The sequence below is a fragment of the Camelus bactrianus genome, chromosome 36 (genome assembly GCF_048773025.1).
Source record: "Camelus bactrianus isolate YW-2024 breed Bactrian camel chromosome 36, ASM4877302v1, whole genome shotgun sequence".
NCBI lineage: Eukaryota > Metazoa > Chordata > Mammalia > Artiodactyla > Camelidae > Camelus > Camelus bactrianus.
The window spans coordinates 142,969-214,274 of NC_133574.1; the positions used below are offsets into that span (position 1 = coordinate 142,969).

The 71,306-nt window shown below is 50.9% G+C and overlaps 1 long non-coding RNA gene across 2 annotated transcripts; it reads left to right on the forward strand.

Moving 5' to 3' along the window:
- Window positions 1–20,314: 20,314 nt before the first annotated feature.
- Window positions 20,315–43,518, forward strand: LOC123615407 (uncharacterized). 2 transcript variants are annotated; one of them, XR_006722972.2, is made up of 3 exons: window positions 20,315–20,611; window positions 37,638–38,380; window positions 38,671–43,518. It is a non-coding gene; the product is annotated as an uncharacterized LOC123615407 (long non-coding RNA). The 2 variants fall into 2 exon arrangements; XR_012504346.1 differs by having other exon boundaries at window positions 37,638–43,518.
- The last annotated feature ends 27,788 nt before the right edge of the window (window positions 43,519–71,306 follow it).

Below are 71,306 nucleotides of genomic sequence, written 5' to 3' on the forward strand. Positions count from 1 at the left end.
GAGGCCACCTCGTGGTCAGGGTATAGAAGACTCCAGCTTGCCCCCTGCAAACAGCACCTCTCCATCACATTCTCGATTTCTGGCTTTGATGAAGCAGCTGCGGTGTTGGTGGCACCCAGCTGGCAGAGGACTGAGGGCGGCACCTGCCAGGAGCCGGCACAGAAGCAAATCTTGACAACAACCATGTGAGCTCAGAGGTGGGTCCCTGCCCAGGGAGCCTTCAGATGACCGCAGCTCCGCCAGCTCCTCGGCCTGGGACCTGGCGTGACCAAGCATCTCAGGGGGCCGAGGGCCGAGGGGAGCGACTGCGATGCAGGCCTTGCATTTTCATACCTGGGCCCGTCCCAGGAAAACCATCCCAGAGTGCCTTGGGCTGAGCGCAAGGCGAGATTTTCAAGGCTGAAACAGGGGAAGTCACAGGCAAACTCATATAAGCTGTTTTCCCTGTGCAGGGGACCCAGGGGAGACGTGTCTGGATTCCTGATCCACAGGAGCTGTGAGAGAACGACGCGTGACAGCAAAATTTCTGTGAAAATGTGCCTCCATTAAGAAGTGGTAAAACTTCAGCTTGGGAGTTTGAGATTAGCAGACCCCAGCTGCTGCACACAAAATAGACAGACGGCAAGGTCCCGCTGCGCAGCACAGGGACCTGCATTCCATATCCTGTAGTGACTTACAATGAGTGAGTATGGAAAGGAACACGTGCATGTGTACGTACGACTGAAATATGATGCTGTGCACCAGAAATTGACACAGCGTTGTAAATAATTTAAAAAAAAATTTAAGAACAATAAACAACAATTTTAAAAGTGGCAAAATTCAAGCTGGTACCTTTTATGAAATTGGCTTCATGCTGAAGCATTATTTCATCTTTCTCAAGGTCCGTACGTTTTCCATCCCCGTTTCAGAAACGGGGAGGACAAAGCTCACAAACGTGGAGGGCTGTGTCTGTGGTCACCCAGGCAGGTCTGGGCCTCAGTCTGTGGACGCTGATGAGGCGGACAGACAGACAGCAGAGTCCGTTTAGGACCGATGCAGCTGTCAGGTGCTGACCACGAGTGCAAGCGTATGGAATTAAACGTGCACACCAAGCGTCATACAGTGTCGGATGTGCAACAGATTTCAACTTAAAAAATGGCAAGAAATGTAATAATACTGCTGTATCATCAACTCATTAGCAGCTGTTTGCTGGTACAAAGCAAACTTGGTAAGTCCGCGCACTTGTGCCCCGTGGAATCTGTAGGAAAAATTCAGTTGAGTGGCTGCGTCATACAGCTTTTAAATTTCGATAGAAAATAATTCTAAATATTACAAAACATCTTAAATTTTGCTAACATGAGAGCTAAGACATGCCATCACATCCTTGTTTGAGTCTGACTGCTTTTTTAATTGAGTTCTTTATTTCATTTCTAAATTTTTTTTAAGTTGAAGCGTAGACAGTTACAACGCGGCGTCCATTTCGGTGCACAGCACCACGTTTCAGTCACGCACGTACGTTCGCATCTTCCGTTTCACACTCCTGTGCTGTGCAAGGAGGGAGCGCCAGTCTGTCTGCACGGTCTCCCGCTGCCCGCATTCCGGGCACGTCCACGCGCTGCCGGGAGCGCGGCGTCGCGTGAGGGCTCAGAGCCCCTGCCCCCGCCTTTCTGGGTTTCGGAGGAGAGGCGCGTTTTCTAATTTCCTCCATTCTGTCACCCCTCTTTCCACGTTACAGAAGTACTGGCATTTAGTAAAGGTGTTCCCTTTGCTCCACATTTTTGTACCGACGTTTTCCTTTGTAGGAGGTTTAATTTTTCCCCCATATTCATGAGCAAGCACTGAACACCTCTGATTTGTAAAGTCAGGAGTATTTCAGCAGAAATCTGCCTGCTTTTTACCTCTAAGCCGACTAAACACTGCCTAGTAAGCACCTGCACTTCCTTTCAGTCACTCTTCTGTTCTTCCCATGGCTTGATGTGAGGGCGCAGAAGTGCACAGACAGAAGCCACGACGCTTCACTCACAGACCGCTTTCGCCCGTCTCCATTCTTTCAAAGGCACCTCCTTCAGGAACGCTCGGCACCTCCACGTGGGGCCACCTGGCCTCTTGGAGGGCGTTTGAGTGGGACAACACTGGCACCTAGTGGCACGTGTCATGGAAGGAAGAGCCTTCCAGAGAAAGTGCAAATCTCCTCTCGTCATCGGGGCTCGGGTCAATGACACACAATAGAGCGACACAAGTCACGGAATTCTGGGCCTCATACAACACTGGGAAGAGTGAAGACCACTGTGTTGGCTTTTCAGAACACCAGCGCTAGTTTACCAGTTTTACCGTCTGCAGGGCGGCGGGTGGGTGCCACGGGGAAAAAGCCGAGGGCTCTCTCTGTGGTCCGCACCACCTCTTCTGCAGTACTGGCGCGGACGCTGCGAGGAAAAGCGCCTCCCGAGACCCACAGCACTTCATGCCCGCGAAGAACTTAGGGCCTAGCCAGGATGGTAGTTGCCAGCTCCTGCCCTCAGAGCTGTGGCCCTCAGCCCGGCACCCAGCCCCCTCGCGTCTGCCACTTCGGGGCTTTCTGTGAGCGAGGGCAGCCGGGCTTCTCTCTCGGCCTCCCCAGGTGATAGAAACGCCAAGCACCTGTCCTGCCGTCAGGCCGCGTGAACGAGGTTCTGGCTGAGAGGGAGAAGCTATCATCACCAGAGGAGCCTGTGGCTTCCGTCAGCCCGACAGAAGCCCAGGAGGGAGAGCCAGCCCCCAGCCCGGCCAGAGGCCCGCCGGCCGGCGCGGCAGTGGGGTCCGCCCGGGCTGACGGTGCTGTGCGTGCTGGCAGCGCGCTCTGCAGCCCCCGGGTCAGCGTGCGCGGTGAGGCCAGGGTTCCAGGATCCAGGCCAAAGGAGTCCTCGGCCCCCTGAAGGGAGGCCCACAGATGTCCCCACCGTTAAGATGAGTCAAAGCTGGGTCCCCGCACCTCCTGAGGAAGGGAAGCGGCACCACACGTGGATGGTGTGAGGGGAACCAGACCCAGGAAAACGCCAAGGTGTCCCCAGGAAGCTCAGGGAGTGAGGGGGATTCAGCCTCGGGGGAGGGGGAGGGGGAGGGGAGGGTGGGAAGGTGGGGGGGTCCTTGAGAGAAACTCCTTTCCTCCTCCCTCGGAGGGGTTTCCAGCCACAGGTCTGAGGGCTCCAGGGTGTGGCTCTACCGCCCCCCGGTCCCCCCAGCCCAGGCCAGTCCAGTGGATGCCGGAGGAAGGTGGTGCCTGAAGACACAAGGCAGGGCCGGGCTGACTCGGTGCCCTCACTGAGCAACTAGTCGTCGGGGGAAGGACAGGCATCCGTGTGTGCCTGGCTGTCCCTCCCAGACAGTCCGTGGGGAGATGCAGACGCTGCGGTCACCAGCCCAGGCAGCGGTCAGCGGCCACACTCAGACACACACATACTCGGCAGGGCCTGATCTCTGACTTCCCTTCATCTTCAGATCCAGTCAGTCTGTCATCACCAGCCATCCAGTCTCCCTCCACCTGGCTTCTCAACTGCCCCCGGGTCTGCGGCCCCTCCGCGCGTCCCCAACCCTCCAGGGGGACTTGGAGGCCACCACGCCGGCCTCCCCAGCACCTCCTCCCCTGACTTGGGCCCCTTGGCACTCCTCTCCCCATAGAGTGCATGGTGTTTCCAAAACCTGACCGCAAACGCCTGCGCCTAGACCTCACGGACCGCCCCTTGGTGCGTTTAGAGTCAAACTGAAGGGCTCACGGTGCCTCCGGGTCCCGCCTGGACGCACCCACTCTGACCTTCCTCCGTGGGCTGGCACTTGCCCCGAGGATAGCCCGTCCTCCTCCCCGCAGAACTGTCCTTCCGCTTCCTGCTGACGCTCCTGTGTCCGCACGGGCCCCTGTTCCCACGCCCCTCCCACAAAGGCCCCTCGGCCGCTTCACGGAAAGCTGTCCTCCAGCCGCATCACCCTGCCGGTCCCGCCTCCCGCTCGCGCATCCTGTGGACCACGTCCTCTTCCTCACGCTTCCTGGGCACCTCCGCTATCGTGCCCCCAGTGTCGGGGGCCCAGGATAACCGTGTGCAGAGTAATGGAACACCCAGGCATCGCAGCTCAGCAAGGGTCAGCGCCCAGCGTGCGGGCAGGTGCCTCTGCGCGCAGGGTCTGCAGGGCTCTGCGGAGTCATCGGAAGCCAGGTGCTCCGGTGGCGAGGGACACACGCAGCCGGGGAAGAGGCAGAGGCCGATCAGTCCCCACGGAAAAGGACAAATCAATGGAAGACGGTTCTCAGGAGCAGTGACTCTGAGACGGCCACGTGGGTGGAGGGCACCCGAGGTGGGGGGGCATCTGCCCAGGTGGGGAGCTCCGCTAAGCTGGAGGTTGGGGAGGGGGCTTGAGCAGAGGTCCACTCGTCCCAGGGGAGGCTCTGGACAGCGTCGAAGGTCATCCTCAGACGCCGAGGAGAATGCCCGTCAGGACACGACCCTCAGTCACCCGGGCTTGGAGACCCATTACTGGCACCCGGGACGCTTTCAGATCAAAGCGGAGCAGGGGCGAGGATAGTACTTGCTGTGCAGACCCAGACACTGTGAGGGTGAAGGAGACGTTATCAGCGTCGCGCGGGGACCGCAGGCCAGCTCGGACCGGCAGGCGGGCTGGGAACTCAGACCCGGGGAAACACACAGCGGAGCGGCACCCAGGGCATCCGCTCGGAGCCTGGGCGGGAATCTGCTGTTTTGTCGTATCCGGAGGGAGCCCGTCTCAGCACTCCCTCGTTCCTTCCCGAAGGTCGCCATTCTCTTGACCTCTGAAGCCCCTGTTTTGTAACTCTCTGTAAAGAGGGCTCTCCTTTGTGCCTGGCTTCTCTGACCCCATCCTGTGGCCGTGAGGTCCCCGCGTTACAGCCGGCGGCAGCTTCTGCATCCCTGTTCCTGTCTGGTACTCCGACGTGCTCTGCGTATCTATCCAGTCTGCCTTAGGGGGACATTTGGGTTGCTTGGATTTGGTGGCCCTGCGAACGTCCCTGTAACGTGTTTTCGGTTCACAGTATTCATTTCTGTTGGGTGCACAGTTAGGGTGGGGACAGCAACCCGACACAACCCACCTCCAAGCTGCTGTGTGGGAGGACGCGCCCAGACGTCGGATTCAGGGCATCAGGCAATTAGCGCTTCAGTGCCCGGGCAGCGCAAGTGACCCCTCCCCTCCAGGTCGGGCCGACCCTTTGGCAGACTCTAAGCCCCGACCTGCGGACCTGTAGGAGTTCGGAGCTAGGCCTGCGGCCCCGTGACTCGAGGTGTGGGCCGCACACTCCTTTTTATTCACCTGCAAAATGTATTTATTCACAAACTTCGGTTTGCTCCTTTGTGAAACACACACGGTCGGCCGAGACAGCACCAATACCTACTTCAGCGTTTGGGACGAGGAGCTTTGGTTTGCAGGCCCCCGTTAGAGGGGGCTCACTACCGCACAGTGCAGACCACCCCACGCCCCAGAGCTGGCGTCATTCGCAGCCCTTTTGGGGGCCTGCAGTCTGTGTGTGTGTTGGAACTGCCCTCGAGCCCTGGCCTAACCTCTGGGCCCCACTGAGGAGTCTGGTTGGCATCGGGCTCCTCTAGGTCAGGAAAAATGCAAGAGCAGTGAGTAAACACGATAAAGCCGTTTTCCTTCCTAAAGTGTGCGCTCGATGCACTTTACTCTTCAAATGAAAGTATTCACTGCTTCTCCTAGGTGACTGCCCCGGAACCCGGAGTCCCTCAGTTCAGAGGAAAGCTTCCCAGTCCGACGCTCGACTATCAGCAGGCAAAGGTGGGACAGGCTGCAATTACAGGGCGAGCGTGTGACGGTCCCTCTTATCAGGGCCTGACTTCGCCGCAGCTGTGTGCCTGCAAGGTGTCTGGAGGAAAAGGGAACCGTTCAATCGGCTGTCTAGGGGAGGCAGGTGGGTTGTGTGGCTTGGAGAATGACTTTCTTTGTGAGGATGGGGCATGGTTCCTGGTGTCCCGTGATGTTTATCCGGAGCTCCCAGGGCTGGAGCCAGTAGACGTGTGAGACCACACTTTTTTTTTTTTAAGTTTTAATTTATTTACCTTTTTGGACACCTTAAGGGAGAAGTTCCCCTTTTCCAGGCCATGACACTAGACGGAGGGCTTAATGTTTCCACACGTTAGTTTTCTCACCTGTAATGTTTTTAATAATTAAAAATAATACAATAAAATTTAAAAATATTCAAAAGCAATGCTAACGAGGTATTTCTTCTCTCGTGTCCCCTAACCCCAAAGTTTTTTGCTTTTTTTGGTGGGAGGGGAGGTGATTAGGTTTACTTCTTTCTTTTGGTGAAGGCACCGGGGACTGAACCTGGGACCTCGTGCATGCTGAGCGCACGCCGTATGCGGAGCCGCACCACCCTGTCCCAGCCTTGCGCCAGTGGTGGAGGCGCGCCTCCTGCTGGGTAGATGAGAGATCTGATGCGAATGTGCTAATGCGGGCGCTGTCTATACTGGCTACAGAAAGCGTATTTTAATTTATTAAAAATCCATAAATTCATTAGACTGCATGGGCTACAGTGAGGAAAACTGAACTGCTGTTTCACTGAAAGGCATCCGGTTATCTTCTGAGTTAGCCGTGACACCATGACCCACTGTTTCGTGGTCCCGTGCGTGCGTGGCGGTCGGTCCCGTGCGCATCGTGCACTTGGAGAAGCCTGGGCTCATTTACCTCGCTCGCTGCTCTTCTAACCATCACTGAGCCGGCCTCCGCCCTCCGGGTCCTGCCTGGGACCAGGAAGGACGGCCTCTGTGACTTCTCTTGTCCCTGCCCCTCTGGCCTCTGATGTTTGGTCTGCTGGGGACCCTGGGACGGTACCAGAGATGCAGGAGAAGAGCCTGGTCCCTCCCTCCCTACCCCCGCCCCTCCTCCACACGGTGGCCGCAGGCCACCCCTCTGCCCTGGCGCCAGCCCTCCTGGGCTCCTTTACTGACCGGCCCTCTCAGACCTGGGTGATGACAGCTCTGCCGCTGATACTCCCAGGGGCTGCCGTCCTTTGTGTGGCTCTGCGGTCCCATCCCGATTCTCCTTTCAGTCTGCCCTGAAAACGCTGTCTCCTGCCGGGCCCTTGATGGAGGCCCACACACGGAGCACCGTCTGTTTACCAGATACTTTCTAAGTAGAAGGGACAGGGCGACACCTAAGCCCCGGCCCTGCTGTAGCTGGTATGTACATGAGGAGGGGAGACAGGCAGGGAAGGTGAACCCACAGGACGACGTGTCGTAGTGAGGTGTCTGTGAAGGAGCTGTGCTTACACGTGGACGGAGCGGGGGCTGGACTGGCAAGCACCATGCAAGCTCAGGGATGCTGGGGGATGTTCAGTGATGCTCCGTGATGCTGGAGGATGCTAGGGTGTGCTGGGGTGTGCTGGGCGATGCTGGGGTGTGTTGGGGTGTGCTGGGGGATGCTAGGGGATGCTGGGGTGTGCTGGGGTGTGCTGGGGGATGCTGGGGTGTGCTGGGGTGTGCTGGGGTGTGCTGGGCGATCCTGGGGTGTGCTGGGGGATGCTGGGGGGTGCTGGGGTGTGCTGGGGGATGCTAGGGGGTGCTGGGGGATGCTGGGCTGTGCTGGGGTATGTGGGGGGATGCTGAGGTGTGCTGGGGGATGCTGGGGTGTGCTGGGGGGTGCTGGGGTGTGCTGGGGTGTGCTGGGGGAAGCTGGGGTGTGCTGGGGTGTGCTGGGGGATGCTGGGGTGTGTTGGGGGATGCTGGTGCAGCAGCAGGAACAGAAATGGTAGAAACCCTTTGATCTGAGGAAGCAGCTCATTGTGTGCCAGAGAGATCAATGAGACTTAACGGTCTGAGATGACACAGATAACTTCGAGTTATCTCAGTTCCCGAAAGGTTTCTCTGATGGCTCTCCCAGGGGAGCAGCCATGAGCGGAGGGGGTCAGAATCGGGGAGGCGGGGTGCATCCTTCCCTGGTGTTCATATGGCCTTTGACTGTCACAATAATTTAAGCAGATGAAACAAAAAGAAATATTTCCTTACAACGTAAATAACTGACTTAAAGCTAAATAGACTCCTCTGAAATATTTGGAAAATACGAATATACATCATAAAATGGCCACACACTACGTGTTTGAGAAGCGTTTTCCCTGAACTTAAGAAGCTCATGCTGGAATCATATCAATATCAATATCAATAAACTGAAGCCATATAACCGTCATACAATTGTGGGAGTGGGGACACGTGCATCAAAACAATGGGAGGAAAGAAAGTGCTGGTGGAAAAAAAAGATGACGACACAGTCTTTATGAAGCGAGCTGCCTCTCACCTGGGTGTCTAGTTCCTTCATTTAATCATTTAGGGACGACAACACTAAGAGATGAAAGTTACAGAATAATCAGAATGTGTGACGTGATAGAGAACAGCAGATGATCAGACATTCTTGTTTACAGAACAAAATGAATGTGTTGGCCTCTCCCTTCACACAGAGGAACCCTGTGGATGTTGATGTTGGCGTAACGTAGCAAAACGGGAGACCATCTCAGGTCCTCTGGGGAAGGACGGCTTTGAGTCGGATTTGGAAGTTCCGGGTCATGGAACTCGGGAAGCAGCCAGTGTGCTTTGAACTGATGCTCCAGGTTTGACCTCGTGTGCTCATCACTAGCCAGGCCCGTGGAAAATGAGCATATGTGTCCTATTTTCTTTGTAATTGTGCCGGATGTTAGTACTGGGGCAATTGGAAGAAAGATATACAAGGTTTCTTTGTATTATTTCTGGTTTTTTTTTTTTTTTGATCGCAGTATAGTCAGTCACAATGTGTCAACTTCTGGTGCACAGCACAATGTCCCAGTCATGCATATACACACATATATTTGTTTTCATATTCTTTCTCACTAAATGTTATAACAAGACAAGGAATATAGTTCCCTGTGTCTACAGAAGACATTTGTTTTTCATCTATTTTTATATAAAGTGACTAACATTTGCAAATCTCGAACTCCCAGTGTATCCCTTCCCACCCCATTTCCCTGGAAACCATAAGATTGTTTACTGTGTCTGTGAGTCTGTTTCTGTTTTATGGATGAGTTCATTAGTGTCCTCGCTCTCTTTTTCAGATTCCACGTATGAGTGATATCACACGGTATTTAGAACTGTCTGACGCCGGGCAGACGGGCAAGGCATAGGTGGAGGAAAGCAAGAATTAACTCTTATCCTTGAAGATTCACCTCCAGAGTGTCATGACAGAATTCGCTCCCTCAAGGCCACCTTTATCTTACTTCCTAGGCTTATGATTTGCTGGAGAAAAACAGAAAAAAATCACTCAACTTTCAGGCGTAAGGACAAAGTTTTACCAAACACGAAGCGTCAGTTCCCCCAGCGGACACTGCAGACTTTCACACGGGAGCTGGGCAGCCCTCTCCATCTGCCATAGCTCGTTTGGGGGAGCGTGGGAGTTGGAAGAGAGGCTGGGGTGTGGGAGGCATTTGGGTCAATGTTGTATTAATTACGGGACTTCTGTCCACACACATCCTAAGTCCTGGGGGTGAACCACGACGGGGGTGCTTCTAAAGGATGAGAGGGAAGCTGACAGCAGAAAATCTTTGGCCCAGGTTCTTACAGGGGAGTCCGGGGGTGGGGGGGACGCCCCGGCAGGGTGCCCCCTGCAGACGAACGGAGGTGTGGCGCTCTCAGGCAGGCGGCAGGTTGGAGCCAGGGTTCTGAGAGGCATAGAAACATTCAGAACTGCCCGGGTCCCTGCAAAGGACCCAGAAACTCACTCCCAGCTTCCTGGGAGCTGCGTGCGGTTGGCCACTGCCACTCAGAGCGCTGTCACCACTTACCAGCCTCAGAGCCGCCTCCCAAGTGAGCAGAGCGAGCCTCCCCCGTCCCCTCCCCTCGGCCCCGGAGAGCCACCCGCACGCCTTTCTCCTGGCGCAGACCGAGGGGGACAGGCCTGGGGCTCCTAGGGCTGGGCTTCAAACTGATCCGATGTTGGCAAAAACGAGACTCCTCTCCCCCGGAAGAGACCGGCTGGCAGACCACTGACTGCCAACCCGGCCCTTCCGTCGCCGGGCCTCACAGCCCTCTTCCCTGACACGCAGTTTCCGAGGGCGGTTCGGCAGAAGGGGCAAGCGTGAAAGGGTGGGCTTGGTCGTCGTCTTGCTTTAAACGCAGGGTGCTGTCAATAAGTCAGTAGGCCTCTTGCAGGAGGACCCAGAGTACGGAAGCAAAATAAGAACCAGGGACAAAAACGCGCGCCTCGGCCCTTAATCACGTGCGCGGTGGGGCTTTGACTCGCAATCGCAAGTTTAGTGACGACACTCAAATACCGAACTCACTTCCCTGGCTTGACTGAATCAAAGCGTAGGTTTAGATGCTGCTCAAGACTTACGCGTGCAGTCTGGGTGGCAACAGTAAATAAGGCGGGGGGTTGAAAATAAAGTGCAAGGACTGATCAAAGGCGGTGAGAGCGATACGATGTCGGTAACTCTGGGGCTGAGGACGGGCGTGGGGGCTCACGTACTGTCGCTTTACTGCTGTGCACGTTCGGAAAGTCTTTATAGCAAAAGGTCAAAAAGTGACAAGTAAACATGCGGCTTTGGGGTCAATGCAAGAGGACAGCTTCTCTTCGTTTTAGGGAAGTTTATACAGAGAGGTTCAAGGGCGTCACGAAGCTACTTCTTGGAATTCAAGTTACTGTAAGACACCTGATTACTCCAAAATTAGAGAGAAACGCAAATCAACGAGACTAAAACAAAACTAAAAGTAGATAAAACAAAAAACCATCCAGTGAAGGTTCTTTCCAGGATGTGGTTCATTATTCCCAAATACAAACACTGGTTTTTCAAAAGACAGGCTTCTGAACGTTGTAACATGCTTTAGAAATGCCACATCTACAAACAAAAATAAGGGAAAAGTGGGGAACTTTCCAAGTGAGTCTGTCCACTTCTTGCTCAAAACGTTTTGACAATTTTCTGGTCCTCAGACCCCTTCGCCCCTAGACCACCAGGAACAGGAGCGGAGGGAGGACCGGAGGAGGCACGCGCGCCCACTGTGTTCACGCAGGGAGGACGTGGCATTTAAAGGAGCTTCCAGCTTCCCCCGGATCGAGCTCTGTGCCTTTGGACTCTGCTCTCGTTTATCCATGGAACATGACTTTTGATGTTTTACCAGAGCTTAACTGAGTTGTAGCAAACAAACAGTAAGCGAGCACAAGTTTGCCGTGTACAACTGGGTGAGACTGGACACCACCGCACAAGGAGCGTCCCCACCGCAGTCAGGACCGTGACGGCGTCCATCGCGGCACGACCTGCCTCCCTCCTGCCCCTCCGTGAGTCCCCCCTTCCGCCCAGAGCTTCCGCAGCCTGTCCCCAGACAACCCCCGCAGTCACTTCTGCCAGTGCACACGAGCTTCCGTCTTGTGGGATTTTTCATTAATGGAATTGTAGTGTGTGGCTCATTTCTGTCTGGCTTCTTTGACTCAACACAATCATCCTGAGACCCGTTCGTGATTCAGCCTGAGTCTGCGTCTGATGACACCGCAGCTGTCTACTCACTCACCTACTGACAGACATTTGAGTTGTCCCAGGTTACAAGCAGAGCTTCCCGCCTGCAAACGAGCAGCCGTGGCAATCCACGTGCGAATCTGTCATGAATACAGCCTTTCTGTTTTCTCAGGTAACCCCTAGCAGTGGAATAGCTAGATCATACAGCCGGTGTTTATCTTTTAAAGAAACTGCCAAACTGCTTTCCAAAGAGGCTGCACATTTTGCATTTCCATCACCAGCGTAAGAGAGTCGCAATTCGTCCACATCGTTAAAAATGTTGGCCACTTGGACAGATGTGTAGTGACATCTCACAGAGGTTTTAATTAGCATTTCCGTGATGGTTAATGGTATTAAGCATTTTTTATGCTTGTTTGCCATTCCTGTATCTTCTGCGGTGGAGTGTCTGTTCAAATCTTCCTTCAGTTTTAAAAACCTGTGCTGTTGGTTTGTTACTGAATTTCCAGAGCCCTTCGTGTATTCTGGATTCAAGTCTTTTTATCAGATACATACTTTGAAGATACTTTTTAACAGTATTTGGTGCAAAATAGGAATTTGTAATTATTTTTAATATGCATATACGATTATTTTAGCACCATTTGTGGGAAAGCCCACTCTCTTCCTTGGCACCTCTATCAAAACCAGCTGTGGGTGCACACGTGCGGCTGTTCTGGGATCTCTGTTCTCGTCCACTGACCCGGGTGTCTGTGTCTATGCCAACACTGCACCGCCTCGGTTGCTTCAGCTCTGTGTGCTTTGAAACCAAGCAGTGTTAGGCCCTCCAGTTTCGCCCTCTTTCAACGTGGATTTGGCTACTCGGGGTCTCTGGCGCCAACAAAGCGCCACTACGTGGTGAACCAAATCCGCCCACCTATTTCTTCCTCGTCAGTATTTTAACCTGCTTTTGGCTCATTTGAGTATCAGAAATATTACACATCAGCTTGTCAATTAGATAATGTTGAGATTTCAGTTGAGAATGTATGAATTCTATAGACCAGTTTTTGGAGAATGAATATCTTTAAAGAATCTCTTCTGCGTAAATACAGTGTACTGGCATTTATTTAAATCTTCTTTTATATCTCTCAGTGAAGTTTGACACTTTTCCACGTGGACGTAGGACAATTTTTTTTAATAGATTTGACTTTTTGTGCTACTATAAGCAATGTATTTTTTGGAAATTTTTATTTTTGAACTTTAATAGAAGATTATTGATTTTTTTGTGAAAATCACTATTCTGGATCATTGCTAAACTCTCTTATAAATTCAAATAATTTAACTGTTGAATTTTTAGAAATTTCTGCCTATGCTTGATCAAATATCAATAAATAAATACATAAATATATATATATATGTGTGTATATATAATTGTTACCCATTCTGGACAGCAAAGAATATGGAGAAACACTCAGGGACACACGAGACCTTTACAAAAGAATCGATATTCCTGTCATCAGTCCTGAAAGGACAGAGTAAATACAGTAGGGCTGAAAATGTACTCAAAAAAATAATGGCTGAAAACTTTGCAAATTTAGCAAAAGACATAAAATTATACATTTTAGAAAGATGCCAAACCCCAAACAGGATAAACCAAAAGAAATCCTCACCAGGACATCATACGGTCAAACTCCTGAAAACTAGAGGCTACGTATTTCAACATTTCAAGCACTGAAAAAAAAGAAGAAGAAGAAGAAGAATTCTGACCCAAGGTACTGTAGCTGGGAAAGAAGTAGCCCAGACTTCCCCAGATGATGAGAGGCTAAGAGAACGTGTCACCAGGAGATGTACCCTAACAGAAGAAAGAGGATCTCTAAACAGAAAAGAAATGAAAAAAGACGGTGTCTGGGAACACTAGGAAAGAAGAAAGAATTATAGAAAGAGTAAGAATAATCTTACATAAAATAAGTTTCTTAAACTGAAGTTTGAAGCAAAAGTTATAACACAGTCTGGCGCAGCAGTGAGAGTATTTAAGGTGCATGACAGACGGTGCAGGGCGTCCCATAGGAAGAGAGGTAAGGTTTCTGCACTTCAGCTGGTAAAATGACGCCACTGGTGGACTATGAAAAATTAGGGCTACAGAATGTGATGCCTAGAGTAACCATAAAAAGCTGTGCAAGGAGATACCTTCAAAATCAGTAGAGGTAAATTAAAAAAAAAAGCCAGACTTCATTTCTTCATGTTCAAAGCGTTTCATTTGTAGGTCTTGCTCTATACTTTTAAAAATTCTAAAATTAACCACATCTGTGACTCATTTGAAAATGTTTGTTATTACAGTCACTTAGGAAGTAGGGCAGCTTTGAGTTTTTGTTGCCAAAAAACCTTACAAGTCACTGTTTCAAAACGGGTACAGACGAGAATGCTCACATCTGATACTTTTACACTAGAAGACAGAGCGTGAGTCCAGCTGTGGCATCAGGGACCCGGTCAGTGCGGTGCATGTGGTTTGTGGGGCACAGGCCACTGTTTCCTCACACAGTGCTTTGCCACTGGAAACCACAGCTGTACACAGCACCATTCAGTTTTCCCTGTGGGTACCAGCTGGCTTATTTTGGTCTTAATCCACACATGAGGGAACAAAAGACCAGGAAAGAAGTGGGGAAAAAAAAAAAAAGCCAGCCTGAGTCCACGCAGGTAGTGCGCAACACGTCCAGGGCGCACGCGCGGGTCTCCTGGTTCTCAGTGCAGACCTTTCAACACCACCGCCTCACTCCACTGTTTGGTCGAAACGGTGCTTTACAAATCTCTCTGAGCGCTTGGACTAGAACTGAAAGCTTCTTCCTGATTAATAAAAGGCACCAAAAGAAAACCCCTCTCTCTCTGTTACGCCAAACCAAGTATTACATGTGCATTTTCAAGCAGCAGTAGAAACATTCTCATTAGTCAAAGGAAAGACAATGATGTGTGTGATTACTTTTTTTTTTTTTTTTACTGTTGCTCAGTTGTGCCCAGTGCAGGAGGAGAGGACGGCCCTGTGAGAGGCTTCCTAATCAGCACATGTAAGGATTGCACAAAACAGGAACATGTATGAAGACGAATCTTTCACATGAATGCTAAGCAGGTGTTAAAGGGAGGCGATGGAAGAGGCTGGAGAAAAGGGAAGCAGAGACGCGGAGGGTGAGTGATGCTGCCTCCCAGCTTGCAGTCTCTGATGAGTCCTGGGGACCTTCGCCTTCTGCCTTGAGGAGGTTTGAAGAAGAGAAGATAGTATTTGCAGCCCGCCCATGTTTGAAGGATTTCATGACAAGACTCATGCACAGGTGTGTACTCGTGGAGAACGGCACCTTCCTTCCACATGAAGATGAATAAGAAGTGAACCATCCTGAAGGCAGAGGCAGCGCAGATCCTTGTCTGTGTGAGCTTCCTGCCAGAGGTAAGACAAACGTGTGCTGAGAGCACACGTTCACAGTCCGGGCATCGTGGAGACACGCGTCTGGATGCACGCTGTGTGGGAAAGTTACCTGGATGCTTCCCTGGTGGCCAGCCCTGGAAAGTACAAGAGAGAAACCGTCTCTGGTAGAAGGAAGCTTCCACCCGCAATGCAGTGATGTCTCACGAACACAAAACCATGCCACCGAAGGCGAAGCCAGGAAAACCAAGACAGAATGAAATGCCCAAATCTCAAGATTCTGGAAGCACTCATGTAGGAGAAATGCGTTCAAAGAACTAAAAGAGAAATTTAAATAGATGAGCAAGGAGCCAAAAAACCATAAAGACCAAGAAGACAGGAAAACACAAAGGATGGATAAAATAACGTATTAGAAAGAGAAAAGGAGAGCGATTGTGGACTGGAAGAAAAAGGGAAGGAATCATATGAAATGCAGCCCCCAGAGAGCCCAAGAGAAGAAAAATAAGAAGAGAGACTCTGACAAGAAAGGACTGAGTGAGAAGGTAGAGCATAGGTTTAACTGGACAGAAGGAAAACGATAAAAGAAAAAGAAGAATCCAGGACTGACCCCTCTTCAGCTCCTGTAGCGAAGCCGCACCGCCCTAGTCACAGCCGCCGGTGAAAGGCTGCGGGAAGGGCAAGTCTTCTCACCCATCAAGTCCCGAAAACCTGCACTGGCCGCTGCTGGTACTTCATGGTTCTGTGTCTAAAACAAAATCTCACTGGGCTGTCGGCTCCGTATCTAACCTATAGATCCACGTAAGGGTGATTCACATCTTCATACACTGACTTTTCTGATCGTGTAGCATGAATACACATATGTACATAGATGTTATATGTGTGTTTATTCGTGTATGCAGTGAGTTTCATACACACAGACTGAATGGAGAGGAATTCTTAAGTCTCCCTGAAACTTCACAGGCTTACCATTCTCCTTTGGTGGTATTTATTCCAAGACATTTGGTACTTTTGATGCTGTAGGAAACAGTGTATTTCTACTCATTAACATTCAGGCGCATTTTGCTCTAAGAAAATTACAGTGTCAACAGACAGGCCACACTCTGTCTACGGAACGTGTAAGCTCTAAATAAACTTGTTTTCACTTTACAAAAAAACACAGTGTTAATATTAAAATCTCACCAGCAACACTTTACTGTACACCTGAAACTAACTTATTGCAAATCAACCATACTTCAATAAAAAGAAATCTCATTCAGCAAAATTACTTACTAATTCTAATAATTGAACCACAGGTTTTGGGGATTCTCCAGACATATATTTATAATGTATGAAAATATTGAATGTTTTATTTCATTACTGATAATTTGTGAATCTTTCATTACTTTTTCCTGTCTTATTGCACAGGAATGTTTTTCTAGGATAGAGTTGAATACATTGGTGTAGGCAAGTATCCTTGTCTTGTATCCCACAAAAAGGAAAATTTTATACATTTCGTATCACACAATGTTTACGATAGACCATTTATCATAAAATGGTCTTTCCATTAGCTAAAGGTATTTTTAATTTAAAAAATGGGTGTTTAATTATATCATCTGCTTCCTATGCATCAACTTAGATAATATTTTCTTGAATTTGTTATTTGGCAAATCGTATTGTTTGATTTCATAACATTAAAATAACCTTTCATCCATCAAATCTATATAACTTGTTATTTTTTTTTTATCCTTTAAGGAGCCAGAATTGTAAATAATTATTTATATGTATACAAATGTGCAAACTAACCGATAGCTGAGCCTTCTCATAATATCCTTTCCATTTTTGACATCTAAGTCGCTCTGTCTCACAGCATTTGGGAAGTCTTCCACACGTTCCTGTTCTGTGTGACAGTTTATAGAAGATCAGGGTTATTTCTCCCTCAAGTACACGGCCGAGTATGCCATGGAGGGCAGCTAGTCCGATCTGCAGGAACTACCCTAATCACTGATTAATACACATAATAGAAACTGAGCTACTTAGATATTTTGTTTCTTGTGTCTAGTTTCAACAATTGCATTTTTTCCTGAACTTGTCCTTTTTGTTAGATGTTTAAAGTTACTGACTTAACATTTGTCATGACGGCTTATTATGTTTCCAGTGTCAACAGCATTTGTAGTGATTTTCCTTCCTGACATGGTTATTTTTTATTTTTGTCTCTTTTTTTTCCTGGATAAAACTCACCAAAGATTATTAACTGATTATTCTTTAAAAGAACAAATAGTGGGTTTTTAAAAATCATTTCTATTGTTAGTTTTTCATTTCAACCCTTTCTAAGCTTTTGTTTGTCACTTTTATCCTCTAATTTTCATAAATTAATGTTGCTGCTTCTATTATATTAAGTTCTAGCCTTTCATCTTTTCTAAATTTACATGTGTCCTCTAAACAAGTTTTGCTATTTCTTAGGAATTTTGTGATGTAGCATTTTGTATGTCAGTTGACTGAAAATATTTCAGATTTCTATTTTGACTTCTTCACTGATCTATGTGATATTTAAAACTGTATTCTTCAAATTCCAAACATATGTTTTCCTTGTTCTTTTTTTTTAATTATGAATTTATAGCTGTGCTGGTTTTGCAAATTAGGGTCAGGCTCTGGATTGACTCCTCCAAGAGGAAGTTCGCTGACGTGAAGTGGAAATGATCTCCAGGGGGTCACGGGTCTGCCTGCGCTCAAATTCCAAGCTGGGATTTGTGAGTTCGTGCCCTTGGCGTGTTCGTTAACCTCCCCGTGTTCCAACTTGTTACCACGTACCTCACCCAGAAGGGGAAACTGAGGTTCCTGGTCTCCAGAGGCTGGAGAAGAGGGGCAGTGTGGGACCCTTCCCTTCCGACATGCCCACACCCGTCAGCACACAAACCTACTCTTCACACGCTTTTACAGGAGGTTGCTGGGCGGTGAACTTTTCTAACAAAATGTCCAATATTTTTTTTTCCCTGACCTAATTTCAAACTTCCTGGAAATTTCGATTTTCCATAAAGCTGCTCTGGAAAGATAAGTGTAATTAAAACAACAACAAACAACAACCAAAGGAAAAACATAAAATAAACTTCAGTCCCGTCCAATCTTTCCCTCGGTACCTTTAGTCATAAGCTAGAAGGCCCTTTGAAGTCTGTGAGACTCCAACAGCCAGACTTGCTTGGCAGTTCTCCCCGTGAGTTACTGGTTTCCTTGGCGTTTTCTGACACTTTCGGCAGTGATTGCTTTCAAATCCCCCGTAAAGGTCCTGAGACGCCTTGGGCCATTGTCACTGGAGATGATCACAGAATTATTTTAAGACAGCAACTGGACTGTGTTGTGAAGGTTTCTGAAGATGGAGCCCAGATGCTCAGCGGTGGCCTGAGCTCAGATCTGGGCTGCGAATGTGGTGGACGACAGCCCCAGCGTCGCCATGCGTCCCCACACTCATGTGCACCAAGACGCTAATGCAGCAAAATAGAGAGCCCAGAAATGAACCCACACTTACATGGGCAATTAATTTGCGACAAAAGATGCAAGCATATACAATGGGGAAAAGATGGCCTCTTCATTAAATGCTACTGGGAAAACTGGACAGCTACCAGCAAAAGGATCAAACTGGGCTATTTCCTCTCACCATTAAAAAAAAAAGCTCAAAAATAGATTAAAGACTTCAGTGTAAACCCTGAAACCATAAAACTTCTAGAAGAAAACCTAGGCAGCATGCTCTTGGACATTAGTCTTAATATTTCGGAGGGGGGTGTACACTCTCCAGCAAAGGAAACAAACGCAAAAATAAACGAATGGGATTACATCAAGCTAAAAAGCTTTTGCACGGCAAAGGAATCTCTCTACAAAATGAAGAAGCAGCTTACTGACTGGGAGAAGACATTTGCAAATGATGTATCTGGTGAGGGGGTCAATGCTTGAAATACACAAAGAACCCACACAACTCAACTCAACTCAACAAGAAAAAAAAAAAACCCTAAATACCTAATTTAAAATGAGCAGAGCCAAAAAAATAACAACTAACAGACACTGACTTGGATGTAGAGAAAAGGAAAGCTCGTATTCTGCTTGTGGGAATAAAAATTAGTGCAGCCACTACAGAAACAGCATGGAGGCTCCTCAAGAAACTAACAACAGAACTACTACATGACCTAGAAATTTCACTACCAAGGATGTACCTGAAGAAAATGAAAACACTGATCTGAAAAGACACCTGCACCCCAATGTTCACAGCAGCACAGTTTACAACAGCCAAGACAGGGAAGCAGCCTAAATGTCCATTGACAGATGACTGGCTAAAGAAGCTGTGGTGTATTTATACAATGGAATACTACTCAGCCATGAAAAGGGATGAAATAATGCCATTTGCAGCAACATGGATGGACCTGGAGATCATCATTCTAAGTGAAGTAAGTCAGACAAAGGAAAATACCATTTGATATCACTCATACGTGGAATCTAAAAAAAAAGGCACAAATGAACTTATTTACAAAACAGAAACAGACTCACAGACACAGCAAACAAACTAGTGGTTACCCATGTAGAGAGGTCTGGGAGAAGGGACAAGACAGGGCTGGGGGTTAAGAAGTACAAACTATTATGTATAAAATAAATAAAATACAAGGATGATCACAGCACAGGGAGTAAAGCCAGTATTTCACAACAGCTGTAAGTGGAGTGCAACCTACAGAAGTACTGAATCACTTTGCTGCACATCTGAAACTAACGCAGTACTGAAAATCAGACATTCTTCAATAAAAAAATGGGCAGAGGCCTTAAACAGACAATTTTCCAAAGAAGACACGCAGATGGCCAACAGGCATCACTCATCATCAGGGAAGTGCAATCAAGTCCACAATGAGATGCCACCGCACACCTGTCAGAATGGCTATTATCAAAAAGACAAGCAACAAGTGTTGGCGAGGACGTGCAGAAAAGGGAACCCTCGTGCTCTGTTGGTGGGAACGTAAATGGATATAGTCACTATGGAAAACAGTATGGTGATTCCCCTCAAAATTAAAAACAGAACTACCATACAGTCTAGGGTTCCCCTTCTGGACATTCACCAACACAAAGTAAAAGCATTAGTTCAAAAAGATTTCTGTATAGAAGCCAAGACATGGAAGCAACCTAAATGTCCATTTGTAAATGACTGGATAAAGACTATTATATACATCCAGTAAAGATAATTATAGATGTATTTGGAATATATAACTGTATATAATGAAACGTTACTGAGTCATGAAACAGAATGAGATCTTGCCATTTGCGACAACACGGACGGCTGTAGAGGGCATTACGCTAAGTGACATTAGTCAGGGAAAGGCAAATACTGTATGGTTTCACTTGTAGGCGGAATCCAAAATACAAAGCAAGCAAACATAACCAAACAGAAACAGAGTCCTAGATACAGAGAACAAACAGGTGGCTGCCGGGGGCAGGGGCGGGGGAGGAGAGAAGTAGGTGAGAGAGTTTCGGAGGTTCGAACTTCCAGTTACAAAGTACGTGAGTCACAGGGATGAAGCGTACAGCTCGGGGAAGACAGTCGGTAAATCTCTGTGTGGAGACAGAGGATGGCAGACTTATCAGGGTGATCATTCTGAAATGTTTAGAAAAACTGAGTCACCATGTTGTGGACCAGGAACAAACATCGTGTCGGCCAGTTATACTTCAGAAACAAACAAACTGAAAGAGAGACCAGATGTGTGGTACGGGCAGGGAGAACTGGGTGAAGGCGGCCAGGACGGACAAACTCCCATTACAAGGTAAGTAAGTCCTGGGCGAATGTCACGTGCAGCTCGAAGAAGACGACACTGCTGCACATGGTGAATGCAGGTTAGGCAGGTCCGAGGAGTTTTCATCACATGCGAAAACCAGTCCTAAATCTGTTTCTTTAATGTGGTGTGTACGTGAGATGACAGTGTTTGCGGCATGTATTGTGGCGACTGTCTCATGGCGTGTGTAAGTTGAGTCATTGCTCTGCAAACCTCGGGCTTCTGCAGAGCTGCAGCTCAAGTGTATCTCAGGGAAGCTGGAAGAAGGCAAGGAGGAAACCTGGGCTTCCAACCCCACCCAGAAATAAGCCGCTCTCTGCCCTCCTTCCCTCGCGTGGTGCCGAAGGCAGCCGGCCCAAGCCCAGGGTCTTACCTGGGTTCATGTGAGATCAGTCCCAGGTGCTCGGTTTCTCTACGTTTATGATTTCACTACTCTGGGGAATAGGAACACAAGTCTGCTGGGGTGTGAACCTTGCCTTGCTACTGGCATTTATTTTTCTGAGTAGCTCCCTTGCTTCATTCTGTCCTTGGTTCTGCTTGTTTCTCTTTAATTCCTCATGAAAATGAAATTATTTTTCATTTTATTAAAATGACAATGAAACTAGGGTAATCTGTTCTGTCTTAATACACAGAAAATGTTTTACATGCATGATTTCTTCTTCTGGCAACTACTGGGTGGTTTTTGTGATTCTAAGACATTTTTGACAGAAACTAAAATAACTATTTGTGTCGTTTCACTTTTGAGTACCTCGCAGACCACGGGTTTGCTCCGAGATCTTTTTTCTTTTCTATACATGCATTCAGTGCTGTAAGTTCCCCTCTGAGCACGGCTTTTACTCTATCCCACACGTTTTGATCATTTATATTTTCATTTTACTAGAGTCAAAATACTTGAAAGCTTCTATTAAGACTTTGACTCGTGTGTTTCTGAAGTTTGAATCCGATTATGCCAGTGAAAAGGCTGTGCCTGTGGATGTCTTTCCTGCCTGGTATCTTCCGCGCTCCCTGGGTCTGTGGTTTTGTGTGCCATTATTTTAAAAACTCCTCAGCCAGCATCACTTCATTTCCCCCCATTGCTCCCTCTTTCCTCCCTCTGACACTCCCAGGAGGCACACACCACACCTTTGGAACCTGCCTCACACGTTGCCCTCTCTGCTCCTTGTTCCTCGTTCTTTCCCCTTTGACTCTCGATTTTGGAAATTTCTATTAACAGATCTGCAAGCTCGCTCGTCCCTTCCTTAGCTGCACATGAGCTGTTGATGAGACCAATAGAGACATTCTTCATTTCTGTTCGATGTTTCATTATTTTCGGCATTTTTCTTTTCATTCTTTCTCAGGGTTTCTGCTTACACTTCCCGTCTTTTTTTGTTCTGTCAACCATGTGTTAAATTCACTTGTATTTTAACGTCTGTTCTCACCCTTGAGGTTGAGCAGAGGTTTTCAGAAATGTCGTCACCACCTGCTGACCGAATTTTCCACAGTTTTAACTCTACTCAATTAGGTCTCCAGCGTGGGCTTTTAATTCTGCGTTGCAATGTGACACAGACCCTCCTTGGTCGGTGTCCGCACTCGCTGTGGTGCCGCGCTGTCTTCGTCACTGCAGAACTGCAGTGGGTGTGAACGGCACGCCCACTCTTCCACTCAGTATTCCCTCGAAAATTCCGCCTTTATTTTTGGTGTGCGCTTTTAGAATCAGGATGAGGGTTTCTAGTAAAAACGTGTCTGCTGGGGTTTTGTTTGGGGCCGTATGTGGAGCTTTTGCGCTGAATTTGGCTGCTGCTGCAGTCGTGCCCTCGCCGTCACCCTGTGCTGTCATCTTAGGTGTGCGTGATGCAGAAACGGTGACCGCTTTCTGGTCCTCCTAGAACCTCAGACTTCTGCCAGTCCTTGACCTCGTCCCCAGTTTTGCCTTACGTTGGCACCAGAGTCAACTAGTGCCGGTGTAAACTTCTGGAACGCCATATTCATGCTGCCCAGTTAAGTCTTCGTTGGTACTTACCCACATGTTTCCTGTCCCACTGTTCTGAGAAGTCAGCTTAAGGTTGATTGTTATACATTTTAAAATAATGTGTCCTTTTTTTCCCCCTCCAGTTACTTTACCCCTTTTCTCTTGCTTTTCTTTTCAATAATTTGACTTTGGTGTACGCTTCTTTCCTGTATCTTGTTTGGGCACATTAAGCTTCTCAAACGTGTCATCAGTTTGGGGGAATTCTTCGCCAGGTTTTAAAACTATTAATTGTATCTCATTCTCCCTGTAGTCTTCATCGATCACAGGAATGTTACCCCTCTTGACTGTGGTCTACATAATTCTATTCTGCTGCGTGATTCTTTTCTTAATCCCTTCTCTCTGTATATACGTATTTCTGTTTGCGTGTTTTCTGTCAGTGTGATGTCTACGTTACCACCCCTCCATTTATCTGCAGCCAGTCTTCTGTTCAACTCATAAACTCATGAGTCCTTAGCCTCAGATACTGGTTTTCAGTTGTGGAATTCGCATTGTACCCTATTTCGTAAATCAACATTTTTGCTGCAGTTCCTCCTCTTTTCATTTATTTTACACGTCTTTCTCTTTCCTTTAAAATAGTCATCGTAAGTCTCAGAACATAATGCCCCAAATATGCGTATTTCAGTCCAAAACCACTTGTCACGCAAAGAAGCAGGGAAGTCGGAGGCGGTCTGAGGGCAGACGTCGCAGACTCTCTGTTCTCTGAGCTCTGTCAAGACGCTTCATGGCCCAGAATGCTGTCTGTCTCGGTGGCTGCTCCAGGTGACCTCGAGAGAAATACGAATTCTGTCTGCAGATGTCAGTCTTATCCAGGTGATTGATGTGGTGTTGAGTTCAGCTCTGTTCTCACTGGTTTTCTGTCTGCTTCATCTTTTTTTTTTTTTTTAAGTTTCAGTTCTAAATATGTCTTTTTCACTAGCATGTAGTCAGTTTACAGCGTTGTCTTCACATTTCCATTTTACAGGGTCCTGCAGCCTCCAGCTGTGATGGTGGCCCGTCCGCTTCTCTTGGTGGTTCTGTCAGTTTTCGTCCAGGTACTTTGACACCATGTCATTAGGTCCGTGCACTTTAGTGATTTCGGAAAATTGCCCCCTTTACCATGGCAGACACCCTTTTCAATCCCCGGTAACTTTCCTCACTTTGTCAGAAACTGGTAAAGCTACTCCTGCTTTCCTTTGGTTAGTGTTAACTGGTGCATTTTTCTCCATACACTTACTTTTAATCTATTTGTGTCTCTGTTTAGAGTGGGTTTCTTCTGGACAGAAACAGGGCCACACACGGGGAGAAAAGATGTGAGGCCAGAGCAGTATCTTCTCAGACGGTGTAGAAAGATGCAGAGAGAGAGAGACAGATAGACGGACTATAGCGAGGTAGACAGGTAGATGATAGATACAGAGAGAGAGCGCAGACCGGCCTGTGGGTGGACGTGTGTCCGTCCCTGTCCACGGCGGAGGAGCCGGCTGCTCAATGGTTGCTCAGTCCCCGCGTCTCGGCCTCACAGCACTGGCCACGCCTGCAGTCACCCCCCTGCGCTGCGAGCCCCCGAGGGAAGCGAGGACCTCGCTCTCATTCACTCGCTGTTCCTCTGGGCCCAGGACGGAGATGCACTTGGTGGACATCTGCAGAGCAATGAATGCACGCGCACGCAGGTGCGCGCAGGTGCGCCGGAGCTGCTCTGAGCGGCGGGAGGGCGCCTGCGGGCCCTGCCCCTTCGGCCCCGGGGGCGCCACCTTACGGGCCTCTGGGGGACCCCCTCCAGAAGGGGTGCTTGGAGCGAACTAGAAGCCCCCTGCGCTGGACGCTGCTTTGGGATCCCTTCTGGCTGCGGGAAGCCAGCCCAGCCCACGGAGCGCTCTGCTGAAAGGCTGGACCGTTTTCAGGCGTTAAGTGAACCCAGCGCTTTTACGAGAGTTCTAGAAAAGAAAAGGTGACTCGCAGCGGCGAGCGCCTTCCCACGGGGCCCCAGCCTCCCCTCGCGCGGGTTGGCCTCGGCGCCCCAGTTCCTGAGGGGCAAGTGCGGGCGGGGGTGCTTCACCGGCCGAGCGTGCGCGCCCGGCCCCGGGAACCTGCGGCCCGCTCGCCCTCTCCATCCGCGAGCCGCGAGTAGAGGGGCCGCCGGGCCCCCGGGTCTTCGTGGTCGCTGGCAGAGACACAGCACGTTTATGTAGGATGTCACTCGCCGAGTTTAGGAGCCGAGGACTGAAAAGCCCTTGAGTTCGTAGGTCGGCCTGTCTAGTTTCTCTTCCTTCACTTTTCGAAATGGCATTCATTGTTTCTGCACAAATTGCCCCCCGCCCCCCACCCCGCCCCGCCGGTGACGACGAGCGATCAGGGCCCGTGTATCAGCCTGTGTTTGGAAAATTCAGTTGTTCAGGAGTTATTCTCATGAGATACTAAATCTTTTTTTGCCACGTCTTAAAAACGGATCCTCTGAAGGCACTCAGAGTCAGAGAGCAGATCTCCCCCGCCCGCGAGCTCCGCAGACACCGGGGACAGCGCGCGCCTCTCGCCAGCCCCACCTGACGTCCGCCACGGCCTGGACAAGCTGGAACCACCCGCGTGGGGAGCCCGCGCCTGCAAATACAGCCCACTTTGCCACTGCATCTCGTGGAAATCCTGGCCCGGCCGCCCAGCGTCTCCCACAGACCGGCAGGAGCGGAGCGAGGCGTGGCACGGTTCTGCCGGGTTCTGCCCAGGACTCGGACCGAGGTGCAGGAACTGGCCGGCTGTCCAGTCCTCCAGGCACAGCTAGCTCATTCCGTTCTTGGGTTCAATTCGCACACGCATCTTTGGCTTCTAACACGTAATCAAGTGTCATTTCTGCTGGGCCTTCCTTGCTTCCCAAGGGTTCCCAGGAATCCACTCTTCTGCCCGGTGCTGTGCCTGGAGTCAGCCGCTCGGGCAGCCGGTGTGTAGGTTCCACAAGTCACAGAGGCCCCCGAGGGGGGCTCAGCCACACACCCCGACAAAGTGCACAGGGCGAGCTGGTGCACGACGGCTCCGCGGGGCGGGCACTGTGTCCCCGAGCTGCTCACCAGTCAAGCGACACCGAGAACCAGTGCCTGCCTTCCACCGCCAGCCTGTGCTTAGCTGTGGTCTCCAGGAAGAGCGTGCTTATTTCTGGATGTGCGGGGATTCTCCTGTTGAATACAAATTAATAAACAGTAATGACAAAGCTAATCGTGATGAGCAGTGTGTCAAAACCTGTAAAGAACTGGCATCAATATTATCGACTTGGAAAGTGAAACTCTAGAAACACATTTTTTTTCTTAGTTGCATAAAGTGTAGGTTTTCCTTCCTGAGCATATGTTCTCTTAAAGCAAGGCAAATATAGTCAAAAACAGAAAAATAGACACTTCAAAGACGCAGAGACATTTGTGACGGATGGGTTACCTCCGAGGAAAATCGCGTCACCTGAGGGGGAGGGGGAGACCCACAGATCTAATCTTTAAGATACAGCCTTGCAAACGGGGCTTTCTTCTCTGTAGCCGCTGCACTGACTGGCGCTGTGCCAGGAGCTCTGAGCCCTGCAGATGTGCGCTGGCTCATCCAGAGCCCCTCGACAAATAGCAGTAATCTTAATAGCACTAACAGCAGTGTTACCAAGGGACAGCGCAGCCCGCTCGGTCCTCACAGACCCAGCAACTTGGGCCAAACATCATTCTCGGTGTTTTACGAGGAAGCAAAAAACGACCCTCAAATAAGTGTAACAAGATGTTAAAATGGAACTTCTGGCTGAAACCTGGTAGGTATCAGATTCCAAAGTTCTTGGTCTGACAAGATTTACAGGATATGTGGCCAAGACGTGGTTGGATGAGTCTTAATTCAGAAGCTTGTGGGGCAGAATCTGTGTGTGTGTGTGTGTGTGTTCCTGTGCTACACACGTGCTGGAAAAGGTTAAACCAGCTGAGGGCTTTACAAACAAATCCCAATCTGCATGTGGGGTGAGGAGAGGGTCGCCTGGGGGACTGTGGGGATCGGAGCTGACTGCACTCATGCGACGCCCCAGTCCTCGGGGTCTCTGTTTCTGCAGGGGGCTGAGTCAGGGCAGAGGGAAACTAACCAGGTCTTCTATTTTCTGTGTTTCTGATGCTTTGACATCTCGGGACCTTGCTGACCCCAGAGGGACAGGGTCACCATCCTCCTGTTCTCATCACCCCCGGGCAGGTACCAGACAGCCAGGGGCAACCCCCCTGCCCCAGGGCCACTGAGATCATTCAAACAAGCCAATCAGCAGCCTGCTCACCCTTCTTCTGGCAGAAGCCACAGGAAAGGGTCCTGCCCACCTTTCCCCCTCCGTCTCCCCCTGCTGAGCCTGGTGCTGTCCTGTGTGCCCTCCACCCGACGTGGTGGTCCCTCGCCCTAGGAACTGTGAGTGGCACATCCTCTGACCTGCTGGCCTTACTGGAACTCAAATTTTCTGTTAATACATCACTGTTTAAAGCAGATAAGTAACAGACCACTTGCCGTCTGCATCCACTGGAATGAGCGAGTCCTGAACCCGGGGCTTCTAGCTCTCTAAACTGACCTGCCTCTGGGGGGGGGTGAAGCAGCCCCAAATACACACGGGGAGTGGGATCATCTCTAAGCCCACATGGTTACCTTAGTGAAGCCCCAGCTTAGAGCTCAGGACACTTTTTTTTTAAGAAATACCAAATACCTGCTCACTTCTCTCTTCTATATACATTCCTCCTTGTTTGCAATTGCAGAAATCTTGAATTATCGGTCTTGAAAACCCACAGTTTTTCATTTTTTGAGATGCTTTCATTTTCTAGGATTTTCACCCTCTGTTAATTGTCACATCACGTATCCGTCTGGAAACCCACGGCAAGAGCCAACCAGGCCTTCACTGAGGGTTACTCTGTGTCTTCCCCGAACTCGGGCTTCACTCGCCCACCTGAGCCCTGGCTTCACCCCTTCCGTTCAGCAGCCCCATTGCTGGAGGACACAGGACCCCGCTGGGAGCTCTCGGGCTCCGTCAGCTCCCCGAGGGCGCCTCTGGCCTTCCCGCACGTTGCCATCCCGTTAGCAGGCCGCAGCACCCCACAGGTCCTCTGGGACTCCGTCCTCCCCCAGCCGCTTCCGCGTGCGGACTCATCCCTGTTGGGGGACCTGGGAACCACTCTCGTCCCTTCCCCCTTACACTAGGAACGCCCAGCAAAGGGTGCAGACAAAGAGTGGGAAGAAGGCTTCAGGAAGGTGAACGGGAAGACGTGAGAGTGGACTAGCCCAGAGTGATGCCCCGTGTGGACGTCTGCAGATTTCCCACGTCCCGTGGTTTATGCAGCTCTTCAGCACGAGTGAAAGAGGCAAGCGGAGACTGAACCCAAGGTCACTGGGAACCAGAGACACTTAATTCCTGGTCACTGCTTTTCTCAAATAGAACACATAATGACCATTCAACAATTCCACATGCCTCGAATGAACTAGAAACAATTTGTGATGAATTAATAGAGAGGAAGGAACAAGCGATTTGACCACAGACGCCCTGGAGTCAGCCCCTCTCTCTTGCTTGCAAGAGACTCAAATGTCTTTACAGAAAATGGAAAACAACCCCAGCCTGCCTGCAGGGTGAGGGCTGGGTAATGAGGTAGCAGAGGCAAACTGGAGTTGTTCACTGAGAAGCTCCTGCAAAGGAGAGGGTAAAACCTTAATTTTACAGGAAACCAAGACTGATACCAGTGGTGTGCAAACACGGTTAATAATGCGAACCCCTCTGAAGCAGGCCCACCACGTGGCGCTCGAAACAGGCGTGTTTGCTCCAGCGGGTCGACTCAGAAGTAGGGGGGACGTGGCCTCCAGCTTAGCCAGAAGAAGCAGGGTGGTGACGGACTAGCAGTAACAGTGACAATGAAACGCACGCTCAGGAGAACCGTCTGCTGGGCCGTCCAAAAGGAACATCGTGTTTTCCCTCAATCAGCTCTTGTCGCTGCTTCTCTCATCAGGAGACAGAATCGTTGCGGACATATGGCTTCTTGGACACCCTCAAAACTCGCTCCGCTGCCGGGCATTATTTGCAGAGGGAAAAATGGACTATCCGGAGGTTACATATGCAGTCAATCAAAGGTCACGTTCACAGCCTCCTCTAACTTCCGCAGGGAATCACTGCAGGCTGTTTCCGCGGGTCGGGGCGCACGCTCAGACAGAGCTGTGCGGGCTTCGTTCCCGCTCGGTGGACGGGGGGCCAGACAGGGCATCACTTGGAAACAAGCCATGGTTTCCTTTCTTTAGCGTAAAGGAAATTTAATACAGATACAGCACGTGCCCAGCAAAGCGTGACTGCGCTCTTAGTGGTCATTTGGGTACATCTTTGGCCAAACAGAGAGCAATGTGCTTATCATAGTTAAATGGCTAATTTCTGCCTTCCTGAGTCCCAGCCCCCACCATGCATCTCGTCCGTTTGTCCAGTAAATAATGCTGTGTGTGTGTGTGCGCGTGCGCCCACGCGTGTGCACGCCGCGGCATCTGAGTCCGAACCCTGCTCTCTCCTCCTGGTTTTGCTGCAAGTGTTGTATGTGAGTGTGAGTGAGTAAGTTGTGTATACATGACTGTCTGTTACCGTTGTTCCTTTAAACTGAAGTGGAAATCTGGGAACTGGAAAAAATTCCCTGACTCTAGCCAAGCGGGTTGGGTTTTGCAAAAGCAGCGAGCAGAGGAGTTTGAGCTTCTCTTCCTGTGCCTCTGAGGCTTAGGCGACCTGCCTGGGCTCTCAAGGGAAAAGCAGCGTCGTATGAGCTGCGACTGTCAGGGACCCGGCCTCCAGTGCCCTAGGCGCTCTGCCTGCCCTTGAGGGCCCCGCAGGCAGATTGGCAGACACCCAAACCTGGGCACAACGCCTGACGCGCTGTATATGCAGTCATATTTGGGGGAAAAAAGTTATATTTAAACACCCTTCCCACCTGTATTTCCTGCATTTCATTCAATGCATCCCAACTTTATCTTACGCTACAAAGAAATGGACGCGTAGGTAAAATTCTTCCATGTAGATGCACTGAATTCTCTCATACAAATTAGAACAGCAAGGATTTCTCAGTGGGGTGGGCAAATGATGTGTTTGCACATGGAAAAGGAAACTGCAGAACGTTTGTCCCCAAAAAGTGAAAAGTGCAGGATAATTAGCTGAAGCGTCACCCACCCCCTTGTCCTAGGACACTGACCACTGGCGTTCAGACTAAATTTTTTAAACGAAATTTATTTTTAGGATAATTTTAGATTTATACAGAAATCGCAGGGGAGCACAGATGCGTCCCATGTGCTCTACGCCCCCTTCCCCTGCTGCCAACAGCTGCATTAAGGTGGTGCACGTGACGCAGTCCAAGGACAAGTGTCGCCACGTCAGTATGAACCACAGTCTGCAGTTGGTTCGGATCTCCGCGGTTTTCCCCAATTCCCTTGCCTGTGCCCTCTCGTCCCAGGCACTCCCTGCATCTCTTTAGGCTCCTCCGGGCAGGAGCAGCTTCCTGGACTTCCCTTGTATTTTGTGCGTTTGACAGTTTTGAGGAGGTCTGGTCAGGACTTCTGCAGAATATTCCCACACTGGGGTTTAGCTGGTTTTTCCCTGATGAAGCTGAGCATGAAGGTGACAGAGGGCAAAGTCCCCTTCAGTGTCACTCATCTCCATGACCTGTGCCTGCGGATCCGTGACCCTGACCGCCTGGCTCAGGTAGTGTTTCTCTCCTGCAAATCGCTCTCCTTCTCCCTCTCAAAGCTGTGGTCTTCAGGAAGAGGTCCCCATGCCCAGCCTGCACTCAAGGAGAGGGGACACGTTACATTTCTAGAAGGAAAAAAATCCAGAGTAATGTTGAGGTTAGTGGTCATAAGTACTTCTGCAAAACCTGCTTTTATTCACTGAAAGGCGTAGACCCCTGTGCCTTATTTTGAAATACTCAGCTTGATACCGACCACTGCTGGCAATGAGAATGGAGAGGTGGTGGCTGGGTACTGTCCAGCCTCCCTGATGAAGTCATGACAGCCCGTCCTCCTTGTCAGCCTGCACGCACTGCTAAGCACAGATGCGCCCGGGGCAGCCCCGGGGTTCACTGCACTCTCTTCCCCGGATTGCCTGCATGGCAGTGACAACCCCTTGCCAGCTTTGGTGCTCCCATCTGCCCGTCACTGGGTGTCCCAGCAGGGTGGCTGGGGCTGGGGCACTCGCTCACTAGAGGTGTGTGCACTTGAGCAGACAGAATGTTCTGCTCACGTTCTCTCAGGCTTCCTGTTTTGCACTTTACCAAACATTTGGCTTAATAACTGCTCTTGTATAATCAAGCAACCCTGGATGCAGACAGAGTGTCTGCTTCAGGGTTTACATGTATGGATGTATATCCTCAAACACTTGCCTGAAAGACAGTTTCTTAATCTCTGCCTAAATATTTCCACGTAAAGAAATTTATTTTTTATCAGAAATGTCCAGCCCAACTTCAGACAATTCTGTCACTTGGATATTTAATGCTTTTGGCTAATTAGCAGTTGCCTTTGACAATAGTGATGGTGATAATGGAGATGATGGTGGTGGTGATGATGGTGGTGATGGTGATAATGGAGATGATGGTGGTGATAATGGTGATGATGGTGGTGGTGATGGTGATAATGGTAGCAATGGTGATGACAGTGATTGGGATGATGATGGTGATGATGATGATGTGGTGGTGGTGATGGTGATGCTGGTGGTAGTGGTGACGGTGATAACGATGGTAGTGGTGATGAAGCTGACTACCAGTGGTGGGGTGGCAGTGGCAGTATTTTGTATTTTCACTACCTTTAAAAATATCATCAGGTGTAACCAATTTAAAGGTAAAAATTTAAACCACTGATTTTTAGGTATCTAATGGATATGTAAGCTTGCTAAATAGATTATATTCTGGTAGAAACTACTAGAATTTTTTAAAATTAAATTAGGATTTTTATTTTGAGATAATTATAGATTCACAGGAACGTGTAAGAAACAATGCAAAGAGATCTCTGCACTGTTTATCCAGTTCCCCCGATAGTCACGTCTTGCAAAACTACAGCAGAGTCTGTCAGCCAGGATACTAACCCCAGCACAGTCAAGACGCAGGGCTCCCTGTCATCCCAAGGGTCCCGCAGGAGGCCCTCTTATAACCTCACACACTTCCTTCACACCTCCCAGCTCTCAGGAGACCAGTCACCTGCTTCCCATGTCTACAGTTCTGTCATTCGAAGTGCAATCAAATCTCATGTGAGTGGAATCATACGGCACGTCACCGCCTGGGATGGGCTTTTTCTTCAGTCAGTTAATTCTCTAGAGACTCATCGTGTGGTTCCATCCGTGAGCATCGAGTTCTCGTTGTGGACTGCTCTCTGCGGCAAAGGCGGACCCTGGTTTGCAGAAGGGTTCACCCAGCGTGGGGTACCTGGCTTGCTTCCGGCTTTTGGCCTTATGGAGTGAAAGTTCTGTGCGTGTTCATGCATGGGTTTCTGCGTGAACGTGCGCCTTTATGTCTCTGGGACAAACGCCAGGAGTGCCTTTGGTGAGTTGTGTGGCAGTTCCCTGCGTTGTTTCTAAAGAAATTGCCAAACTCTTTTTCCACCGTGGCTGCACCATTTACATTCTGCCCACGATGTGCGAGTGACTCGGCTCCGCCACGTGCTTGCTGGCGCTTGGTGTGGTCGCTGTTTTTCGTCCGAGCCGTCCTGAGACGTGTGCATGGCTGGAGGAGCGCCGCACACCGGTAAATGTGCTCACTTGCCGTCTGAAGGGCCTCTCCATGCCTCGGCCCTGTTCCTCACAGGGTTGTTCCTTACTGCTGAGCTTTGAAAGTGTTTTGTAAGCTCCAGACACGAGCTCTCTGCTGGATATGTCGTTTCCAAACAGTTTCTCCCAGTCTGTGGTTTTTATTCCCACCCTCTCAACAGGGTTTTAGCAGAGCAAAAATTTTAATTTTGTTCTACTCCGATTTGCCATGTTTTTTCCTTTTATAGATTGTACTTTTGTTATCTGGTCTACGAATTCTACTTAGCCTGCGGTCCTGGAGATTTTCCCCCAGAGCCTACAGTCGCATACTGTACGTTTAATCTATGATCTGTTTTGAATTAATCTTTGTATAAAGTATGAAATTTAGGTCAAAGTTCTTTTTGGGGGGGGAGTCTGGATGCCCAATTACTTCATTTGTTGGAGTCCAATTGTACCATCCTTTGTGGCAAAACCAGGTGGGAGTCCTTCCCTGGGTCTCCTGGATCCTCTGTGCTGCTCTGCTGATCCGTGTGTCTCCATCTGACAGTAGCACCCAGCCCTGACCACGGCGGCTACACGATGCTCAATCCACATAGATGAATTCCTTGCACTTTATTCCTCTTTCTCAAAGAAGTTTTAGTGATTTTCATTCCTTTGCCTTTCCATATACATTTAAAACAATCTAGTCTACATCTACGAAAAATCTTGTCGAATTTTGATTGGGTTTGCAATAAATTTGTTTATCAGTTTGGGAAGAATTGGCATCTTTACTGCATCATCCTCTGATCAGGGCTGGCTCTCCATTTATTTTGATTTTTTTTTTTAATTTCTCCCATAAGCTTTGAGGTTTTCAGGACACAAATCCTAAACATTTTGTTAGACTTACACATAAGTATTTCATTTTTTCATCAATCTTTAAATGTATTGCATTGAAAATGTTGATGTTCACATGTTCATTGCTGGTTTATAGAAATACTAGTGACTTTTTTGGGGGTTAACGTGTTTCCTGTGTACTTCCTGAATTTGTGTATTAGTTCTAGGAGTTTTGGGGGGATTTTTGCTTTTTTTGTGTTTTTTTTAGACTCCTTAGGGATTTTCTACACGGACAATGAAGGCGTCTGCAAACTGGGGTCATTTCACTTCTTCTTTTCCAATCTACGTGTTTAATTAATTTTTCTTGCCAGAACTTCCAGTAATACCTCGAATAAGAGCAATGAAATAATGACAGAGACGCCCTCTTCTTGCTCTTAGGAGGGAAATCCGTCCCCACCGAGCACGATGCTTGCTGTCGATTTTCTGTTCATGTTCTTGCCCAAGTTGAGGGGGTTCTGTCTATTCTTACATTTCTGGGAGATGTTTCACGAACGAGGGCAGAATCTTGGACAACTGATTTTTTCCCACCTCAACTGATTTCCTCGTGGAACTCCGTTTTGGTCTCACTGGGGTGAACCACAGCGGTACTCAGACACCAGCCTTGCCTCCGCGGGATAAGCCCCATTAAGTCACACTGTGTGATTCTTTGCGTCTATCACTGGATTTTACTGCCAACACTGTGCTATGAATGCCTGCATCCGATTTACAAGTGACACTGATCTGTAGTTTTCGGTTTTGTGTTACCTTGTCTGGTTTTAGCATCGGGGATGCAGGTTCACAGGACGCGGCGGGAAGAGTCCCCGCCCCTTCCAACGCCAGGAAGGCGTCGTGTGCCGCTGAGATCAGTTATTCCTCAGTGTTTCACAGAATTCTCCACCGAAAGCATTTGGGCCTGGAGACTTGCCTTTGGGGAGGGTTAATATTATAAATTCGACTTCCTTAGCTTGACAGGGCTGTTCCACATTCGGGGAGCTGAGGTCCTTTGTTCTTTTTGGGGAACTGGTCCATTTTATGGAAGTTGTCTAAACTGTGTCCATGGGGACGTTTGCAGCATTTCTTTGTTGTTTTTTGACGTCTGCAATAATTTTTTGTTTCATTCCTGGCCGCAGCATTGTGCTTTCTCCCCTGTTTATGAAACCTGCTGGAAGCTTCTCAGCGTTACTGCTGTTTTTGTCTCACTGATTTTTCATACGTTTTCTGTGTTTAATTTCCTTCACTCCTGCTTTTATATTACTTTCCCCCCTCTTCTGCTTGCTCCAGGTTTACGCTGGCCTTTGGTCTCGGGGGGCGTTTGGCTGCTGACCTGAGGCTCCCCTGCGCAAGGCGGGCCTTCAGCGCTGTAACGCGCCTCCTCTGCTGGGTCCCTGTCTGCCCCTTGGTCTCCTGCACATTCGGTCGCCCTGCGAGCGAGCGCTGTCAGGGTGGCTGCCTCAGACCTTGTCAGAGGGACTCGGCACCTCCAGCATCTTACCTTCTAGCACCTGTTGGTTTACTTTTTCATCCAGGTTGTTCTTTGTTCCTGGAGCGACCACGCTTTTTCTGTTGAAATTGAGACGTTTCTGCTGTCATGTTATGAAACTCAGCTCTTACTTGCTCAGTTCTGTCTTTCAGTGGCTTCATCTGAAGCTTCTCCAGCTGGAAAAGTGGGCCACTGCGCCCCAGCTGCCAGGCGGGGCGGAAGGCCAGGCTCCCACCAGCGGGGGGTGGGCTCCCGGTTTTGCTGGGTGGGGGAGGGTCCCGGTACGCGCCCTGCTCACTCCACAGTCGTCAGCTGTGTTTAGCAGGCAGCGTGCCCCCCCCCCCCCACTGGCCTGGAAGCCCCTGACAGTGGTCCCTTCCTGCCTCGCCCTCTGCCACGTGGGGACCCAGACAGCAGCCGCTCTGGGACAGCGGGGAACAGCGACGCCGCCTGCCCGACACGCCTCTCCCCGGACCCCGTGTCCCGGCACGTGGCTCCTCACCGGGCGCAGGCGTCGCTCACAGACGCGGCCTCTGGCCCGGGGCATTCAGCCCTCTCAGGGCAGCGACGGTCTAATTATCCTCGACTCTCCCAGCTCACACTCAGCCAAAGGCCTGAGGCCTTTCCCGTGAACTTCTAAGCTTTCCTGAGTCCTTGGTCTTGCAGAGTTGTGGGGCCTCGGGGACAAGTCGCGCTTTGTTGTGTTAGCTTGGTCCACAGTGTCTCCAGCGGGGTGTTCACTCCTGCGAGGCCCCGTCGGTTAGAAGTGTAGTCCGTCTCGGCTCGGAGCTTCAGCGGGGAGTTTGCGGATAATCACACCCGGTGTCTTACTAACAGCAGCACATACAGAGGACAGAGATTCACCTCCGTGTCTAAAAATCTGAAGAAACTTTTCCTTGTGAGGTTCAAAGATCTTTAATTTTTACCATTTCATTAAAGTACAATTGACAGGAAAACTCTTTCCATAGGGTGATAGTTCCCATTCCGCGGACGCGACATTGTAAAATCCAAACTCAAAACTGAGTTTCTCTGTTGCGTAGCCCCCAAAAGGCACCCCTGACCTCCTGTACCAGTTAATGACAACTTGCACTTCTTAGAGCCTTTACACTTGCAAAAGTAATCCCACATCTGTTTTTTGTTTTTTACATTTTTGTTTTGTTTTTATTTGGGTCGGGGAGTGGTAATTAGTTGTGTTTATTTGTCTATTGGAGGCACTGGGGAAGGAGCCCAGGACCTGGTGCGTGCGAAGCACACGCTCCACCACTGAGCTGTCCTCTCCCCACCACGTGGACTTTCCAGAGCCGCCCTCAGTGCATCTGAGACCTGCCATTCACACGGCTGTCATTTGTTGGCGGCCTGTGTGAGGCTGGTGGCTGCGCTGCCCGGCAGCGGGTTGCTTACATGATTTTGTTCACATGCCTACGGCCACTGGCAGGTGACCCTGCAGACGTGAAGGCAAACATGGGACGAGGCTGTGGGTCGGGAGGTGGCCCTCGGGCGCTGGCCACTTCCTCCCCAGGTGCTTCCTCAGCAGAGGGGGCGCTCAGGTCAGAGGACCCCGGGTCAGGGTCTGTTCCGGATTCCTGGGTTCGAAACTCGAATCTTCTCCGTGTGCCAGAGCAGACCTGCCCCTCGGAAGGCAGGCTTCCTTTAGCAAAGACTGAAAGAGCCTGGCGCGTTCTGAGCACCACATGCTGAAACTCTGAGCTCCTCCCACGCCTCTGGGGGGCCAGTCCTGCGGGGAAGGATTGGGCCGGGACCGTCCACTTCATTCCTGTCCAGCAAACACCGTCCTCCCGTCTCCCAGCCGCTCCTGGAGGCACAGCCCTCGCTGGGAGAAGGCGGTGTTCCTGCCCCGCCAGCCCCCACGTCCGCCCCCACACCGCCGTCCCTCTCCCCGGGCTGATTCTGCCTCCTGAGTGGTCTCAGAGGTCCGTCTCGTGCTGACCCTTCTCCTTCTCCAGTTTGCCCAGTTCAAGCTCTGTCGCTACTTCTGTGGTCACGAGGCAACCTCCTAAATGGTTCTTTCCCTCCAAATCCTCTTGCTCTAACCCTGCGTTGTCCCATTCAACAGCCTCTGGCCACAGGTGGTGACCACCGAGCGCTGGCAGTGGGACTGGCGCCGGCAAGTGGCTACCGTTTCAATGTCAACATCTTCAAATGTAAAAGGCTGGTGCTGCGTTCGGTTCGTGCACCTGAGCTCCCTGGGGCCAGCGTCCTGTTCTCGCCCACACTGAGTCCCCCGGGGGCACCGTTGGGGGTGGCGGGAGTGGCTGTTGGCTTGATGGACACAGCACCGTTTGTTTACTGATGCGACAGGCAACATTTTTCATCCACATGTGGCTGCTAGAAAAATTTGAAGTTGCACGTGTGGCTGTTTCTAATGACGGTCTCAGTTCAGCGCGTCTCCACCTGCCAGCAGCAGGGCCACTACCGGACTCGTAGTCAACACGTCCTCTTTAAGGATGCGCCCACGCCTTCAGAAGGTGCAATCCAGCCTCGACGTCCTGAGGTCTGTCCTGCGTTTTCTCGGGAGGTTTTGTAACGCTGCACCCGAGCCACTGACCGCGGATGTGAATTTACATCGAAGTGACACTCACACTTCATAATGAGCTTGTCCCACGGTGAAATGAGTCTTCACAGCTCTCGATTTAAAAAAAAGATTGTTTAAATGCTTAAAATCGTGTTTTCTGGTTCGTAAGACAAACGTTAAGCCTTAGCAAAGTTTGCTGTCTTCCTCATAAAGTCTGCTCGGCATGGGCTTCGTTGCTGGGAGCTCAGACTTCGTGCCTGGGCCACAGACACGCCTTTGTTCGCATAAACTTTGTCCTCCGGACATGAGCAGCAAAGCGCTGGGCGGCGGCGGCAGAGAGGCAGCTCCCTCCCCAGGGAGGGCAGCGTCCGAGCCCTCTTAGGACGGCGTCCAGGGGAGGTAAAACCCGAAGCGCAGTAAACATTTACTTGTTTGTATTCTCCTCCCCCGCAGTTACCACAGTGACCCGTTGCCTGATGGAAACGTCAGCGGAGCGGGGAGAACACAGACCTCAGCTGCTCTCAGCCACCGGCACGCAAGGGCCTGTCCGCGGGGGTCGCCGGCCTGCAGCCTCTTCACGTGGACTCGCTCGGCGCGGCCGGCTCGGGGAGGCGCAAGCAGCACCACTCAGCCGGAGAAACTCGTCTCCAGGCGCTTTGACACTTTGCAGAGCCTCCTGTTTACCATCTGCTGTCGCACTTCCCAGTTTTGTGCTCAGGCGTCTTTCCGGGTGCCGCTTTAAGGTCCTGGGGGTTGAAGCTCCTCGCGGGCTGTGTGACCCCCACAACAGGTGGCCCGGGCTTCCTGATAAGGGAGCTCTGCCCTTCGTGAAGCGCGCACCGTCCAAACGGGACCCCCTTCCTCCTCCGCAGCTGCACTGGCATCGGGTCGGCACCCTCGCCCTCACCAGTCTGCGTCCTGCCGCTCGCGTCAGCAAACCCCACAGCCCCGGGTGACCCACGAGGCTTGACGAAACAGACTGCCGGGCCGATGGACCCAGGTGGGGCCTCAGGGCTGGCCCGGCGACGCGTTTGGGGACCCACCCCCGCACAGCAGCCCTCTCCAGGGAGCAGGATGTGCAGCTCGGAGGGCGTCTGGGCCCTGTTCTGCGAGCTGCTCTCCAGAGTCCGGGCCGGGCCGCCCTGGCACTGCTGAGAGGTCAGACATCCGGAGAGGTTTTCAGCTGGAAAGAGCAGGTGAGAGACGGGTTTTCCGCGGTCCGTCTTGTGTATACTTTACAGCAACCCTGGGGCGTCCCTTTCCCTCCCTGTACACCTGGGTGAAGGGGAAACGCCACCTGGGCTCTTTCGGGTCAGACACGTTCCGCTCTGACCCGAAAGCCACGCACAGCCCCCGGACACCGCCCCCCAGACCCCCATCTCCTGCTGGGAAATGCTGCAGACCTGCCCGGGTCCACTCAGATAAACACTCTCGCAAGCTTTATTTTTGAACGCAGATGACGGTCAGGTAAATTCTTCTTGCACAGGTGAGACCCATCGCCCACCCTCCCGCCCCCTCACTCCTGGATTCCCGTGATCACTCACTCAAGGAAGAGGACTGGCTCCCTGCTCGCGGGCAGCACAGCGGGGCTCTGGTGCTCTAACGTGAGCAGCAGACTCCTCACTCGCACTTGCCAGGTTTGAGCGTGCGTGCCTTTACGCTTCCTCTGAGCTCCGGGTCTTAACGATTCTGACCTTTGGAGCGGAGCCGTCGGGTTAGATCTCGGGCTCGCCGTTCAGCGAGATGAAGCTTAGCGACGTGGCCTCCTCGCGTGTTTGCTCCAAGGGTGCACGGTCTGAGCAGGAGTGAAGACCCGCAGACCCTCTGGGAGGCCAGCGGCCCCCTGGTCCCCTTCCACCCCGTCTCGGTCAGCGCCGTTGTGTGGCACCATGTTTCCACACATGCGACGGCGATTAAATTCATAACAGCCCGTCCCTTCACCTCCGAGGTATCCCGAACGTCTGTGTTTAAAACCCTGGCAAGGCGAATGGTCCGGCCCCTGCCGTCTGCCTTGTCCCGACACGAGAAAGACCGCGATGGTCCTGCCTCACCAGCAGGTGACGCGGGCGCGTTACCGGTGGTTCTCGTTAAACATGTGTTTTCTCCTGTCCTAAACCAAGCTGCCAAAGGCTCTCATTCTAAATCCACGAGGCACCGACATGAAGCTTCCCTGCTCACAGCTCCCAGCATCCAGACATCCAGCGCTCCCTCATTTGGAAAATTCAGCGTGATCCACAGCGATGGCCGGTCCTGGTTTTGCTCTGTAGTTCAGCCGGGACAGAAAGAGCTACGACCACAACAGCAGGGGCTCTGCACCTCACAGCGCGCCCACTGCGGCTGTCCCTCCTCGCAGCACCGTGCGTCTGCTGCTTTCTGTTTCTCCCCAGGGAGGTGACTTGGTCAGAACACACGGCAGGGGGACAGCCAAGCGTGGACAGCCCGGTCTTCCCGCCCCAGGTCCTGCACTCGCTCAGAGGGGTAAATAGAGCAGGGTCAGACCTCTGCTTCATTCCAGCTCTTAGAAGCCGTGAGTGGAATGAACTTGAGCTGAGGGACTGGGACACCAGTCACCTCATCTTTTATTTTTGTTTTTGTTTTTATTTTTCCTCACAGATGTTTATTATTTATTTCATCATTTTGCCAAACCAAGCCAAGGGTTCCTTAAAACCAAGATACATTTCCTTGGTCTCAAATAAAAAAAAAGCCAAATAATACCATTTTATATAAATAATGGATTTGGAATGCTTCAGATTGGACCACTTGCCAGAATCATAAATCAGAAAATAATGGTCTTTTTATTACTTTAAAAATTAAACTAACATCCAGGCTATTTAACTATGAATAAAAATAAAAATGAGTTTGGAAGGGTTGGAGTTTATGTCAGATAAACATCTTTTTTTTTTAAACTTTGATCCAGAGCCGGTCTGTCTCCAGCAGGAGGCCTGCCCTGCGCTCAGCGCTGGGTTTCCTGCAAAGCCGGGTCTCTTCCTGTTTACTCTCGGGGGAGCCTGCGCCTGGCGACCCATCAGCACTAAGGCTTCCCCCTGTTGGTCCCAGAAGACTGACTGGCAGGAGAAAGACGAAATGGCCCAAAGGGTTTTCAGTCCCAGGTGGTTCAAATTCAAGACACGTCATCTCCACAAACGGGCGACTTTCTGAAGCTCTGTTTACCTGGGAATTTTTGTAAATGCAATGACAGAACTTCTTTCCTGTAAACGATGTGTAGTTTCTTCGATTCTGTGGCTTTCTCAGAAGTAATAGAATGTTCTTGGCCTGGCGGAGGCTCCTGTATTTTTGGTGTGAGTGATAGCGTTCCCGCAGGCCTGTTCAGTCCGGGGTCTGAGTCTGCTCTGAATCCAGGCTCTGGCAGTGATGGTTAAACTCTCCCACCAGCGACATCAGAACAGACTCTCAAAGCCCTCTGAGTAAAGACATATCTTTTCTTTTCTTTTCTTTTTGCATTTTTAAAAATTTTATCTTGTTGAGTTGTAGTCAGTTTACAATCTTGTGTCAAATTCCAGTGCAGAGCACAAGTTTTCAGTCATACACGAACATGCGTATGTTCATTGTCACATTCTTTTTCACTGTGAGCTGCCACAAGATATTGAATACAGTTCCCCGTGCTCTACAGTGTCATCCTGTTTATCTGTTCTGCATGTGCCTGTCAGTGTCTACAAATCTCAAACTCCCAGTCTGTCCCTTCCCACCCCCCTCTCCCCAGCAACCACAAGTTTGTGTTCTGTGTAGAGACATAGCTTTAATGTTTCCCATCACAGCGGCCAGGCCGTATTTCTTACTGTAGAGGTCGTCTGGTGAGATGGGGACAGTCCTCTTCAAACGCAAGAACAGAGAGGAGGCATTTCAATCCCCCGTGAGAGTGGGGACGCAACCCCAAATCCAGTTTGCTCTCGCATCTGGGAGTCCCTTCACCACGTACGAGGTCCTGAAGGAACCTTCGTTTTCTCCTTCAGAACAAGCACCCATCACAGAAAATTAGAAAACACACAGGCTCTGCGACCAGTTTCAATGTAGAAAGAATGCCATTTCAGAATTAAAACAGAGACAGGTAAACCTCATCACACAGACACCAAAAACGAGTCTCATGCTGTGGAGCATGCCTGGTGCAAAAAAAAAAAACAAAAAAAACCTGACATTTGGATATGCAGTGAAATATTTGAAAATAGAGTTTATGTTACAGTTTAAAATATATATAATTCAGATTCCTAACTGCCGTGTGAAGGTGACCAGTCGAGGGTGTCTGTCTGTCCACTTGGCTTGGGCTTGTGCTGCTGTTTGCTGTCTGTCTGCTTCCCCCGGGAAGCCGGTATCCGTGCATGTGGGGGACGGGGGCTACTCCAGGCCTTGCCCGCGAGCCCTTATCTCAGGGCTGGGCCCTCACCTGACGAGTCAGAGTGTCCCTGATCCTGGGCACCTTTTTCCGTGGACGTTCTGTGAGCCTTACCTCGGAGCAGCTGCGGGGGTGAGAGGGCAGACCTGGCCTCCAGGAGGTTCCCACCACGCTTCCTGGGGGCTCCGGGTCAGGGACACTCAGCCCCCAAGGAGAAGAACCCGGGCTGCTTCTGGCGACACCTCCACTGACTGTCCCCGAGAAGCCCCCTCCCCATCGCTCCTGCCGAATTGCTGTGTTTAGCGCGTGCGCATTTCTTCGTGTATTTTTTAGGGTTTTAATAAAGCAATTTATTTTCCTAAATAGGTAACGTTTACATGTCGTGGGCTGGAAGTATTTTCCAAAAACTGGAGAATTTTATATTCAACAAGTTGCAGCAGATACGATGTGGGTTATGTAAACTGTATGCTGTGTGTATATTCAGAACCTTAACTGCAACCTTTGTAAGATATTTTGAGGTAACACACGTGAAGTGTCTGCACATAGCAGCTTGTCTCCACTGCGCTCAAGGCCGCAGTGCCTCTGTTTCTTTGTGGGTGGTTTTCTGTGTCAGAGAAGCAAAGCCGCGAATGGAGACTTGTGGTCGTGTTCATGGTTGCTCCAGGTTTAGTAAAGTCTTAGCACCGTTATTTAATAAAGCACACATCTCTGAGGCCGGAGGGAGGGGGCAGGGCGCAGCCATTCAAGGACCCACACAGCCATCAGCCCTGAGATGGCGGGAGACTCAGCTCCCAGCGGCCTTGAGCGTCATTACACACTCATGTGATATATTAACATGGTAAATGGCCCTGCCACAGGTGCCAGGACAGCTCCCAGGCTGCCCGTAAAAGGTCAAAAAGTGGGCGGTGGCCCAGGTCCTGGCAATCCCCGCCCCTTCCCCAAGGTAGCGGGAATAACCCTGCCACTTGTTAGCACATGAAGCCACCCAGCCCATAAAAACCAACCACCCAGCACCTCCTGGCCTTTCTCTTGCCGTCTGAGTGAGATGAGATGGCCCGCACTCTATGGAGCATGTATCTCTCTGAATAAATCCACCTTCACTCAGCTGTGGCTCGCTCTTGAAGCCGCGTGAAGCCCAGGACCCTCACGTGGCGGGGCACATCCCAGGGGCTCGGCAGAGGCCTGGGGCACAGCCCTCCTCTCGCCCCACTTTCCTGCATCACAAGGGCGCCCTGTGGGCAGGGGGCCGTCTGTGCTTCACAAGCATTAACTGGTCTTATCCTCTCAGCAGCCCCGTGAGGTATGTGCTGTTGTCTTCACTTCAAAGGAGGGAACCAGAAACTCAGAGAGGGTGGGTTTGGACTCAGCCTGTCCTGACTCTCCAGGGGCACCGTGAGGGGCCGTGTGACTGAGGCTGGATCCGCCCACTTAAGGTGATGCTTCACAGCCGAACTGTCCATCGACAGAGGACTGGATAGAGAAGATGTGGTGTATTTATATAATGGAATACTACTCAACCATGAAAAAAAGTGAAATCCTGCCATTTGCAGCAACATGGATGGACCTGGAGATAATCATTCTAAGTAAAGTCAGTCAGACAGAGAAAGGCAAATATCGTATGATATCACTTATATGTTGAATCTAAAAACAAAATGTTACAAATTCTATTTACAAACCAAAAACAGACTCATGAACATAGAAAACAAACTACAGTTACCAAAAGGGAAAGGATGGGGAGGGATAAATTAGGGGCTGGGGATTAGCAGACACACACTGCTGTCTATAAAACAGGTAAACAAAAAGGACCTACCGTACAGCACAGGGAACTGTATTCAATTTCTTATAATAACATATAATGGGAAAGAATCTGAAAATAAAAAACATATGTATGTGTATGTATAACTGAATCACTCTGCTGTACACCTGAAACTGACATTGTAAATCAACCACACTGCAATAAAAATTTTTTAAAAGGCTATTATTACAGTAATGACAATAATGGTGCCTCAGGGCAGAGGAAAGCATGTGCACTGAAATGCACACATGGCCTGTGAAATTGTTTTCACTTAAACGTCTGCATGTTGAGAAATGTGAACAACAGCAAAAGGCTTTGCTCGACTCCGTGTTCTGCTCGTCTGGTTTGTCCTGATTTTGCAGCCTTTAGATTGCATGCTCCGCATGAGACTCAGACTGAAAGCTCTCTTTTGATTAAATTGCACTCCTGTCACACTTGTGGAGATTAAAACCCTGAGAGGTAGGAATGACAGCTTCCACGGTCTCGGCAATTTCAGGAAGGCAGACCCTAAGTGGTCAGGTATACTTAGAGCTGGAGAGATGGTTCATCCACCTTGAACTTCTTCCATTCAAAGGAGCTGCCCATTCACTCATTCATTCAGAGCCTTCATTCATTCATTCATTCATTCATCACTGGGCTCTCCCCACGTGTCAGGTCTGGATGGGGCACAAGTCAGGCCGGGGGCCCTCTGGAGGGGAATCAGAAGAACAAATTCACATTCAGGCAAAGGCCAGATGAGACGGGGTTAGTGGGCAAATCAGAGTCTGGATCAAAGTCAGAAAGAGAATAGTAACTGTCTCTGTGACTGTGCGTCTGTGGGACGCCGGCTTTCAACTGCATCCACTCCATCACCGAGACCGCAGACCAGCCCCGGTTCGCAGAGGCAGAAACTGAAGCGTAGAGCAGCAGGTAAGCGATGAGCCCAAATCCACACCTTTGCTCTGTGGCCACGCCAGGATCCACGTCCAATCTCGCGCCCATTCCGGCTGTCGCCACCAACTGGTGCTCCTTCCTCAAAGGGGGCCTCCGGGCCGGGCCACCAGGAGGGGAGCCCAGGGCGAGAGCCGTGGAGAGCAGGCCGGGAACCAGCAGTCCGAGGCTGGGCAACGTCAGGTGCGTGTCGATGGACCCGGTCCTCTGGGTTACTGCGGTGGAGCTCGCGTGGGCAGTCTCCGGTGGCGCGGGCTGGGGTGAGTCAGGCAGACGGGGACCTCACAGCGGCCTGAGGATTAACGTCTAAAAGCCCAAACCAAACCATCCGGTCTCTCACCAGCGTGAGCGGGGGAAACGCCTTCTGAGCGGCGGAAGCTCGGCCGGGAGCTACGGGCGGACCGAGAGCACACTCTGCGTCTCTGAGAAAGAGAGCCCCGGACAGCTGGGCGCTGGACTGGAGAGAGGCGGAGGGGCGGGGGAGAGGTCGGTTAGGGTGGGTCTAGACCACACGGGCGGGCGGGCGGGCGGGCCTGAGAGGTGAGGGGGAACAGAGCCAGGGACAGGGCGGCGGGCGTGAGACAGACAGATTCCCACCAAAGGAGCAAAAGAGTCAACGCATTCGTGGGGGAGAGAGAAATCAGCTCACAGGCACGCGACTGCATTTATGGTTTGGGGAACGGGAGGGGCGATGCCGCCTGGAAGTGGAAGAAGGAAGGTAAGGCGGGCGTGAGAGCTGCAGGGGCCACGCGCCGAAGAGCCTGGTTAACGGGTGAGCAACGGGTGGCCTGCTCACGCGTCATGTCCCGGTAAACATGGTGGCAGCGGCCAGCTCCTGTGCTCCGGCCGTGAGGTCAGCCTGGCCGAGTTCAGTCCTGCTTCGTCACAGCTGCCTTCCTCACACACATTCCCCGTTACGGGGCATAAAATGTGACGTTAGGCAACAAAGTGATTCACATCACATCAAGATGGAAATCCGTGTTCACTTGTGAAGCTGTTTTTGTTTGGGGGGCAGGTAAATAGGGTTACTTATTTAATTTTTAGAGGAGCTACTGGGGGTTGAAGCCAGGACCTCGTGCACGCTAAGCTCACGCTCTGCCTCTGAGCTGTACCCTCCCCCCTTGTAAAACTGTTTTGATAAGAGTGCACGTCCGTCTCGGGACAGGACACAGAACGAGAAAGAACAGTGAGGAAGCTGCTAGGTCCCAAGGCCAACACCTGCAGCAGTTTCACTGCTGGACGCGTGTTCACAGCAGTCACAGGAAAAGCGCGGAGCATCTGAGACCCCAGCCCCGGGGCCCGCGTCTCACCGACCTGCTGCTTGCTCTGGGCAGTAATAGTTCTCCCTTTGACTTTCATGGAAGGACAGTGATCAGGGGTTCACATGCCTGTGTGTTGGGTCACCCCGCGCACGCAGGGGCTGTAAGATTCCTGGCGTTGGTAGCTTGAGGGCTGGAGCTTCAACATCGATGGTAATGTGAAGGCAAGCCCGAGGGAGGAACCGACAAATGGACGGAACTGAAAATCTGGAATTTGATGGAGGTAAGTCTGCAATGACTAGATTTGTGTACGCTCGTCTGCAAAGGCTTAGTCCAATGTCCTCTTTTTAGGTAAAATTAAGAAATGCACAAATGCAAACGTCTCTTTTTAAAAATGCCCGGTTTCTTAGTCCACACAGACGTGAACCCCGAAGAGTCTGGTTCTCCCAGGCGTGCTGCTCAGGCTGTGCTTTGAATGAAGGGCTGGCAGGGTTGGTGGGGTGGAATGCAGAATTTTCCCCTCCACCAAGCAAGGGCAGAGGTCAGCCAAGAGACTCCTCTGATCCCAAGGCAGGTGAAACTGGCAGAGTGTGACCAGTATTTCAAATATCCATTATTTAAAGAAAAAATGCTATCCATCTGTTCTAATCTTACTTTCTGAAGATGCTAAATTTATGTCCATAAAGACAAGTTGCACAACCCAGACGCTGCGGTCTGCGGTAGCTCTAATGTTCTCATTCTTCTGCGTACAAAGCCATCCAGCCCCCGGTGAATAAGACCTCCATCGCCCACAGGAAAAGCCTGTGCCCTTGAGCTCTCCTCCAAAGAGCGGTGACAGAACTGCACTCTGTGATGAGATAATGGAGTCGTCCTGGCTTCCCCAGCAGGCGTGGTGACCTGGCCAAGGGCGCACACTGCACAGAGAAGGCCCCAGCCACCGCTTTCTGGGGGCACAGCGTTTCCCTCCCAGGCCCTCTGGAGTCCTCACGCAGCACATTCCCGGTGATTCTCCCTCTGCCCAGGGAAACAGACCCACAAGGTCGCAGAACGCCCCTGTTCCATGGACAGCACCTCCAGGAAAACAGTGATTCTATTAAGGACATGTCAAGGAAGAGAGATGAGTTCATTTTGGAACAAAGAGATCCAGATATTTCAGACTAACTGTTCTTTCTTGCCCTCATACAAAGGAAAACAAAAGAGCCATGAAGAATTGCGATGCTCTGATTTCCTTCATGGAGAACGTCTTGGCAGTGGTAAACCTAACGCATTTGTGTCATAATTAAAACCGATTTTCTTACTTTCCGTCAGCTTTTCCACTGAAAGCACCTGCGGGCTGGACCTGGTTGGGCCACTGAGATGCAAGGACCGAAGTCAGATTCTTTTGGGCACAGTTAGGGTCCACACAGAGCTCACAGGCCCCCAGGCCTGGGCTCATGAAGGTGAGTGACTTTCCATGTATTTACACGCACCGCACACACAGACACGCCACACACATGCGGGACTTGCTTTGGGTAACAAAGTGTGGCTGAGCAAGGGCCTGTTCCACATCCCAGAGGACACTTTAAAGATCTTTGCGCACCTTCTATTTTGCCCTTTTCCTTTCTGCCCCAAGAAGAGCCAGTCTCAGACACGCCTGGGTCCCCTAGCAGGGCAGGCGTGTAGCAAAGAACGGAAGCTGCCAATTTAGAATGTGAGTAAGAAACAATCCTTTAATGCGTTAGGCCCTTGAGGCTTTGGAGTGTTTGTTACCAAAATCAAGCAGATTTCTTTCTCTTTTAATTTTTATGCATCTATTTATTTTTCAGTTGAAGCATAGTGAGTTACAATGTGCCAATTTCTGATTACAGCATCATAGTTCATTCACACATATATGTGTGTATTCATTTTCGTATTCTTTTTCACCGTAAGTTACTATAAGATACCGAATAGAATTCCCTGTGCTACACAGTATATACTTGCTGTTAATCTGTTTTATATGTAGTACTTAGTATCTGCAAATCTCGAATTCCCGATTTATCCCTTCACCCCTTTACCCCTGGTGACCATAAGTTTGTTTTCATTCTAAGAGGATTTCTTAAATACTCAAATTTCTAATCTGAGGGGTTGATGACCTGTGTTTGAAGTTTTCTTATTCCCTGTATAGTTTACTTTCTTTGCATTGTTGTCTTTTTTCTTCCTGTGCATTTCCGTTTATTTCCATAGTTCATGTTTCATAATTTTAATGCAGTTGAAGTCACATTGGAAATGGTCACCAGAAAGGTGACCTAGTGTGTCCTGGACGAGTAACACTGTCTACTTCCCAGAGGACCTCAGACGCGTCTCCCTTGAGTTGGTCAGATTTCACAAGGACGTGCCTGCTCATTTCCTGCCTGAATAGGTCAGGTGCCACCAGCACCCTGGGACATGGAGGGGACACAGAAGCCCAAGGATGCCGACCTCGGTAATTTCCGACTTGAACGCACCTCAATTTCCGTGTGATGTCCCCACACTCAGTTCTGCCCGATCCCTGCACCCCCTTGTGTCACGCCCCCAAGATGGCGTAGAAGCATTTCCTGGCTTTGGGGGAAACCAGGACTGGCTGAGACGCCACTGACGTCCAGCTTGAGGTCTGAGGTGCACCCGGGGCTGCTTCCAGGCCTCCCCTGCTGGCTACGGACTCTGACTTCTCTCGCCTCCCAAGTGTGTCCAGCTGCTCCTGTGACTTGGTGCCTGTTCTCCTTCCAAGATGCGGGCATTTCCCCAAGATGAATAAAGCTTAAGTAAACGTTACACATTTGGTGAGGGATAAAGGGCTCTTATCTGAGGTCTGTCAACTAAATAATGACATAATCTGGCCCCAGGATGACCGCCTTCTCCAAGCACATGATCTCATTTGACTTCAGGGTCTCCCTCCCCTCCCCTCGGGCTCCACCCGGGCCACCTGCTAGCACCTGGGGTCACCAGATGCACTTTCCTCGGTCATGCTGCACCCAACTCTGCAGCTCTGCCTGCTGTGGGAGGGGAAGGAAGGGCAAAAGGAAAGGGTAACTTATGCCTGTTTACTCCGGAACTCCAGGCTGCACACAGGTCACTTCGGCGAGTGTAGCCGGATCGCAGTGTAGACAGGTTAAGGGATGAGGGCTGGTTGCGGTGAGAGCCGGCCAGACCACGGTGGCGGCGGCCCAGGGGTGTCCATCTGCATTGCTGCTTCCCCATGTCCCGGGGGCCACGCCGCCGGGGCCCCAGTCACAGCAGAAGTCAATGCCCCAGTCCGCCTCTAGCAGGAGGAGCCCTGAAAACAAAGTCACTCAAGGAGGTTTATGCACAAAGGGTTTATTCACAAGGGCGCGGGGGTGGGAGAACCGCAGGGTCCAGCCTCCAGAACCTCCGGAGCCTCGGTGGGCTCGAGTGGGCCCCGGAGAGGGGGCGTCCCCGCGCGGGCTCTTCGCCGAGGACACTGACGGCCGGGGGGCCTCTGCAGGGAGACGGCAGGGGCTTCAAACCCCACACCTCGCCTCCCTTGTGGCCACACCTGCGGGGGACAGCCACGGGAGCGTGGGGCACCTCACAGTACCAGGGGAGGGCTGTTCTCCAGCAGGGCCAGCCAGAGGGAGCCTCACGCGAGGAGGGCGACATCGGGGTGAGGACTGGCGGGTGCACGGGCGCGGCCCCCATGGCCCCTGGCGCGGGGAGCGGCGGTGGAGGGAGGGCCCGGGGGCCGGCACAGGGAAGAGCACGGGGTCTGTCCCGGCGCGGGATGCTCACAGGGGCGCCACGGCGACGAGCCTGGTGCTAGGACTTCCCGAAGCCCCGGGAATCGAGCACCCGGAGAAAGAGCTGACCCCGTCCGGAACCCTGATCCAATTGCTCACCCAGCCCTACTGCCTGTCCTTCCAAGTCTTCATTCATGCCTTTTCCTAAAAGTGAGTCGCGTTCGAGCCCGTGGCCCCTGAAAGGCCTGCTTCCTCCTGCTGCTCAGCCCGGGGGAAGGGGAAGGTGTCGGCAGCACTGGTGTGGGCGGTGGCGAGGCGGGCAGGGCCCCGGGCGGCCCCTGCGTCCTCGTCCAGGGGCTCGTCGGCGACCCGGGCGGCACCCGCCCACATCCAGGGGCCCGTCGGCGACCCGGCGGCACCCGCCCACATCCAGGGGCCCGTCGCGAGTGCGGGCCCGGCTGAGACAGCAGTGTCCCCAGGGCCCTGCGGGGCCCCAGCCCCCTGCTGAGCTCAGTGCCAGAACCGCCAGAACCGGGCTCCGTGTAGGAGGCAGTCTGTGCGCGTCAGAGAATGCGGAGGGGCAGACATCACATGAACAACTCGCTTGGCACCCGTGTCCTGGTGTGGACAGGTCGTCATGCTCTCAGAACCAGGGTCGCACTGGGGAAATTGAGCTCCAGCCCTGCCCCGGGAGACAGGGTTCAGAGCCGAAGGCACAGCAGGGACAGCACGGGAGGGCCGCCGCCCTGAAGAGGGTGCTGGGCGCGCTCGGAGCACAGAAGTGAGCCTCACGTCGCAGGCGGGCAGTGGGGGCTTCAGAAGAGACACCTGTGCTGGATCCTGGGGACGAAGGACACTCCAGGCAGACCAGGGAAGGGTGGGCATCGCAGACACACAGAAGGAGCCTGAGAAGTATGGATGCAAGAACGGGAGTGATGTGTTTTTCGTGAATGTATCTGTAACGAAGCACCACAAACAGAAATCTATCCCGTCGCAGTCTTGGGGCCAGAGCCCAGGATCGAGGAGTTGGCAGGGCTCGGTCCTGCTGCAGGCTGTGCACGCTTCTCCCCTGGCCCTGGGGTTTCCTGGCATGTTTGGGGGCCTCGGCGTCTGGAAGCGTCACCTGGCCTCCGATGTCACGTTCACGTGGCGTCCTTCCCGAGCTCACGCGTGCCCTGTGTCCTGATTTTCTGTTTATGAAGACACCAGGCGTACTGGATTAGGACTCACCCCAATGGCCTCTTTTCATCACACGTTACTGCAAGACACTGGTTGTAGTTCCCTGTGCTGCACAGGAGGCCCTGGTTGTGTATCTATTTTATATACAGCAGTGTGTATCTGCTAATCTCAAACTCCCAGTTTATCCCTCCCCCCCTTCCCCGGTAACCATGAGTTTGTTTCCTACGTCTGTGAGTCTGTCTCTCGCTTTATAAATAAGGCCCTGTGTCCTTTCTTTAGAGTCCGCATGTAATTGATGACACGCGTTTATCTCTCTCTCTTTCCACTACTTCACTCGCACTTTTTAGAGACGGCGCTTCAGAGCTGATGCTCGACTCCCTGCTCTGTCTTCTCTCTCTGGCAAGAACCCACCACCTTTCATCTCCAGGTGCTCGGAAGAAAGTCAAAACCTAAAAATTAAAATTTAAAAAAGAAAGTTAAAGAGCACATGTGTTTGGGTCCGAGAGCTATTCCAATGCCTGTCGTGGTCCAGGCGCAGGGTGGGTCCTCAGTGAACACCTGTGGAATTCGCAGCCTTGGAGTCTAGCAGGTTGCCTCTGAGGTCACTTTGGGTTACGACATTCCAGAATTTTTTATGTCAAAGTCATGGCAAAACCTTCCTATACCATAGTTAGAGGCAGGGGAACGCCCAGCAACCAGGGTTCTAGTTCAGTATTTATTTAACTTCTTAAAACTAGCTATCCCCATGGAGTCTGAGAAAAAGCTCTCTGGAGCGTTCTTCTTATTTATTAAGCAAACAAATGAGTCACTACAAAGGGCTGACTAGTGAATCACCTGAATGCAAGCACTTACAATAACTGTGGAAGTAGAAGAGCTGATGGAAAGTCCAGGATTGGAGGTCCCAGGGTTCACACAGGCAACAAGTTTTTGAATTTGCAGAAGAAAGAGTCACCCATTTCTGAAGGCTTTATTACGAAATGAAGGACCTAGTACATGAGTCGGAAAATTAAGTGAGTGTGTAAGGCTTCCGTAATAATTTTGCCTCTGAGCTCTCTCAGACTCTGAGGTCTTCTCTGCAGAGATGAAGACCCTTGCGGAGAGGCTTTGCCTGAGCAGCCACGCTGCGCACGGAGGGCTTCTCCGTCCTCTCTCAGGCCGTGCAGGCATCCCCACCCCACTCCACTCCCCGGGACCCAGGCCCTTAGTGTCTCCCACGTTTTGTCTTGTTAGCAATGAAAACTGGTTTTGCAGTTACATAAATTTAAAAATATCAAACAGCATGTTAAGATAAAAAGTTAAAAACCGGCTTGAGATAATTACCGTAAGTATGTTTGCGATCAGTTATTCAGGCTCTCAGAAACATCTTCATATAATGCCTCTTTTTTTTAATCTCGGATGTTTTCCACTTTTCCTGGCATTGACCCTCTCTGTCCTCTCAGCTCCTCTATGAATACTTCCAAACCCCTAGGTAAACAGCGTGAACAGCACAGTGCACCCTTCCATACAGTTCTTCATCAAATGAGTACGCAGTATGCACTGCTTTTTGTTTGTTGTTGCCACACTGTCAGCCTGCAATGTGTGTCCATGTCTGGTGCACAGAACAATGGTTCAGTCACACCTAACACGTATATATTCATTTTCATATTCTTTTTCATTACAGCTTCGTAATTTTTCCTCATTTCCTTAAAAAATAAAACAGAATATCACAAGAATTCTCAAAGCTCAAGATGAAAAAACAACCCAATTTAAAAACGGGCAAAAATTTAGATCACTCACTCACCAGAGAAGATATTCGGGTGGTAAATAAATTCAGGCTCGTGAAAATGACGACCTGTGTCATGAGTCACTAAGGAAATATAAAGAAAAATCAGAATCACACACCGGTCAGAATGGCTGAATTTGGAAAGGCTGACCCCAACGATTGTCGGTGGAAGCGCAACCTGGCGGTGCTACTCACGGAAGGCAGTTCGGTAGTTCCCTACCAAGTTAAGCACACACCCACAGTACGATTGCGTCTTTCCCCTCATGGGTGTTTACCCAAGGAGATGAAAACATAAGCCACACAAGGATGTGTCCATGGATGTTCACAGCAGGTCTGTAATGGTCAGAAACTGGAAACAGTTGCCCGTCCACAAGCGAATGGGGAAACTCACTGGGCTGTAGCCGCACAACGGGAAGCTCCGCCATCAGAAGAGGTGCTCTCTGACGCAAGCTGCAGGGATGGGTCTCCAGAAAATTAAGACGAGGGGCGTGAGCAGGACAGGAGAACCGCTGTCGCAGGAGCCCATCCCTATGAAGTTCCAGGCATGTGAGTTAATCCATAGGGGGGAGAAAGCAGACTCCAGCTCGCTTGGGGATAGGCGGGGGTGGGTGAGGGCAAGAGGGAGGAATCAGAAAGGCAAGGAGGGACGTTTAGGGGTGAAGGACGGGCTCACGGTCTCTGTGTACTGGTTTCTTGTCTGCTTGTTTTGTTTCTTAATGGAGGTCCTGGGGATTAAACCCAGGACCTTGCTCATGTTAGGCACGCGCTCCACCACTGAGCTACACCCTCCCCTGAAATGAACTTTTAATCCCTCGAAAGATAACACTTCAAAACAAGTTTGCCAGCCAGAAGGGTGTAGAGCAGTGCAGCATTACGACCTTGGTCTGCACGCAGCTGGAAGCCAGTCGCCAGGAGCAAACGTGTGTGTGTGTTGGGCGCACGGACTGTTGCCTTACTGGTCCCCAGCTGCATTCTGTGTCCATAACCCTACGCAGCCGTTTGACCGTTTTGAAGAATCGGCTTGTATGGGTTTGTCACACGTCGCACAGCAATAGTTCATTAATCTGTACATTTCAGATCTTTTCCCAAACCCCATACTTTGTTACTGATTTCGCTGTGGTATAATTTTCCATAATATTTTAAATGTTACATAGTAAAATATGTGTACATTTAAAAATAATATTTTAAAAGTTTCTTATCTTGATGTGAAATATTTTGATAGGCACAGAGGATAAAAAGGCTGTAACTGAAACTGCCCAGGGGGGAGGGTGTAGCTCAGGGGCACATCTCGCGCTTAGCTCCAGGTCCTGGGTTCGATCCCCGGTGCCGCCTCTAAAAATAAACACATAAACCTAGTTACCCCCCAAAGCACCCCAAAATAAATAAATAAATAAATAAATAAATAAATAAATAAATAAATAAATATAAATAAATAAATTCACCTAGAAAATGTAAAAAAATAAATATTAGAAGCAGTTAGAATGGTTTAAAAACCGCCCACACACCTTGTGAGGGAACACTGGGTGCGGAATGGACTGCCCGTGATAAACATGTGATTTTACAGCTTTGACTCCCCTGTGGCTTTAATTATTTTGTGTTTTCATTACAATTATTTAGTCTGACATCCAGAGATAAACCTGGAAGTTGCTTTTTCCTGAATCCATAGCCAAACTTTAAAAAGCGATGAAACCCTTACGGATAATTTTAACAGGAATGATCTACCTGAAAATAGAAAAAAAAAAAAAAAAAACTATATAGTCTTGTTAGAGCACAAAAAAAAAAAAAAGAAGTGAATACATGAGAAGGTCTAGTGTTTTCTCATAAAAGATTTACTAAATTTTATTTTAAATGTGATATACAAATTAAATTTTACATAAATCAAAATAGAGTCACAGTTTCAATGACAGGCTATTTTTTTAATTGAATAAAAAGATCTTAACTGAAGAGAGAGCAAAAGCCTTATTCTCCCCGAGTGCATCCGTGTGTGGGGTGACAGAGGCCCTCACCCTCCTGGTCAGTAAAACGTGGCCCAAGCCCGGAGGAGAGGAGGCCGTGGGGCTAGCGACCTCAGAGACACACGACAGTGGATGAGGAGCCAGACACGGGGTGGAGTCTCTGCAAACACACAGCACACGATGAAGTGCTGTTTCAGTGTTTGAAATACTGTAGGGCTCACCAGGAAGAAAAGTAAGTCGCCTTTCCTGCCTCATCCCGTCAACGAAAGTGACGTGTCCGATACATTCCTCACTTGTCCTTTCCCCTGGATTCCTCACCAGCCGAACATCCTCAGGTGCAAAACAACCGAAACCAGTAGCAACGGCACAAACGTGGGTTTCGATGTCGGCGAGACCTGGGCTCAGATTTCAGACGTCTCATCTCACACGTAGAGACTAGAGGAGGTTGTGTGGGGCCTCCCAAAGGCCTCCCAAAGGCCTCCCTGGGCTAGACAGAGAGGAGACGCTTACTGCACAGGGCGCTGAGGGACACGAAGTTTAGTCACATCGAGAAGAAGCTGGTCATGTTTGTTACAGAGTGTGCAGACAATGAATATCATTCCACACGGCCGGGTCCGCTTGCAGATTTGACGCCACGCCCACCCCTCCCAGGGCAGGCTTAGCGCCTCCTTCCAGGGAGTTCAGTCCCTGGTCCCTGGCCTTGGTGTCACACGGACCGCCACCCCAGGACGATTTCCTCGTGTGGACACACGTTCCCTGAGTTTCTGGATGAACCTCATCTCTCTCTTCCTTCTTTGCCCAAAGCCGCGAGTCGCACACCGCATGACTCTGGACAGAGGCTGAGATGTTCTGCATCCCACAAAGGAGCCAGATGGCTTTCCCTTTGCCTTGCAAGTGTGCTGGCTCAAGGGCACAGGCGACAGGTTCCATCAAGCAGAGGTCAGGGTCGTATCCACCAGGATCACGTAGTTGCCAGAACAGTCACCTTCCTCTGGTTCCAAGAGGGAGTCAAGCAGAGAATGGAAGGGATTTAAACAGGTCGGGACGCCTCAAGTCAGGCAGTGTTTGAGCGTGCATTTCTCAACAGCGAGGTTAGCGTCTCCTTCCCCAGAAAAAGACTTTCTGCTGATCCGGATCCCACCAGAGAGTCCGCTTTCTCATGACCCTGATCAGAGCACACTGGTGCACGTCTAAGCGAGGCACAGAGCGCAGGACTTCGCCGACCATGTTTTCGCCTTTGTATAATGAGTGTAAATTGCTGGGCTTGGGGACAGTACTTCTACCCTGTGCTGTTTCTTAGAAATGTTAGCAGCTTTTAAAACTCGGGGAGAATGTCAGTGGAGATCGTCGACACGACTCTAAAGACCCTGACTAATCGCACGTCAGCCACAGACCGCGGGTCTGGCCCGGTTACCGTTTTTCAGGAATGCTTTGTAAAACCGTAACAGGGTTTCCGATGACCGTTTAAGAATCCACGCTGTATAAAGAAAAAGGGTTATCTGTAATTACAGGCTGGATTTCTTATCCCGCCTTCAGGTAGCCGACCGAAGCTGTTCACAGAAACCAGGTGAACAGAGTGGTTTTCTCCCATGTTCCTACTTCGCTGTGCAGAGGAAATTTGGTTTTTATCTACCTTTTTATATAGGATCTGTTTTTTTTTTTAATCTATTTTCAACATGTGCAAAGGGAACTATATTCAATATCTTGTAATAACCTTTAATGAAAAAGAATGTATCTATTTGAGAGTATGTATGACTGAAACACGATTCTGTGCACCGGAAACTGACACATTGTGACTGACTGTACTTCATTAAAAAAAAAGAAAAAGGAAAAACAAGTGCGTGTATCCCAGACTTGTCGGCCAGGCACCGAACGTGCTCCTTTTAGTGAGCGAGTGGCAGGGTATGTTCACTTCCTCGGATCTACAGAAATCGTTTTTTAATGTGTCTTCCAGCTTAACAAGACTTGATCCTGTCAGAGACAAACACTTCTTTATGGCTCCTTATTAAGTTCCCATGGGAAGCCCGCAGGTCAAGTCCAGGCCGTAAGCACGGGCGCGCCACCCCCACGCAGCAGAGGAGGGAGTAAAAGTCCCGCGTCCTCGCCGTGAACTCGCGCGACCTGGGCCTGAACTCGGGCGGCACGGGCCTCAGCCCTGCCTTGTCTCTGCTTCTCCCCGCTCTGCCTCCCTGGTCAGAGCCAGGTGTCCATGAGCCGGGGTTTCTAGCCCAGAGCTGTGTCCTCCGGGTCTTTGAGCCAAATGCAAACAGGGAAGTGCCTTGGCCGGGTTTTACGAGGTTTCGCCTGACACCCCGCTGGCTGAGTTTAGGAAACTGTCCACACAAGTCTTTCTGGGTTTGCAGAGGACGCGTTGCGTCTCGGCGGTGCCGGCTAGGTTCTAGCGCAGCTTCCTGGGCCGCTGGCGTGGCCGGGCCCGGCACCCAGCCTTTCAGCCATGGGGCCCCCACGTGCGCTTCCCGCCGCACCTTGGGCTGTCTGCCCGCCCGCTGGGCAGTCCGAGTCGCACCTCGGGGAATACGCCTAAAGACCTTCCACACACAAGCTGGTGAACCGTCCTGCGTCTGTGCCCAAGTGTCCTGCCCCGCCGGGAGCCACGGGCCAGCGCCTTCAGACCCCGCCTCTGTGAGAAGTTGGGCGGCGTGTCTTCCCCTGCCCGGACGCTGCCCCGTGGTCTCTGCGGCCGGGATGCCTCTGAGAGCAGGGGCTGCGGGGCAGCTGGGGGGCTGCCGCGTTCTCTGGGGAGAGGAGCACAGGACGACAGAGGGAAATCAGGCTGGTGAGACTGTCGCACGCGGCCCTGTGTGACCTGCAGGCCGGGGCCAGGTGGGGGGCCATTCGCTGAAACACGGGGCCGCCCGCCTCCAATGGCCGCGGTGAGCCCGTGGATAGAGTCCGTGGGCAGAGAAGGGGGAGGCCCAGGGTTTGATGTTTCCGGCCTGTGTCCAGGGGACACTGATGCGTGAGAAATCGGGCACCCAGGGCTGTGATCGTGGCGGGGATCTGCACTTGAGCTGGGACCCGGGACCGGTCAGTTCGGAGGAAGCAGCTGAAGCCATGGGGGGCGGGGAGAAGGCCCCACCCGCGGAGTCCCCGCACATGCAGAGGCCGGGGACCGCAGGCCACGCCTTCCACTGGAGCTTGCGAGGTTCTGTGTGAGTCACACGTCGTCCCCTGTCTGCATCTTTTGGTTTTGCCCTGTTGTCTTTTGGAGGACTCCGCTAATAAGTGCTCAGCAGCTATAACACTCAAGTAGAGGCCATGGTTCTAAGCGTGTATTTTAGCTCGCCCCAAACCCTGTGAGTCGGGTGTTTGTTTTGTTTGTTTGTTTTTTATTTTACAAAAGTGGAAACCGAGGTGCAGAGATTAAAGCCGAAAATCAAACAAAACGTGTGAGCTCCAGGACTCCAACCTGAACTCTTGCCCCAAATCGGGGTGGCCTGCCACCCCGCGAGCTGCCTTGTCCCACGTGTCTTCACGCGTCTCAGGCCCTTCCCAGGGCGCTTAGCCATCAGGGGCTGTGGAAGAGTGTGCGTTGGGGTCGGGGGAGGAGAGAGATGGTGCCACAACCCGGTGGCCGGAATACCTTCCCTAAAGGACAGCCTGTCAAAAAACCCAGCTAAATAAAACTCAGAGCAGCAGCTATTGACTGGCTGTCTTTTGGCCGCCGGGAGAAGCACCTTCCTTCCTGTCCTGGTAACCTGGTCCCACATCATCCTGCCTCGTTCACTTGTGTGGCTCATCCCAGAACCCGCCCTTCCCTTGCAAAGAGCCACACATTCGTCTGCTTTCTCCTTTCCCCGAGGTGTTGTATCCTTTTCTTATGTCTCTCTATAGACTAGCCTAGCTGTCAGAAAAGCTGCTACATTTCATTTTATTTTGATGGAGGGATGGGGCTGGAACCCAGGACCTCCTGCCTGCTAAGCATGTGCTCTGCCCCTGAGCTACACCCTCCCCCTGCTAAATTTAAAATGTGTTTCCTTAGCCCCCAACCTGCAACCGGGTCTCCCCTCCTCTGAGCTTCCATCGTCTTTTGCTTTTCTCACAAGCTGTTTATTTTGACCTATGATGGATACATAGATAGACAGGTAGATCGGACGGATGGACAGGCATACAGACAGACAGATGGTAGACAGCCAGACTGTTGGAATAACTGGTAGGAGCCGGAATGAATGTACTTCTCTTTCCTTTTCTTGGTCCTGGGTAGCTCCTGTCTCAGGAAAGCACGGGCAGGGGCTCAGACGTGCCTGTCGGCACCATCCTGGGCGTGGAGCAGGGAGGCCCAGCTAGGGCCCCTGCTGACTCGGAGGGTGTGGCTCTGAAAGCATCAGAGTCTGAGCCGGTGCGCTGGCGCGGTGAGTCAGCGCAGACCGCTGACGTGTCCTGCAGGCCAAGCCCAGTTTCCCGGGCACCTAACGAGGCCGGAATGCAGAGCTGACCCGGGGCAGTGGTGCGCGCTTCCACGTCCCAAGCGCTGGCTTATCAGTGGCTGAAGTTTTCCCTTCAGCCAGCACAGGCTTACTGAAGACAAGGCACAGCCAGCGCCCTGCACTCAGGCCTGCGTGACCCCCACACCTGGTGTGAGTGACCTGCTCCCGCCCTGGCCTGCCCGCTGTCCCCGATCAGCCCTGAGGCCACTGACGCCTCACTTTATCAGAAGGAAGGGCAGTTTCCTTATCATCTTGAAAAACACTTAAATCTATTCCTTTATTAGCATTTAAACAACGCCCATCTGAAATTTAAACGCCTGTTAATAACTAGACATTGTGCAACCAGGGAAACCAAGTGCGCCCCTGAACTAAGTCTCCACGCACCGCTTGTGTGCCAAGCCGAGCACGCCGCGCCATTTCAGCTCTTTGGGCAGGAGGTGTGAGGACACCTTGGAGGCTGAGCTTGTGGCATAAAACACGAGCAGGTAAGTGAAATGGCGCGCAGACGCCTCAGCGTGTAGAAAGCTGGGGAAAAACGGTGCCTCAAGTCCAGAGATGCATGCAGGTCCTGCAGAGGCATTTCAGAGGCTTCACCGTTGGACACGGTTTGCACGGTTTCAGCCGTGCAGTTCGCAGATGAAGAAACCGCCCCAGGAAGGAGGAATCGCCCACCGCCCTCCGGGGAGTCAGCACCAAAGTTGCAATTTCGCCCGAGCACTCCAGCCCATTTAGTGTGGACTGCGTCAGCGGGCCTCAGTTCCCTGCTCATTGCGCCTGCAAATCAGCTTTTCAAAGAATACGCATCGTAGCATTGTAAAAATGCTCCCTGCTTCCCTTTTTTAGAGAAGGATATGCCTGTTCGGCAGGCACTCTGCTCCAGGTTTACCGTGTATGATGAGCTTACAGGCGGCAATCCTTGGCTTTTGGGGAGACCTCAGAACTCTGATGGGACACTGGGTCCTCTCCTTAGACACATAAGGGTTCGTGGACACACTCAGTACTTCCTGCTACTTCCAGGGGAGAGACGGGAGTCTCAAGCTGAGAAACTAAGGCAGTCGTCAGCATGTCGGTGTTCTTTGAAATTGTTGCTGGGGAAAGTGGGCACGCTGCACTGAGATGATGAAAACTAAGGTCTGGAGCACAGGGGCTGAGGGGTGAACAAGCCTGCAGTGTTTAGGAGGCTCCATCAGAGCTCCTGTGATTCAGCCCAGGCTTGCAGGGTATTTCTTAGCTCCCTGTTTCTGGTGTTAGTGGGTGAGGCGTGCCTATAATTTCCAAACATAAGGCTTGCAGGCCTGACATCTGGGATCTCCACTAGGGACTCACGTCTCTAGCAAGCACAGCCTTGAAGCCCCAACGGAATGTGAGCACTGGCTTTTAGACACGTGGAAACACAAGTGCACTGTGATCTCTGTGCGTCTGTGCAATCCTGAGTCTCAGATGCAGAAGCACCTCCCTCCTCATGGTCGATTCATTCTGTCTTGAAGCTGGGACTTGCTCGGATGTGTGGCGTTTTAGTATTTCCAACTCCTGGTTCACGCTGTTCCCCCAGGATTAGGGCAAAAATTTCTTCTGAGGGGCCATGAAGACAGGCCCCCACCCCGTCGCTTACGAGGGCGCTGCCCCCTCGTCCTGGCCTCCGCCCCTCTGCTCCGTTTCTCCGGGGCTTCCTCTTCCCTGGGTGTGACAGCAGCCCTCTCCCAACCAGCGGTTAGAATTGGGAATGCTTCTCCACTTCTCAAAGCCTTCGCATCACCTGAAATTACTATGCTACATGCCTCACAGGAGAATGGCGGACACCTCGTGAAGTAAGGCGGCCAGAGCTGCCGACAGCGATGAGGACAGAGTCGCCTTCTGTCAGGCAACGCTTCCTGGACATCCTTCGAGCCTCCCTCTCTTGCTGAAGTCTCAGTGTGGCTTTTTTAAGAACTCAAATCCCCAGGCTTTGGTGTTATTTTGGGTCAGCTTTGCTGTAGATCCAGGAGGCCAGTGAGCCTTGTGGGGGTCCCTGGTCTGCTGCCCGCAGGCTCCAAGCTGAAGGGGAGAGTTGACATGGACTTTGAAAAATGGCAGTGCCTAATATTCCCACGGGAGTGTGGTGGGCTGGTGCAAACTGCTTGGTGTCGGAATCCTTTGTCCTTGCAGCTGTCCACGTGGGTCAGGCCATGGCGCGCAGGCAAGCCTCCAAGTCAGAATCTCTGTACAGCCCTAGGACGGCGTCTTTCCAACAAAGTCCCAGCTTGGGAGGTAAACTCGTCGAGAACCGTGTTGGTCCCTGCTTTAGGCTCAGTTGGGTCTGTCCTGTATAAAGATACACACTTTAGTGAGGCTGGTTATGTGTGTTCTGGAAATCTGATTTTTTTTTTAATTGGGAACAATTTTCATAATCATGAAACTGACTAAAGTACGATGCATTTCTGATTATTTCTTTGTTAAGCCAGCATATTTTGAATAGAATGGTATTTGAATACATAAAATCATGGGATATGTATAGCTTTGTGCTAAATCTTCGCCTCTTAATTTCTTACTCTTTAAGTTTGTTTAATTTTAGAGATTTTTTTCACCCCAAGCTGGTCTTCCTGATGAGAATGTCTTTCCACCCACACGGACTTAACCTCTGCCCAGGACTCTCGCCTTAGTCATGCCTCAACCACCCGCTGAGGTCTCTGCCTGCCCGCGACTCACGTCGAGTTAGAAGACAGCAGACAGGGCGGCTTCCAGGCCCCCCGCCTCTGGAGGCAGACGCAACAGGACTGTAGATGATGCAGGTCCAGGGGATGAAACAGATATTCAGAGGCCTCTCCCTGGTCCCGGCTTGCTCAGTCGTGGTGCCGTTTCCCAGGAGCAGGGGTTTTACTTGGTGAGGGGAATACCTAGGGTTTCAGTTAATAATTCAGAGACACGTGCGTCGATGACGGCGATTTGAAGGTCCTCGGTCTTCCTGATTTAACCCCCACCATCACAGCCAGCACGTCCCCCGTCTGCACGGCACTTCGCACACTGATTCAGCCCGTGCGCGCTGCTCTTGGGAACGCCCAGGGCGCTAAGCAGAGCCCAAGCCCGTGCTCCAGGGATTTCGCAAGTGTCCGCCCCTCCTTCCGCAGAGCAGCCCCGGAGCACAGGCATGGCTACCTCCATTTCCCAAGCTCGAAGACAGGGCCTCCAAGAAAGCTCAGCTGATTTCCACACAGCTGGCAAATGCTAACACATCAAAGCTAAGCCCAAACTGTATCTTCTCCACCACTTCAAGCGGTGACTCACCCTAGGGTTGGAGTCCTCAGGCTTGGCCACCCAGAAGTACTGTTACTGCGTCCAAACTCACTCTGCTCGCTGCAGGACAGCTCAGTAAATCTGGAGAGGAGGTGTTGGTGAAACGAACAGCGACTATTCGGAAAGCCAGCAGACAGAGAAGATGGGGGACTAGTGTCCCGTAGAATCATCCTCCCCAAATCAGAATTCAGGCTCCCTTTACACTAAAGGGGGAGGAGGTGTGGTTGGCTGGTGCAAACCTCTCGGTGCAGGAATCCTTTGTTCTTGCAGCTGTGCACGTGGGTCAGGTCATGGTGTCCCTGCGAACCTCCCACAAGACAAATGTTGTTTTCTATTCTGCAACTTTTTATCTCTCTCTGAATAGAAAAGTTTTGCTCCCTTAAAGGCCAGAGCCTTGAGGATGGGCTCTCCTGTGTGTTTCAGGCTCGAGGCAACGTTCTTTTACAAAAGGTGCAGCACCAGCACGACAGAGCCCAGGGTCAGAGCCAAGGGAACAGATCTGATGAGGAGTCAGGTGTGCCCTTCCTTACTACAATAGCTCGTGTGCAAAATGGTTTCTCTGTGTCAGGGACGGTAGAGGCACATCACAGAGCCGATCTGGGGAACCACGAGTGAGGCGTTAACACAATCTGGTGATGAAAGTAATAGGGCCCATATAAAATGTTTATAAAGTACCATAAAAATACACAGAGGTGCTTGTTCTGTGCAACGAGGAACAGAGGCATTCTTTGAGAACAGACAATATTTTCAAATTGTCAATGTGACCTTTCCTTTCAAATGAAAAAATTTTTTTGATTGTTTTTTTCTTCCCCCTGGGAAAACCACAAAACTTTTCCGAAACAACTCTGAAATGTTCTGAAACATTTCAGTTGTCCAACTGAGAGCCGCGCACAGGAAAGGTTTGCTCACACTCTCTGCTGGTGCGGGGACCAGTGCCAGAGGAGTGTGGTGAGCTCAGGCTGCCAAGCCAGGCTACCCCACGTAACCTTCCAAGAGTTCAGAGCCTTTGGAAGAAGCCACCAGGCAGCCTCCGCGGAGAGCCCTGCCCTTTCGCAAGGCTCTTTCCAAGGACACGTGGTCTCCGCTGGCTGGAATCCTACCTGACAGCACCAGAGAACCACGGATGTCTTTGCCACGCCTCCCTCCCCCGATAAACTCCACGCCAGTGAGCCTGGCGTCGGGATCCACTTGCTCTCACACGAGTTCACGAAGAGCCAGCAGAACACACGAGCTCCTGCTCTGAGATGCTGGCTGTCAGCAAGAGCGTGGGCCGCCCAGGAGGTGGGGTGACAGTGAGCAGGTGTCTTGGTTTGTTGTCTAAAGTAACGACACTGAGAACTTGGAACCTTCGGAAAATATCTTTCGCACCCCTGGTATCTCCCTGAGTTCCCTCTTAAAGAAGAAGGTTGGCTTCCCAGGTGGGGTTGGGTGTCCCTAAGTCGCCCGTATATTTTTATTATTATTTTTTTTTTTGCTGGGAGGCTCAAACTCTTTCTCTCTCTTCACCTAATTTCAGCTACACCAAGCATTACGTGTGAAATGAATCTCTGCATGAAGGGAACAGAGACGGAAACCAGGCAGAACAGAAACTCCGTCTGCAGTCAAAGCTCCCCCAGGCCAGGCCGGCGCACCTCCTCCTGCTAATTTCTTCCTTATTTACAGTCCACGCTCCCGCCCCCTCGCCAACTCCAAGCGTCTCTCATTTGGAAACAGACGGAGCTGCTGGAAGAGCCTCGACTCCCCAGGAAAATACCTTGGTTCCGAACAACCCCGACTGCAGCTCTTGTCTTTTTTAAAAGGAAGTTTTCAAATGAGAATATAATTCTTCAGAAGAGAAGTGGAAACGAAGTATGTCTACTGCAGGGAAGTTTCACCCATGAAACGGTGATTTGTCTGGTTTTCCCAACCTACAGAAAGCGGCGTGTCTTGTACTCCACCTGCGAACACTCGAGTCGGATTAAACGGAGGACCGCTTATCTCATCTCAAAACATGTTAACGTGATGAATGCAACGTACCATCTACTTCGAATAAGAGCCGAGTAACATCCAAAAAATCAGTTTTTTTCCCCATGTCCTAACGACTAGTTTTCACATACATTGGAAATCAACATGGGAAATTCTCGGAGCAGCAACCCTGTGTGTTGTCCTTGTAGGTTTGTTTGTTTGTTTGTTGAGATAAAAAGCAGTTCTCTTTCTTGTAAATTCAAATCCATTTATATTTCAAAGGAAATTCAATCCATATGTTTCTTGTTTATTTACACTTACTGCAATTCATCAAAGCACTAGTTAATAAGCTATTTAATGTCTAAAGAGTGTTGTCAAAGATTTTTTAAAAAGCCTTTCATCTTGTGTACCAGGAAGCTTTGCTTTTCTTTGAAACAAGGTTCTAAGTTGGGAAAAATGTGCCCTTCCATTCACATTCTGAAATGTCACTTAGGCATGTAAATTAAGCTAAGAGAGGGTAGGCTTGAGCAACACATTGGTGAATTTAACCAGTTCCTCCCAACACTGGGGTCAATTCAGTCCCCCGGTTTCTTTATAATTAATAGCTGGGGAGGTACTTTGAGGGGGTGAAGAGGCGGATCACGACATCTGCTTTTATTCAAGACTTTCTGAAATATATTAAGCAAATACTGTGTGTCAGACATTATTCAATATGCGTGAAGAATTACTTTGGTTTGCGTTCAATATGAAAGATTATCAAAAAGCACCATCTCCATTGCTGGGAAGATTGTTCTGCCTGTGTGTCCATGGGGGTGTGTGGGATGCAGTGCTAAACCCAACAGCACATACACTTTGGATCAGATGGAGGAAGGCGTCTCAGGACAACGTAACTCCACACCCGCTCTTCACGTGAGCTCTTTGTCAGCATCTCCCGTGGAATCTAAGCTGAAGGGTCCTGTTGGAGCCCTTTGCACACATGGTTTGCTCCAGCAGGCATTCCTGGTTTCCCCAGCGAGCACACCGCCTCTCTTGGAGCAGACACCTGCTGGCCCATCTAAACAAACACCCAACAGTATCAATGAGATAAAGATTCTGCAGAGTCTCACCGTCTGTTTAAGGGAAGAGGGAGAGGCCGGTTGACAAAGCACCGTACAGAGCAGATCCATCAGAAATCTCTCTAAATACGACCAGCGATGGGCAGGAAGGCGGGGCTGCCTGCGACTCCAGCCTCGACCGCACGTGATGCTGGCTGTAGTCAGTCGCTCACCCTTTCACCAACGCAATGAACATTGGTGGGAGCCCAGGTAGGGAGCTAGGCAGCAGCGCCAACAGAAAGAAAGCAGCTCTTGCCCTGCTGCCAGAGGGCGTTCCCTTACTTGGCAGGTGCTGCTCCAAGCAGGAAGTCGTGTCAGCCAACACAGCGAGCACTGGGCGACTTCAGTGCATTATCTTGTTTGGTTTGACAGCAATCCTCTGAGGCAAGTTTGGGACCTGAGCTCCAGCCAGGCTAGAAGACTTGTCCCAAGTCACACAGATATTTGAAAGGAAAGTCGGAAAGTAAGCCCCAGTCTCCACGATGGTGACACCCATTCTGCCTTCTGTCACCACTGCAGGTTCCAGGAGGCCTCCGAGCGGGAAGGGACTGGTTAGGGCTTTAAATGTTCGACATTAGAGCTGTCAGCTCTAAAGCTCATTTAGTGCAAAAGAGGATCCTGCAGCGCAGGAAATGCCTCCCTTTGTTCAAGGGCGTGGGTCCTCCTGACCCCGATTCTCCAGGGTCCTGGAGTCAGTCACGGGCAGACTTTGGTGGGGACCTGGGACGGTAGCTGTGGCCGAGCACCGACGCCAGTGGTGCTCCCCTCCCTCAGCAGACCTTGGTGAATCTAAGTCCAAACGGGTTAGATGGGGCGGAAGAGGTCTGGTTCTTGTGCAACCGAGCAGCACTCCGGGGGGCCGTCCAGGGTCAGAGCCCTCCCCATATCCTCCCCCACAGATCCTCTCTGAAGGACCCAGGTCATAGCATCTCACGTATATTTCCTGAGTTTTCCAGAAGCTAAAAACCACCACCAAAGGGAAGACATTAACCACTTGATGATGGAGAGCACGTGGCCCCCAGACCTCCTGGTGCCTTGGGGTTGACAGTGTTGACCCCCATTCCCTCCACATCAACCAATCAGAGAATTGTGCACCAGCTGACCACGCACCTGCGACATCCCCATTCCCTTACCTGGCCGTTAAATATGCTTTGCTGAAACTGTTAATGCTTTTGCACTCACATCAATGTGACAAGTTGCAGAACAGAAAATAACATTTGTTTTGTGGGAGGTTTGCAGGGACACCATGACCTGACCCCCGGGGACAGCTGCAGGAACAAAGGATTCCCACACCAAGAAGTCTGCAACAACCAACCACAACCCCTCTCCTTTTAGTATAAAAGGGGCCTGAGTTCTGACTTGGGGAAGATGGTTCTCCAGGACATTAGTCCCCCATCTTCTTGGTCTGCGGCTTTCTGAATAAAGTTGTTATTCCTGCTCCAACACCTCGTCTTCTGATGTATTCGCCTGCCGTGCGACAAGCAGAACGACTTTGGACCAGGTGACACTCCAAGGTCACCTCTGCTGCTGCAGACGGCAGGGTGGCCTTTTTGTTTAAGGCTGAATCGTATGCATGTAATTCCACTGAATTATGTATCTCACGTTCTCAATGGACATTGCAGTTGTTTCCACGTCTTGTCTATGGCGAATAGTGCAGGAGAGTGAAGATAATGCTTCGAAATTCCGGTTTCAGTTACTTCAGATAGACCCTTGGAGGTGGGACCGCTGGAGCACAAAGTCGCTGTTTTTAATTTTTTGAGGCGCCTCATACTGTCTTCCTCAGTGGCTGCGCTGATTTATATTCCTGCCGAGTGTACAAGTTCTATTTTCTCCACATCCTCAATAAGGAAAATAAACATGTCTCTAACATAATGTGAAATGCCAGGTGTAGCCATGAGCTAGACTATTAAATACATATTAGAAGCTGAAAATACGAAGCTATGTAAGGATTTAAGTACTAAAAGAAACTTTTAAATATCAAAAATACGTGTATATATAATATCAAATAATATATATGATTTTAAATGTATAAATGTGTACGTATTTGTGGGCAAAATAATATGTAAATAGGTTTTTTCTGTTAAGAGGTGGTATAATGGATAGTTTTTGAATTTTTTAACGGTAACTAATTCAATAAAAAAGTCAATTAATGCTTTCACACATACTTCATAGAAAATGAATTGTCCATTATAATAAATTTCCTGGCTCAATGAAATAGTTCAAGTAATGCCACAGTTTGCATAATTTTAGCCTTGCAACGCCTGACATCTCTTTTTATGATGACAATTTCTCCTTTGTGGCTTTTGTAGGATTATGGACACAATTAGCCCTCAGATAATGAGAAAATTTGGCTTTCTTTAAAACAAAGTGTTCATAACAATTTAACACCTTTGCGTTTACCCTTACATGCAAAAATATTCAACATAAACACATATTTCCAAAAGAAAGACAAGCCTTTTCTGAGGCTAAACATATGAAGGTGTTTGTAACAAGGACATTTTCACACCCGTTTTGCAGGCATCACACACAATCCAGTTTCTTGGGCAGCAGAAAACGGGGGTCAGGCTGCGGGGTGGGGGGGTCTCTCCCTGTAACTCACTCTGAGTTTTCTTCTGTATCTTGAAATCTCACTAGCCCTTTTTCCTTCCACTGGCAGGAAATCCATCCTCAAAAGCTGAGACGCGTAGTAACCTATGATGAAAAAGGGTATGAAGAGGAACGTATGGACGTGCACGCACGACTGAAACACAACGCTGTGCACCAGAGACTGACGCAGCGTTGTGAACCGACTAGCCTTCCATTAAACAAAGAGAGAAATAAAAAGTGAAGCTAAAAAGACAAACGAACAAACAAAAAGCTAAGAGGAAGAGGGCTTGGAAATTTGCAGACACGAGGCTGTCTCTCACAAAGGTGCGTAGCAGGATTACTTACTTGATGGAGCGTGAGCACAGCCCACGAGAAGCACGGAGCCGAGGAAAGTCTCCTCGTCGCTGGGCCAGTCGGGGCTGCATTAGACTGGGGCCCACAGGGTGCCCAGCATCACAGAGACGCGGACCTGACGGTGGTCCTCGCTGCGGCATCGTCTTCAGGGGAAACAAGAACTTCTGATTTCTGGTTCATTCGGTTGTGTCACTTTAAATATACAGAATACCTGTTTTCCTTGATCCGTGTCTCACATGCCCTGCAAGGACCTGAATAAAGCAGGTTAGAAGTAAGATGGCCCACAGTTACAAATGCAAGTCGTCTCCTACTTTACTTTTGCCTTCCTGGGTTGACCCTCCTTGGCCACCTGCTCTGTGGAGCTCCTCAGGGAGGCCGTCTGACACAGGTCTGGGAGCTCCTGTGTCTGCTGTGTTAATCCCTGTGGGTTTACTTTGCTTCCGGCTGAAATACAGCTCAGGATTTACTTCACTGAAGGTCTGCATAGAAGTAAGTAGTCCCTGGTGTTGCATACAGGCAATGCCTGTATCTCACCCATGCCTGAATTTTTTTATTTTAATTCTGTCAACTGTGTGTATCCAATAAAATAGCCATCACATCAACTGAGATTCAAGGCATTTTTTTATTACAGGCTTCCTTCCCAACATAACTGTAATCTCAAGTTTAATGCACACACAGACACAGACGCACACACACACACGGAGCCCCAGGCTGACAAACCCGAGGTCTGGGGAGCCCCGCTCTCCCGCTGGAGAACGTTCGCAACCGCCTCTCCGAGGAGTCGACCACAAAGTGCACTCCGCAGTGGTCTGCAGACTCGCAGCGCCGGGTGCCGTCTGTGTCTCAAGCAAGTCGCGTGCTGAAAGGCAAGATTTTCATAGTAGAATTTTTCATCCTAATTAATTAAAATAAATTTTAAATCTCCCTCCCATCTCAGCTCTTGTGATTAAAAACAAAAAGTTTTCTTACAATATCTTTGAAACATCCATGAGGAAATAGACGAAGAAGAGAAACCTTCCCAAACAGAGCAGCAGCGCCGGGTGAGTGCCGCCCGACCTTGGACGGACTTCTGCCTTGCCTTCGGTGCAGGGCGCAGCCTCCTGAACGTCACCGTGCTTTCTCTAAGTCTGTAAAAGCTGGGTCCAAACGCTGCATTTGGAGCAGATAAAGTTATGTAACACACAGCTGCTCGTGTGGAAATGTGATTTTCTTCAGCTGTAGATAATTTTTATTATTGTTGTTGTTGTGACCAACTCTAACACAGTAACGGCACTAAATCACCCAGGGATGTGAGATGAGTGAGGCAAGGCCCGCCCGCACGTGCGCGCGCGCGCACACACACGCTTTTCCAGGTCCAAGTCCAAGTGCAAGTCCAACTCCAGGCCAGATCGGGGGAGAAATAAGACACAGCTCCACTCTCTCCTGCTTCACTTGGATGCCAGATAGAAGTTCTCCAAATGCAGATGTTGTGTTTTCAACCTTCTTGGGATCACAAGTGTATCATATTCCCATGAAATAATTACTAGCCAGGCTTAGGAAAGTGTCTCGTAAACGTGACGGCCATCGTCTGCAGCGGCCGGAAGGTCAGCTCAGCCCCCCGAGGCTCTCCAGGTGGACCGCCCCCTGCGCCAGGGTCCACGCCAAGGGGCGACCCTCTGATTCAGACGTGGCAGCCAAAAGAGCTGTTAGCCATCTTAAGGAAATGCTATGGGAAACACTTGAACTTCAGCCGAGGAGGAGAGAGGACAGAATAGCAAAGGAAGCATGGCCGGGGGTGGGGCAGTGGTGGGGTCTAGTTTGCAGTGGGAGGGGTCCTGCCCCGCGGCCCAGCCACACGGACACACGCCTTAACCACCACCCGCGACCCCGGTCCCGCCAGCACTTTGTGTCCCGCCAGACGCACAGCGCTGCGCAGGCCTTCTCTCCGACCCCAGAGGGTCTCTGACAGCACCCCTCACAGCTCCCTCGAGCGTGGCCCCCCTCCAGTGCCGCGTGGGGTCACTCTGGAGTCTGGCCGTCAGGACTCGAAATCAAGTCACTCGTCCAGTCTGTCTGTGTCTGGGGAGGTCACGGGCCCCCGAGGCTCAGTCTCAGGGCCTCAGGGTGGGGACAGGTGCTGGCGCCAGGGCTCAACCCTCAGCTCCTGGCCTCTGCCCTCCCTCGCACTGGCCCCTGGGGACGCGCTCGGAGGTGGGAACTCAGTCACACCTGGGGGCTTCTCCTCCTCTGCCCAGAGCTGAGCTGGGCCACCGGCGCGGGTGACGGGGGACCTGTGCCCCCGGGTGCTCGGAGAAGGTGGCCCGAGCCCACTGGGAGGGGACCGGCCCCTTCAACGGCCTCAGAGACCCTCCCTGCCAGCCGCGCGCTGCAGCGAGTCCCCGTCTCGGGGCCCTGGGGGGCGTCTTGCGGGCCACCCCTCACCCACCGCCCCCAGGCTGGCTGTGACTAAAGCACCAGCTGCTGCCTCGAGCATGGGTTAAAAAGGGGGGATAAATAAAACTTAAAGTGCTGCTAAGACCCGCACACAGGACGGCATCACGGTGAGTGGGGCCTGGGGCTGGCCCTCGCTGGTCTTTCACTCTCGCTGCAGAAAGAGGTTCGTCCTTTTAAGCCCAGTCCTTCTGGAAAGAACACAAACGTCGTACGTGGACAGCGTGGGGACGTTTGAGCTTTCTCGTGTCCTGGTGGTTTTTAAACCCCTACCCCCCACACATCACATGAAAGCAATGAGCTAACCCACTTTTAAGATGAAAAAAAGAGCTTGGACGAGCTGTTTACACTTCTGCTTGCTGTGGGGAGAGACCTGAGTCCGGAGGCGCGAGGAGCTGCCAGCCCCGCGGGCTTAGCACAGCGGGTGCCCGGGCCTCGCCCCCGCAGAGGTGGCCCGGGAGGTATTCTGCTGACCTCTCTGGTCCGAGATTCCCTGACGGACTTCCACTGACCTGTTTGTGGTCTCCTGTACTCAGTGAGCCTTCACAGAGCACTTGCTGAAGGCCAGACAGTGGGAGGCAGGGACGCACACGCCACACCCCCACCCTCGGGGGATCCGCAGGAGCAGAGAAGGGGGCTGAGGGGGAACGCTCCTTCAGCAGGTGCCGACTCGATGTCTGGCCCCAGCAGTCATGGCCACTCTCATAGCGCAGACTTACCTGGCACGTCCACTGTTTCGTTCCTCCCAAGACCCTGGTGGCACCTTTGAGGACAGCCTTCTCACCACTGTTTCCTCTCAGAGCCCTGAGCTCACCAGCAAGCTACGCGTGCCTCGCGCCTCACACAGCCCGACTGCCTAAGCCTCTTAGCTAAAGGAAATCACAGACGTGTCCGTTCACCAGGGCACGGCCTTCCATGGAACGTTCCACCCAGCTCGGGAGCTGCAGAAGACACGTCGAAAGACAGATGTTCCAGAAAAGGAGTGATCGTCGCAGGAACAGTTGGGGCAAGAGCCCGGGGGTGGAAGGGACTGCTCTGCCTCTGCAGCCACCTTTTCACTTTATGTATTTTAAATC